This window comes from Eubalaena glacialis, chromosome 5, assembly GCF_028564815.1.
Source record: "Eubalaena glacialis isolate mEubGla1 chromosome 5, mEubGla1.1.hap2.+ XY, whole genome shotgun sequence".
In the NCBI taxonomy this organism is placed as follows: domain Eukaryota; kingdom Metazoa; phylum Chordata; class Mammalia; order Artiodactyla; family Balaenidae; genus Eubalaena; species Eubalaena glacialis.
The window spans coordinates 136,574,558-136,639,247 of NC_083720.1; the positions used below are offsets into that span (position 1 = coordinate 136,574,558).

The following is a 64,690-nucleotide window of genomic DNA, read 5'->3' on the forward strand; positions in this document are numbered from 1 at the left end:
CAGAAAGGAGCTGCGTTGAAAAGTAAAAATTGAGGTACCTTTCAATCCAGCAGGCGCACCACTCGGCCTCTCACCTGAGAAGACCAGAATCGAGAAGACACAGGCTGCGAAAGCTGCACTGCAGCCTTATTCACAATAGCCAAGACAGTGAAGCAACCAAAACGTCCATCAACAGGTGAATGGATAAAGAAGAAGTGCTCCATGTACACGATGGAATATTAGCCATGGAAAACAATGAAACACTGCTCTTTGAGGCACCACAGACGAGCCTGGAGATAATCACAAAACGTGAGGTAAGTCGGAAAGCAAAAGACCTCTATCCTATGATATCACTTATAGGCGTTATGTAATACCTGACACAAATGAACCTATTTCCACAGAGAAAGACACTCACGAGCTTACAAAACAAACTATGCTCATCTGAAAGGAAAGGTGGGGGGAATGGATAAATTAAGAGTAGTGTTACTATACGGATACAAATTCATATTATATACATATATCAAAGTGACCGACCACATAGCAAGGGAGGTCTACGGAACACTCTAATATTTTACATGGGAAGAGGATCTGTACGTGAATAGACATATATCATGTACAAATGAACCAGACTGTGTACGCCTAGGACGAACAATATTCTAATCTTTGCCCCGATTTAAAACATTTTAAAAAACCAAGAGGAAGTAATGAGACATAAACTTATGGGGGTTTCTCCTGGCACATTCCATTCTAATTTACAACCTAGGAACACGACTTCCAGAAAGGCTCTGCTGCCCTAGTACCCAGGTTTGGGAATGGAGAAATGCTGCCTCCTTATGGCCGTCTCCCATAACAGCAGCTTTAAACCCATTGCTGAAGGTCCCTAAATAGTCACCAAACTTGCAGTGCTGTAAATGACACCTGCCCTCCAAAAAAATCCTGGGGTGGAAACTCGACCAAAAAATTCAAAAGAGGGCAACCTTCCAAGAAGACCATTTCAAGAGGCATATTGTACTCACACTTTTTTTCCTGTTGTTTTTTCACAGAAAGGAAAAGGCGTGGGAAAATGATGAATTTTAGGAATTTTTAAAGACATGAAAACACAAACTGCACAAACCTATCAGCTCACAGCAGTCAGAATGGCCATTAGCAAAAATGCTGCCAACAATAAATGCTGAAGGGATCGTGGAGAAATGCGTACCCTCGGTTCTAAGGGGGACGTGGTAAGAGCCACTAATGAAAACACAATGGAGGTGCTTTGAAAAGGGAAACATTGAGCTAGCAGTCCATCAATCACACCCACTGCTGGGCCTATGCCCTGAGAAAATGAGAATCAAAAAGTCACAGGCCGGCAATCCTGCACTCCAGCAATATTTACCACAGCCAACACTTGGAAGCAACGAAAATGTCCATCAACAGAGGAGTGCACCAAGAAGAAGTGGTCCATGTACACAATGGAATATTACTCCAATAAAAAATATAAATTAAATTTAACTAACAAACAAACAAAAGTCAGGAGACATCAGCTTTTGTGGGTTTATCCGGGCACCTTCCACTCTAATTTATAAGCGAGGAACACCACTGGCCGGGAGGTCTGTTTCCCTAGTTACCAGAGTGGGGAACGTGGAAAGGCTGCCGCCCTCTGGCCGTTACCTGCAAAAGCAGCTTTAAAGCCTGTGCTAATGGTCACTTCATATGAACGAGAACTGCAGGGCTGTAAATGAAACCTGCCCTCAAAATGTCTTGAGGGAGGTAATGGCCAAAACATTTCAAAATGTGGCACATGCTTTAAGAAAACACTTTGAAGAACTAAGCTGTAATCACAGTTTGAAAAATAAAAAGGACATGCCTTAAAGCTCAATTTCAACGGATAATGAGACACATGCAAATTCAACCACAAAGAGGTATCAGCTCACACCAGTCAGAATAACCATCAGCAAGACAACTATAAACAATAAATGCTTAAGGAGTTGTGCAGAAATGCATACCCTCAACTTGAAGCGGGACGTAAGCTGGAAAGAGCCACTAATGAGAACAGAATGGAGGGGCCTTTAAAAGGTAAACATTGAGCTCCCATATGATCCAGCAGGCCCATTCCTGGACCTATCACCGAAGAAGACAGAATTGGAAAGACACAGGCAGGCAAATCTGCATTGCACAGTATTACAAGAGCCAAGATATGGAAGTAACCAAAAAGTCCACCAACAGATGGGTGGACCAGGAAGAACTGCTACATGTCGAGATGGAATATTAGCTAGCGAAAAAATGAAACAATGCCATTTGCAGCACCACAGATGAGTCTAGGAGTAATCACGCAACTTGTGGTAAGTGAGAAAGCGAAAGACACATGTCCTATCATATCACTTATAGGTGTTACCTAAAATGTGATACCAATGAAGATATTTCCACAGACAAAGGCAATCACAGATTCATTCAACAAACTTACGGTTCACCAAATGGAAAGGTGTGAGGATTGGATACATTACGACATTGGGGTTAACAGAGATGTACAAACACATGTGAAATATATAATCACCAAAGACCTACGGAATACCAAGAGAAGACCACTCAACATTGTGTCATAACCTACATGGGGAAAGGATCCGAAGAAGAATAGATATATGTATATGTATGAAAGGACCACATCTTGCACACCTAGAACACACAAAACATTGTAATCAAATTTGCTGTGATAAAAAATCAACATTAAGTTAAAAATATGAACAAGAAGTAATGAGACATCAACTTAAAGGGCTTCTTCCTGGCACATTCCATTCTAATTTACAACCTACAACACCACTTCCATTAAGGCTCTGTTGCCCTAGTAACCAGATTCGGTAAAGGAGAAATGCTGCCGCCTTGTGGCCGTTTCCCGCAAGAGCAGCTTTAAACCCACAGCTAATGGTCACTGAGCATTCACAAGGACTCGGGGCTGTAAAGGACACCTGCCCTCAAAAATTGTGCTGAGGTAGGGAATGGACAAAATCATTCAAAACAGGCAAATTTTTCAAGAAGAAAGTACAAAGAGGTAAGTTTTACTCACTCTCTTTAAAGCAAAGGAAAATGGATCAAAGCTCAACCTCAGCAAGTATTAGACTCATGCAGTCTAATCTACAAAAAGGTTTCAACTCTCACCAGCCGACTGACCATCAGCAAAAGGTCTACAAACAATAAATGCTGAAGGGGTTTTAGACAACTGTGCACCCTCTACCTGCTGGTGAGATGTAAACTGGTAACAGCCAATAATGAGAACAGAAAGGAGCTGCGTTGAAAAGTAAAAATTGAGGTACCTTTCAATCCAGCAGGCGCACCACTCGGCCTCTCACCTGAGAAGACCAGAATCGAGAAGACACAGGCTGCGAGAGCTGCACTGCAGCCTTATTCACAATAGCCAAGACAGTGAAGCAACCAAAACGTCCATCAACAGGTGAATGGATAAAGAAGAAGTGCTCCATGTACACGATGGAATATTAGCCATGGAAAACAATGAAACACTGCTCTTTGAGGCACCACAGACGAGCCTGGAGATAATCACAAAACGTGAGGTAAGTCGGAAAGCAAAAGACCTCTATCCTATGATATCACTTATAGGCCTTATGTAATACCTGACACAAATGAACCTATTTCCACAGAGAAAGACACTCACCAGCTTACAAAACAAACTATGCTCATCTGAAAGGAAAGCTGGGGGGAATGGATAAATTAAGAGTAGTGTTACTATACGGATACAAATTCATATTACATACATATATCAAAGTGACCGACCACGTAGCAAGGGAGGTCTACGGAACACTCTAATATTTTACATGGGAAGAGGATCTGTACGTGAATGGACATATATCATGTACAAATGAACCAGACTGTGTACGCCTAGGACGAACAATATTCTAATCTTTGCCCCGATTTAAAACATTTTAAAAAACCAAGAGGAAGTAATGAGACATAAACTTATGGGGGTTTCTCCTGGCACATTCCATTCTAATTTACAACCTAGGAACACGACTTCCAGAAAGGCTCTGCTGCCCTAGTACCCAGGTTTGGGAATGGAGAAATGCTGCCTCCTTATGGCCGTCTCCCATAACAGCAGCTTTAAACCCATTGCTACAGGTCCCTAAATAGTCACCAAACTTGCAGTTCTGTAAATGACACCTGCCCTCCAAAAAAATCCTGGGGTGGAAACTCGACCAAAAAATTCAAAAGAGGGCAACCTTCCAAGAAGACCATTTCAAGAGGCATATTGTACTCACACTTTTTTTCCTGTTGTTTTTTCACAGAAAGGAAAAGGCGTGGGAAAATGATGAATTTTAGGAATTTTTAAAGACATGAAAACACAAACTGCAAAAACCTATCAGCTCACAGCAGTCAGAATGGCCATTAGCAAAAATGCTGCCAACAATAAATGCTGAAGGGATCGTGGAGAAATGCGTACCCTCGGTTCTAAGGGGGACGTGGTAAGAGCCACTAATGAAAACACAATGGAGGTGCTTTGAAAAGGGAAACATTGAGCTAGCAGTCCATCAATCACACCCACTGCTGGGCCTATGCCCTGAGAAAATGAGAATCAAAAGGTCACAGGCCGGCAATCCTGCACTCCAGCAATATTTACCACAGCCAACACTTGGAAGCAACGAAAATGTCCATCAACAGAGGAGTGCACCAAGAAGAAGTGGTCCATGTACACAATGGAATATTACTCCAATAAAAAATATAAATTAAATTTAACTAACAAACAAACAAAAGTCAGGAGACATCAGCTTTTGTGGGTTTATCCGGGCACCTTCCACTCTAATTTATAAGCGAGGAACACCACTGGCCGGGAGGTCTGTTTCCCTAGTTACCAGAGTGGGGAACGTGGAAAGGCTGCTGCCCTCTGGCCGTTACCTGCAAAAGCAGCTTTAAAGCCTGTGCTAATGGTCACTTCATATGAACGAGAACTGCAGGGCTGTAAATGAAACCTGCCCTCAAAATGTCTTGAGGGAGGTAATGGCCAAAACATTTCAAAATGTGGCACATGCTTTAAGAAAACACTTTGAAGAACTAAGCTGTAATCACAGTTTGAAAAATAAAAAGGACATGCCTTAAAGCTCAATTTCAACGGATAATGAGACACATGCAAATTCAACCACAAAGAGGTATCAGCTCACACCAGTCAGAATAACCATCAGCAAGACAACTATAAACAATAAATGCTTAAGGAGTTGTGGAGAAATGCATACCCTCAACTTGAAGCGGGACGTAAGCTGGAAAGAGCCACTAATGAGAACAGAATGGAGGGGCCTTTAAAAGGTAAACATTGAGCTCCCATATGATCCAGCAGGCCCATTCCTGGACCTATCACCGAAGAAGACAGAATTGGAAAGACACAGGCAGGCAAATCTGCATTGCACAGTATTACAAGAGCCAAGATATGGAAGTAACCAAAAAGTCCACCAACAGATGGGTGGACCAGGAAGAACTGCTACATGTCGAGATGGAATATTAGCTAGCGAAAAAATGAAACAATGCCATTTGCAGCACCACAGATGAGTCTAGGAGTAATCACGCAACTTGTGGTAAGTGAGAAAGCGAAAGACACATGTCCTATCATATCACTTATAGGTGTTACCTAAAATGTGATACCAATGAAGATATTTCCACAGACAAAGGCAATCACAGATTCATTCAACAAACTTACGGTTCACCAAATGGAAAGGTGTGAGGATTGGATACATTACGACATTGGGGTTAACAGAGATGTACAAACACATGTGAAATATATAATCACCAAAGACCTACGGAATACCAAGAGAAGACCACTCAACATTGTGTCATAACCTACATGGGGAAAGGATCCGAAGAAGAATAGATATATGTATATGTATGAAAGGACCACATCTTGCACACCTAGAACACACAAAACATTGTAATCAAATTTGCTGTGATAAAAAATCAACATTAAGTTAAAAATATGAACAAGAAGTAATGAGACATCAACTTAAAGGGCTTCTTCCTGGCACATTCCATTCTAATTTACAACCTACAACACCACTTCCATTAAGGCTCTGTTGCCCTAGTAACCAGATTCGGTAAAGGAGAAATGCTGCCGCCTTGTGGCCGTTTCCCGCAAGAGCAGCTTTAAACCCACAGCTAATGGTCACTGAGCATTCACAAGGACTCGGGGCTGTAAAGGACACCTGCCCTCAAAAATTGTGCTGAGGTAGGGAATGGACAAAATCATTCAAAACAGGCAAATTTTTCAAGAAGAAAGTACAAAGAGGTAAGTTTTACTCACTCTCTTTAAAGCAAAGGAAAATGGATCAAAGCTCAACCTCAGCAAGTATTAGACTCATGCAGTCTAATCTACAAAAAGGTTTCAACTCTCACCAGCCGACTGACCATCAGCAAAAGGTCTACAAACAATAAATGCTGAAGGGGTTTTAGACAACTGTGCACCCTCTACCTGCTGGTGAGATGTAAACTGGTAACAGCCAATAATGAGAACAGAAAGGAGCTGCGTTGAAAAGTAAAAATTGAGGTACCTTTCAATCCAGCAGGCGCACCACTCGGCCTCTCACCTGAGAAGACCAGAATCGAGAAGACACAGGCTGCGAGAGCTGCACTGCAGCCTTATTCACAATAGCCAAGACAGTGAAGCAACCAAAACGTCCATCAACAGGTGAATGGATAAAGAAGAAGTGCTCCATGTACACGATGGAATATTAGCCATGGAAAACAATGAAACACTGCTCTTTGAGGCACCACAGACGAGCCTGGAGATAATCACAAAACGTGAGGTAAGTCGGAAAGCAAAAGACCTCTATCCTATGATATCACTTATAGGCCTTATGTAATACCTGACACAAATGAACCTATTTCCACAGAGAAAGACACTCACCAGCTTACAAAACAAACTATGCTCATCTGAAAGGAAAGCTGGGGGGAATGGATAAATTAAGAGTAGTGTTACTATACGGATACAAATTCATATTACATACATATATCAAAGTGACCGACCACGTAGCAAGGGAGGTCTACGGAACACTCTAATATTTTACATGGGAAGAGGATCTGTACGTGAATGGACATATATCATGTACAAATGAACCAGACTGTGTACGCCTAGGACGAACAATATTCTAATCTTTGCCCCGATTTAAAACATTTTAAAAAACCAAGAGGAAGTAATGAGACATAAACTTATGGGGGTTTCTCCTGGCACATTCCATTCTAATTTACAACCTAGGAACACGACTTCCAGAAAGGCTCTGCTGCCCTAGTACCCAGGTTTGGGAATGGAGAAATGCTGCCTCCTTATGGCCGTCTCCCATAACAGCAGCTTTAAACCCATTGCTACAGGTCCCTAAATAGTCACCAAACTTGCAGTTCTGTAAATGACACCTGCCCTCCAAAAAAATCCTGGGGTGGAAACTCGACCAAAAAATTCAAAAGAGGGCAACCTTCCAAGAAGACCATTTCAAGAGGCATATTGTACTCACACTTTTTTTCCTGTTGTTTTTTCACAGAAAGGAAAAGGCGTGGGAAAATGATGAATTTTAGGAATTTTTAAAGACATGAAAACACAAACTGCAAAAACCTATCAGCTCACAGCAGTCAGAATGGCCATTAGCAAAAATGCTGCCAACAATAAATGCTGAAGGGATCGTGGAGAAATGCGTACCCTCGGTTCTAAGGGGGACGTGGTAAGAGCCACTAATGAAAACACAATGGAGGTGCTTTGAAAAGGGAAACATTGAGCTAGCAGTCCATCAATCACACCCACTGCTGGGCCTATGCCCTGAGAAAATGAGAATCAAAAGGTCACAGGCCGGCAATCCTGCACTCCAGCAATATTTACCACAGCCAACACTTGGAAGCAACGAAAATGTCCATCAACAGAGGAGTGCACCAAGAAGAAGTGGTCCATGTACACAATGGAATATTACTCCAATAAAAAATATAAATTAAATTTAACTAACAAACAAACAAAAGTCAGGAGACATCAGCTTTTGTGGGTTTATCCGGGCACCTTCCACTCTAATTTATAAGCGAGGAACACCACTGGCCGGGAGGTCTGTTTCCCTAGTTACCAGAGTGGGGAACGTGGAAAGGCTGCTGCCCTCTGGCCGTTACCTGCAAAAGCAGCTTTAAAGCCTGTGCTAATGGTCACTTCATATGAACGAGAACTGCAGGGCTGTAAATGAAACCTGCCCTCAAAATGTCTTGAGGGAGGTAATGGCCAAAACATTTCAAAATGTGGCACATGCTTTAAGAAAACACTTTGAAGAACTAAGCTGTAATCACAGTTTGAAAAATAAAAAGGACATGCCTTAAAGCTCAATTTCAACGGATAATGAGACACATGCAAATTCAACCACAAAGAGGTATCAGCTCACACCAGTCAGAATAACCATCAGCAAGACAACTATAAACAATAAATGCTTAAGGAGTTGTGCAGAAATGCATACCCTCAACTTGAAGCGGGACGTAAGCTGGAAAGAGCCACTAATGAGAACAGAATGGAGGGGCCTTTAAAAGGTAAACATTGAGCTCCCATATGATCCAGCAGGCCCATTCCTGGACCTATCACCGAAGAAGACAGAATTGGAAAGACACAGGCAGGCAAATCTGCATTGCACAGTATTACAAGAGCCAAGATATGGAAGTAACCAAAAAGTCCACCAACAGATGGGTGGACCAGGAAGAACTGCTACATGTCGAGATGGAATATTAGCTAGCGAAAAAATGAAACAATGCCATTTGCAGCACCACAGATGAGTCTAGGAGTAATCACGCAACTTGTGGTAAGTGAGAAAGCGAAAGACACATGTCCTATCATATCACTTATAGGTGTTACCTAAAATGTGATACCAATGAAGATATTTCCACAGACAAAGGCAATCACAGATTCATTCAACAAACTTACGGTTCACCAAATGGAAAGGTGTGAGGATTGGATACATTACGACATTGGGGTTAACAGAGATGTACAAACACATGTGAAATATATAATCACCAAAGACCTACGGAATACCAAGAGAAGACCACTCAACATTGTGTCATAACCTACATGGGGAAAGGATCCGAAGAAGAATAGATATATGTATATGTATGAAAGGACCACATCTTGCACACCTAGAACACACAAAACATTGTAATCAAATTTGCTGTGATAAAAAATCAACATTAAGTTAAAAATATGAACAAGAAGTAATGAGACATCAACTTAAAGGGCTTCTTCCTGGCACATTCCATTCTAATTTACAACCTACAACACCACTTCCATTAAGGCTCTGTTGCCCTAGTAACCAGATTCGGTAAAGGAGAAATGCTGCCGCCTTGTGGCCGTTTCCCGCAAGAGCGGCTTTAAACCCACAGCTAATGGTCACTGAGCATTCACAAGGACTCGGGGCTGTAAAGGACACCTGCCCTCAAAAATTGTGCTGAGGTAGGGAATGGACAAAATCATTCAAAACAGGCAAATTTTTCAAGAAGAAAGTACAAAGAGGTAAGTTTTACTCACTCTCTTTAAAGCAAAGGAAAATGGATCAAAGCTCAACCTCAGCAAGTATTAGACTCATGCAGTCTAATCTACAAAAAGGTTTCAACTCTCACCAGCCGACTGACCATCAGCAAAAGGTCTACAAACAATAAATGCTGAAGGGGTTTTAGACAACTGTGCACCCTCTACCTGCTGGTGAGATGTAAACTGGTAACAGCCAATAATGAGAACAGAAAGGAGCTGCGTTGAAAAGTAAAAATTGAGGTACCTTTCAATCCAGCAGGCGCACCACTCGGCCTCTCACCTGAGAAGACCAGAATCGAGAAGACACAGGCTGCGAGAGCTGCACTGCAGCCTTATTCACAATAGCCAAGACAGTGAAGCAACCAAAACGTCCATCAACAGGTGAATGGATAAAGAAGAAGTGCTCCATGTACACGATGGAATATTAGCCATGGAAAACAATGAAACACTGCTCTTTGAGGCACCACAGACGAGCCTGGAGATAATCACAAAACGTGAGGTAAGTCGGAAAGCAAAAGACCTCTATCCTATGATATCACTTATAGGCATTATGTAATACCTGACACAAATGAACCTATTTCCACAGAGAAAGACACTCACCAGCTTACAAAACAAACTATGCTCATCTGAAAGGAAAGCTGGGGGGAATGGATAAATTAAGAGTAGTGTTACTATACGGATACAAATTCATATTATATACATATATCAAAGTGACCGACCACGTAGCAAGGGAGGTCTACGGAACACTCTAATATTTTACATGGGAAGAGGATCTGTACGTGAATAGACATATATCATGTACAAATGAACCAGACTGTGTACGCCTAGGACGAACAATATTCTAATCTTTGCCCCGATTTAAAACATTTTAAAAAACCAAGAGGAAGTAATGAGACATAAACTCATGGGGGTTTCTCCTGGCACATTCCATTCTAATTTACAACCTAGGAACACGACTTCCAGAAAGGCTCTGCTGCCCTAGTACCCAGGTTTGGGAATGGAGAAATGCTGCCTCCTTATGGCCGTCTCCCATAACAGCAGCTTTAAACCCATTGCTGAAGGTCCCTAAATAGTCACCAAACTTGCAGTTCTGTAAATGACACCTGCCCTCCAAAAAAATCCTGGGGTGGAAACTCGACCAAAAAATTCAAAAGAGGGCAACCTTCCAAGAAGACCATTTCAAGAGGCATATTGTACTCACACTTTTTTTCCTGTTGTTTTTTCACAGAAAGGAAAAGGCGTGGGAAAATGATGAATTTTAGGAATTTTTAAAGACATGAAAACACAAACTGCACAAACCTATCAGCTCACAGCAGTCAGAATGGCCATTAGCAAAAATGCTGCCAACAATAAATGCTGAAGGGATCGTGGAGAAATGCGTACCCTCGGTTCTAAGGGGGACGTGGTAAGAGCCACTAATTAAATCACAATGGAGGTGCTTTGAAAAGGGAAACATTGAGCTAGCAGTCCATCAATCACACCCACTGCTGGGCCTATGCCCTGAGAAAATGAGAATCAAAAGGTCACAGGCCGGCAATCCTGCACTCCAGCAATATTTACCACAGCCAACACTTGGAAGCAACGAAAATGTCCATCAACAGAGGAGTGCACCAAGAAGAAGTGGTCCATGTACACAATGGAATATTACTCCAATAAAAAATATAAATTAAATTTAACTAACAAACAAACAAAAGTCAGGAGACATCAGCTTTTGTGGGTTTATCCGGGCACCTTCCACTCTAATTTATAAGCGAGGAACACCACTGGCCGGGAGGTCTGTTTCCCTAGTTACCAGAGTGGGGAACGTGGAAAGGATGCCGCCCTCTGGCCGTTACCTGCAAAAGCAGCTTTAAAGCCTGTGCTAATGGTCACTTCATATGAACGAGAACTGCAGGGCTGTAAATGAAACCTGCCCTCAAAATGTCTTGAGGGAGGTAATGGCCAAAACATTTCAAAATGTGGCACATGCTTTAAGAAAACACTTTGAAGAACTAAGCTGTAATCACAGTTTGAAAAATAAAAAGGACATGCCTTAAAGCTCAATTTCGGAGGGAGGGGCAAGATGGCGGAAGAGTAAGACGCGGAGATCACCTTCCTCCCCACAGATACATGAGAAATACATCTACACGTGGAACTGCTCCTACAGAACACCCACTGAACGCTGACAGAAGACGTCAGACCTCCCAAAAGGCAAGAAAATCCCCACGTACTTGGGTAGGGCAAAAGAAAAAAGAAATAACAGAGACAAAAGAATAGGGACGGGACCTGCACCAGTGGGAGGGAGCTGTGAAGGAGGAAAGGTTTCCACACACTAGGAAGCCCCTTCGTGGGCAGAGACTGCGGGTAGCAGAGGGGGGAAGCTTCAGAGCCACGGAGGAGAGCGCAGCCACAGTGGTGCGGAGGGCAAAGCGGAGAGATTCCCGCACAGAGGAGCGGTGCCGACCAGCACTCACCAGCCCGAGAGGCTTGTCTGCTCAGCCGCCGGGGCGGGCGGGGCCTGGGAGCTGGGGCTCGGGCTTCGGTGCTAGCCGGGAGGGAGTCCGGGAAAAAGACTGCAGCTGCCAAGGAGGCAAGAGAATTTTTCTTGCCTCTTTGTTTCGCGGCGCGCAGGGAGAGGGGATTCAGAGCGCCGCCTAAACGAGCTCCAGAGACGGGCGCGAGCCGCGGCTGTCAGCGCGGATCCCACAGCAACAGGGACGCAGAGGGAAAAACGGAGAGATTCCCGCACAGAGGCTCGGCGCCGAGCAGCACTCACCAGCCCGAGAGGCTTGTCTGCTCACCCGCCGGGGCGGGCGGGGGCTGGGAGCTGAGGCTCGGGCTTCGGTCGGATCGCAGGGAGAGGACTGGGGTTGGCTGCGTGAACACAGCCTGAAGGGTCTAGCGCACCACAACTAGCCGGGAGGGTGCACGAGAAAAAGTCTGCAGCTGCCGAAGAGGCAGGAGACTTTTTCTTGCCTCTTTGTTTCGCGGCGTGCAAGGAGAGGGGATTCAGAGCGCCACTTAAACGAACTCCAGAGACGGGCGCGAGCCGCGGCTATCAGCGCGGACCCCAGAGACGGGCATGAGACGCTAAGGCTGCTGCTGCCGCCACCAAACAGCCTGTGGGCGAGCACAGGTCATTCTCCACACCGCCCCTCCCGGGAGCCTGTGCAGCCCGCCACGGCCAGGCTCCCGTAATCCGGGGACAACTTCCCCGGGAAAGCGCACGGCGCGCCTCAGGCTGCTGCAACGTCACGCCGGCTTCTGCCGCTGCAGGCTCGCCCCGCCTCCTCCGTACCGCTCCCTCCCCCCGGCCTGACTGAGCCAGAGCCCCCGAATCAGCTGCTCCTTTAACCCCGTTCTGTCTGGGCGGGGAACAGACGCCCTCAGGGGACCTACATGCAGAGGTGGGTCCAAATCCAAAGCTGAACCCCGGGAGCTGTACGAACAAAGAAGAGAAAGGGAAATCTCTCCCAGCAGCCTCAGAAGCAGCGGATTAAAGCTCCACAAACAACTTGATGTGCCTGCATCTGTTGAATACCTGAATAGACAACGAATCATCCCAAATTTAGGAGATGGACTTTGGGAGCAGGATATATTAACTTTTCCCCTTTTCCTTTTTTTTGTGAGTGTAGATGTGTATGCTTCTGGGTGAGATTTTGTCTGTATAGCTTTGCTCTCACCATTAGTCCTAGGGTTAGGTCCGTCCGTTTTTTTTTTTTTTTTTTTTGGCTTAAAAATTTTTTTTTCCCTAATAAATGTTTTCTTAATAATTTTTTCCTTATTTTCTATTTTTAAAAAAATTTTTAATAAGTTTTTTCATATTTTTTATTTTAAAAAATTAAAAAAATTTTTTTTCTTAATAAATTTTTTCTGAATAATTTTTTTCTTATTTTTAGTATAAAAAATTAATAAATCTATTTTTAAAAATTAAAAAAATTTTTTTTTCTTAATAAATTTACTCTTAATAATTTTTTTCTTATTTTTTATTATAATTGCTTTATTTTATTTTATTTTATCCTCTTTTTTTCTTTCTTTCCATTTTTTCTCCCTTTTATTCTGAGCCGTGTGGATGAAAGGCTCTTGGTGCTCCAGCCAGGCATCAGGGCTGTGCCTCTGAGGTGGGAGAGCCAACTTCAGGACACTGGTCCACAAGAGACCTCCCAGCTCCACGTAATACCAAACGGCGAAAATCTCTCACAGATCTCCATCTCAACATCAAGACCCAGCTTCACTCAACGACCAGCAAGCTACAGTGCTGGACACCCTATGCCAAACAACTAGCAAGAGAGGAACACAGCCCCATCCATTAACAGAGAGGCTGCCTAAAATCATAATAAGGCCACAGACACCCCAAAACACACCACCAGACGTGGACGAACCCACCAGAAAGACAACATCCAGCCTCATCCACCAGAACACAGGCACTAGTTCCCTCCACCAGGAAACCTACACAACCCACTGAACCAACCTTAGCCACTGGGGACAGATACCAAAAACAACGGGAACTACGAACCTGCAGCCTGTGAAAAGGAGACCCCAAACACAGTAAGATAAGCAAAATGAGAGGACAGAAAAACACACAGCAGATGAAGGAGCAGGGTCAAAACACACCAGACCTAACAAATGAAGAGGAAATAGGTAGTCTACCTGAAAAAGAATTCAGAATAATGATAGTAAGGATGATCCAAAGTCTTGGAAATAGAATAGACAAAATGCAAGAAACATTTAACAAGGACGTAGAAGAACTAAAGAGGAACCAAGAAACGATGACAAGCACAATAAATGAAATTAAAAATACTCTAGATGGGATCAATAGCAGAATAACTGAGGCAGAAGAACGGATAAGTGACCTGGAAGATAAAATGGTGGAAATAACTACTGCAGACCAGAATAAAGAAAAAAGAATGAAAAGAACTGAGGACAGTCTCAGAGACCTCTGGGACAACATTAAACGCACCAACATTCGAATTATAGGGGTCCCAGAAGAAGAAGAGAAAAAGAAAGGGACTGAGAAAATATTTGAAGAGATTATAGTTGAAAACTTCCCTAATATGGGAAAGGAAATAGTTAATCAAGTCCTGGAAGCACAGAGAGTCCCATACAGGATAAATCCAAGGAGAAACACACCAAGACACATATTAATCAAACTATCAAAAATTAAATATAAAGAAAACATATTAAAAGCAGCAAGGGAAAAACAACAGATAACACACAAGGGCATCCCCATAAGGTTAACAGCTGATCTTTCAGCAGAAACGCTGCAAGCCAGAAGGGAGTGGCAGGATATACTTAAAGTGATGAAGGAGAAAAACCTACAACCAAGATTACTCTACCCAGCAAGGATCTCATTCAGATTTGATGGAGAAATTAAAACGTTTACAGACAAGCAAAAGCTGAGAGAGTTCAGCACCACCAAACCAGCTTTACAACAAATGCTAAAGGAACTTCTCTAGGCAAGAAACACAAGAGAAGGAAAACACCTACAATAACAAACCCAAAACATTTAAGAAAATGGGAATAGGAACATACATATCGATAATTACCTTAAATGTAAATGGATTAAATGCTCCCACCAAAAGACACAGACTGGCTGAATGGATACAAAAACAAGACCCATATATATGCTGTCTACAAGAGACCCACTTCAGACCTAGAGACACATACAGACTGAAAGTGAGGGGATGGAAAAAGATATTCCATGCAAATGGAAATCAAAAGAAAGCTGGAGTAGCAATTCTCATATCAGACAAAATAGACTTTAAAATAAAGACAATTACAAGAGACAAAGACGGACACTATATAATGATCAAGGGATCGATCCAAGAGGAAGGTATAACAATTGTAAATATTTATGCACCCAACATAGGAGCACCTCAATACATAAGGCAAATACTAACAGCCATAAAAGGGGAAATCGACAGTAACACAATCATAGTAGGGGACTTTAACACCCCACTTTCACCAATGGACAGATCATCCAAAATGAAAATAAATAAGGAAACACAAGCTTTAAATGATACATTAAACAAGATGGACTTAATTGATATTTATAGGACATTCCACCCAAAAACAACAGAATACACATTTTTCTCAAGTGCTCATGGAACATTCTCCAGGATAGATCATATCTTGGGTCACAAATCAAGCCTTGGTAAATTTTAAAAAATTGAAATCATATCAAGTATCTTTTCCGACCACAACGCTATGAGACTAGATATCAATTACAGGAAAAGATCTGTAAAAAAATACAAACACATGGAGGCTACACAATACACTACTTAATAACGAAGTGATCACTGAAGAAATCAAAGGGGAAATCAAAAAATACCTAGAAACAAATGACAATGGAGACACGACGATCCAAAACCTATGGGATGCAGCAAAAGCAGTTCTAAGAGGGAAGTTTATAGCAATACAAGCCTACATCAAGAAACAGGAAACATCTCGAATAAACAACCTAACCTTGCACCTAAAGCAATTAGAGAAAGGAGAACAAAAAAACCCCAAAGCTAGCAGAAGGAAAGAAATCATAAAGATCAGATCAGAAATAAATGAAAAAGAAATGAAGGAAACAATAGCAAAAATCAATGAAACTAAAAGCTGGTTCTTTGAGAAGATAAACAAAATTGATAAACCATTAGCCAGACTCATCAAGAGAAAAAAGGAGAAGACTCAAATTAATAGAATTAGAAATGAAAAAGGAGAAGTAACCACTGACACTGCAGAAATACAAACGATCATAAGAGATTACTACAAGCAACTCTATGCTAATAAAATGGACAACCTGGAAGAAATGGACAGATTCTTAGAAATGCACAACCTGCCGAGACTGAACCAGGAAGAAATAGAAAATATGAACAGACCAATCACAAGCACTGAAATTGAAACTGTGATTAAAAATCTTCCAACACACAAAAGCCCAGGACCAGATGGCTTCACAGGCGAATTCTATCAAACATTTAGAGAAGAGCTAACACCTATCCTTCTCAAACTCTTCCAAAATATTGCAGAGGGAGGAACACTCCCCAACTCATTCTACGAGGCCACCATCACCCTGATACCAAAACCAGGCAAAGATGTCACAAAGAAAGAAAACTACAGGCCAATATCACTGATGAACATAGATGCAAAAATCCTCAACAAAATACTAGCAAACAGAATCCAACAGCACATTAAAAGGATCATACACCATGATCAAGTGGGGTTTATTCCAGGAATGCAAGGATTCTTCAATATACGCAAATCAATCAACGTGATACATCATATTAACAAATTGAAGGAGAAAAACCATATGATCATCTCAATAGATGCAGAGAAAGCTTTCGACAAAATTCAACACCCATTTATGATAAAAGTCCTGCAGAAAGTAGGCATAGAGGGAACTTTCCTCAACATAATAAAGGCCGTATATGACAAACCCACAGCCAACATTGTCCTCAATGGTGAAAAACTGAAACCATTTCCACTAAGATCAGGAACAAGACAAGGTTGCCCACTCTCACCACTATTATTCAACATAGTTTTGGAAGTGTTAGCCACAGCAATCAGAGACGAAAAAGAAATAAAAGGAATCCAAATCGGAAAAGAAGAAGTAAAGCTGTCACTGTTTGCAGATGACATGATACTATACATAGAGAATCCAAAAGATGCTACCAGAAAACTACTAGAGCTAATCAATGAATTTGGTAAAGTAGCAGGATACAAAATTAATGCACAGAAATCTCTTGCATTCCTGTATACTAATGATGAAAAATCTGAAAGTGAAATTAAGAAAACACTCCCGTTTACCATTGCAACAAAAAGAATAAAATACCTAGGAATAAACCTACCTAAGGAGACAAAAGACCTGTATGCAGAAAATTATAGGACACTGATGAAAGAAATTAAAGATGATACAAATAGATGGAGAGATATACCATGTTCTTGGATTGGAGGAATCAACATTGTGAAAATGACTCTGCTACCCAAAGCAATCTACAGATTCAATGCAATCCCTATCAAACTACCACTGGCATTTTTCACAGAACTAGAACAAAAAATTTCACAATTTGTATGGAAACACAAAAGACCCCGAATAGCCAAAGCAATCTTGAGAACGAAAAATGGAGCTGGAGGAATCAGGCTCCCTGACTTCAGACTATATTACAAAGCTATAGTAATCAAGACAGTTTGGTACTGGCACAAAAACAGAAATATAGATCAATGGAACAGGATAGAAAGCCCAGAGATAAGCCCACGCACATATGGTCACCTTATCTTTGATAAAGGAGGCAAGCATATACAGTGGAGAAAAGACAGCCTCTTCAATAAGTGGTGCTGGGAAAATTGGACAGGTACATGTAAAAGTATGAAATTAGAACACTCCCTAACACCATACACAAAAATAAACTCAAAATGGATTAAAGACCTAAGTGTAAGGCCAGACACTATCAAACTCTTAGAGGAAAACATAGGCAGAACACTCTATGACATAAATCACAGCAAGATCCTTTTTGACCCAGGTCCTAGAGAAATGGAAATAAAAACACAAATAAACAAATGGGACCTAATGAAACTTAAAAGCTTTTGCACAGCAAAGGAAACCATAAACAAGACCAAAAGACAACCCTCAGAATGGGAGAAAATATTTGCAAATGAAGCAACGGACAAAGGATTAATCTCCAAGATTTACAAGCAGCTCATGCAGCTCAATAACAAAAAAACAAACAACCCAATCCAAAAATGGGCAGAAGACCTAAATAGACATTTCTCCAAAGAAGAGATACAGATTGCCAACAGACACATGAAAGAATGCTCAACATCATTAATCATTAGAGAAATGCAAATCAAAACTACAATGAGGTATCATCTCACACCGGTCAGAATGGCCATCATCAAAAAATCTAGAAACAATAAATGCTGGAGAGGGTGTGGAGAAAAGGGAACACTCTTGCACTGTTGGTGGGAATGTAAATTGATACAGCCACTATGGAGAACAGTATGGAGGTTCCTTAAAAAACTAAAAATAGAACTACCATATGACCCAGCAATCCCACTACTGGGCATATACCCTGAGAAATCCATAATTCAGAAAGAGTCATGTACCAAAATATTCATTGCAGCTCTGTTTACAATAGCCAGGACATGGAAGCAACCTAGGTGTCCATCATCGGATGAATGGATAAAGAAGATGTGGCACATATATACAATGGAATATTACTCAGCCATAAAAAGAAATGAAATGGAGGTGTTTGTAATGAGGTGGATGGAGTTAGAGTCTGTCATACAGAGTGAAGTAAGTCAGAAAGAGAAAAACAAATACAGTATGCTAACACATATATATGGAATCCAAGGGAAAAAAAAAAAAAAAAAGAGGTCATGAAGAACCTAGTGGCAAGATGGGAATAAAGACACAGACCTACTAGAGAATGGACTTGAGGATATGGGGAGGGGGAGGGGTGAGATGTGACAGGGTGAGAGAGTGTCATGGACATATATACACTACCAAATGTAAAATAGATAACTAGTGGGAAGCAGCCGCATAGCACAGGGAGATCAGCTCGGTGCTTTGTGACCACCTAGAGGGGTGGGATAGGGAGGGTGGGAGGGAGGGAGATGCAAGAGGGAAGAGATATGGCAACATATGTATATGTGTAACTGATTCACTTTGTTGTAAAGCAGAAGCTAGCACACCATTGTAAAGCAATTATACTTCAATAAAGATGTTTAAAAAAAAAAAAAAAAAAAGAAAAGTAAAAATTGAGGTACCTTTCAATCCAGCAGGCGCACCACTCGGCCTATCACCTGAGAAGACCAGAATCGAGAAGACACAGGCTGTGAAAGCTGCACTGCAGCCTTATTCACAATAGCCAAGACAGTGCAGCAACCAAAACGTCCATCAACAGGTGAATGGATAAAGAAGAAGTGCTCCATGGACACGATGGAATATTAGCCATGGAAAACAATGAAACACTGCTCTTTGAGGCACCACAGACGAGCCTGGAGATAATCACAAAACGTGAGGTAAGTCGGAAAGCAAAAGACCTCTATCCTATGATATCACTTATAGACATTATGTAATACCTGACACAAATGAACCTATTTCCACAGAGAAAGACACTCACCAGCTTACAAAACAAACTATGCTCATCTGAAAGGAAAGGTGGGGGGAATGGATAAATTAAGAATAGTGTTACTATACGGATACAAATTCATATTATATACATATATCAAAAAGACCGACCACGTAGCAAGGGAGGTCTACGGAACACTCTAATATTTTACATGGGAAGAGGATCTGTACGTGAATAGACATATATAATGTACAAATGAACCAGACTGTGTACGCCTAGGACGAACAATATTCTAATCTTTGCCCCGATTTAAAACATTTTAAAAAACCAAGAGGAAGTAATGAGACATAAACTTATGGGGGTTTCTCCTGGCACATTCCATTCTAATTTACAACCTAGGAACACGACTTCCAGAAAGGCTCTGCTGCCCTAGTACCCAGGTTTGGGAATGGAGAAACGCTGCCTCCTTATGGCCATCTCCCATAACAGCAGCTTCAAACCCATTGCTAAAGGTCCCTAAATAGTCACCAAACTTGCAGTTCTGTAAATGACACCTGCCCTCCAAAAAAGTCCTGGGTTGGAAACTCGACCAAAAAATTCAAAAGAGGGCAACCTTCCAAGAAGACCATTTCAAGAGGTATATTGTACTCACACTTTTTTTCCTGTTGTTTTTTCACAGAAAGGAAAAGGCGTGGGAAAATGATGAATTTTAGGAATTTTTAAAGACATGAAAACACAAACTGCACAAACCTATCAGCTCACAGCAGTCAGAATGGCCATTAGCAAAAATGCTGCCAACAATAAATGCTGAAGGGATCGTGGAGAAATGCGTACCCTCGGTTCTAAGGGGGACGTGGTAAGAGCCACTAATGAAAACACAATGGAGGTGCTTTGAAAAGGGAAACATTGAGCTAGCAGTCCATCAATCACACCCACTGCTGGGCCTATGCCCTGAGAAAATGAGAATCAAAAAGTCACAGGCCGGCAATCCTGCACTCCAGCAATATTTACCATAGCCAACACTTGGAAGCAACGAAAATGTCCATCAACAGAGGAATGCACCAAGAAGAAGTGGTCCATGTACACAATGGAATATTACTCCAATAAAAAATATAAATTAAATTTAACTAACAAACAAACAAAAGTCAGGAGACATCAGCTTTTGTGGGTTTATCCGGGCACCTTCCACTCTAATTTATAAGCGAGGAACACCACTGGCCGGGAGGTCTGCTTCCCTAGTTACCAGAGTGGGGAACGTGGAAAGGATGCCGCCCTCTGGCCGTTACCTGCAAAAGCAGCTTTAAAGCCTGTGCTAATGGTCACTTCATATGAACAAGAACTGCAGGGCTGTAAATGAAACCTGCCCTCAAAATGTCTTGAGGGAGGTAATGGCCAAAACATTTCAAAATGTGGCACATGCTTTAAGAAAACACTTTGAAGAAGTAAGCTGTAATCACAGTTTGAAAAATAGAAAGGACATGCCTTAAAGCTCAATTTCAACGGATTATGAGACACATGCAAATTCAACCACAAAGAGGTATCAGCTCACACCAGTCAGAATAACCATCAGCAAGACAACTATAAACAATAAATGCTGAAGGAGTTGTGCAGAAATGCATACCCTCAACTTGAAGCGGGACGTAACCTGGAAAGAGCCACTAATGAGAACAGAATGGAGGGGCCTTTAAAAGGTAAACATTGAGCTCCCATATGATCCAGCAGGCCCATTCCTGGACCTATCACCGAAGAAGACAGAATTGGAAAGACACAGGCAGGCAAATCTGCATTGCACAGCATTACAAGAGCCAAGATATGGAAGTAACCAAAAAGTCCACCAACAGATGGGTGGACCAGGAAGAACTGCTACATGTCGAGATGGAATATTAGCTAGCGAAAAAATGAAACAATGCCATTTGCAGCACCACAGATGAGTCTCGGAGTAATCACGCAACTTGTGGTAAGTGAGAAAGCGAAAGACACATGTCCTATCATATCACTTATAGGTGTTACCTAAAATGTGATACCAATGAAGATATTTCCACAGAGAAAGGCAATCAAAGATTCATTCAACAAACTTACGGTTCACCAAATGGAAAGGTGTGAGGATTGGATACATTACGACATTGGGGTTAACAGAGATACACAAACACATGTGAAATACATAATCACCAAAGACCTATGGAATACCAAGAGAAGACCACTCAACATTGTGTCATAACCTACATGGGAAAAGGATCTGAAGAAGAATAGATATATGTATATGTATGAAAGGACCACATCTTGCACACCTAGAACACACAAAACATTGTAATCAAATTTGCTGTGATAAAAAATCAACATTAAGTTAAAAATATGAACAAGAAGTAATGAGACATCAACTTAAAGGGCTTCTTCCTGGCACATTCCATTCTAATTTACAACCTACAACACCACTTCCATTAAGGCTCTGTTGCCCTAGTAACCAGATTCGGTAAAGGAGAAATGCTGCCGCCTTGTGGCCGTATCCCGCAAAAGCGGTTTTAAACCCACAGCTAATGGTCACTGAGCATTCACAAGGACTCGGGGCTGTAAAGGACACCTGCCCTCAAAAATTGTGCTGAGGTAGGGAATGGACAAAATCATTCAAAACAGGCAAATTTTTCAAGAAGAAAGTATAAAGAGGTAAGTTTTACTCACTCTCTTTAAAGCAAAGGAAAATGGATCAAAGCTCAACCTCAGCAAGTATTAGACTCATGCAGTCTAATCTACAAAAAGGTTTCAACTCTCACCAGCCGACTGACCATCAGCAAAAGGTCTACAAACAATAAATGCTGAAGGGGTTTTAGACAACTGTGCACCCTCTACCTGCTGGTGAGATGTAAACTGGTAACAGCCAATAATGAGAACAGAAAGGAGCTGCGTTGAAAAGTAAAAATTGAGGTACCTTTCAATCCAGCAGGCGCACCACTCGGCCTCTCACCTGAGAAGACCAGAATCGAGAAGACACAGGCTGCGAAAGCTGCACTGCAGCCTTATTCACAATAGCCAAGACACTGCAGCAACCAAAACGTCCATCAACAGGTGAATGGATAAAGAAGAAGTGCTCCATGGACACGATGGAATATTAGCCATGGAAAACAATGAAACACTGCTCTTTGAGGCACCACAGATGAGCCTGGAGATAACCACAAAACGTGAGGTAAGTCGGAAAGCAAAAGACCTCTATCCTATGATATCACTTATAGGCGTTATGTAATACCTGACACAAATGAACCTATTTCCACAGAGAAAGACACTCACCAGCTTACAAAACAAACTATGCTCATCTGAAAGGAAAGGTGGGGGGAATGGATAAATTAAGAGTAGTGTTACTATACGGATACAAATTCATATTATATACATATATCAAAAAGACCGACCACATAGCAAGGGAGGTCTACGGAACACTCTAATATTTTACATGGGAAGAGGATCTGTACGTGAATAGACATATATAATGTACAAATGAACCAGACTGTGTACGCCTAGGATGAACAATATTCTAATCTTTGCCCCGATTTAAAACATTTTAAAAAACCAAGAGGAAGTAATGAGACATAAACTTATGGGGGTTTCTCCTGGCACATTCCATTCTAATTTACAACCTAGGAACACGACTTCCAGAAAGGCTCTGCTGCCCTAGTACCCAGGTTTGGGAATGGAGAAATGCTGCCTCCTTATGGCCGTCTCCCATAACAGCAGCTTCAAACCCATTGCTAAAGGTCCCTAAATAGTCACCAAACTTGCAGTGCTGTAAATGACACCTGCCCTCCAAAAAAGTCCTGGGGTGGAAACTCGACCAAAAAATTCAAAAGAGGGCAACCTTCCAAGAAGACCATTTCAAGAGGTATATTGTACTCACACTTTTTTTCCTGTTGTTTTTTCACAGAAAGGAAAAGGCGTGGGAAAATGATGAATTTTAGGAATTTTTAAAGACATGAAAACACAAACTGCACAAACCTATCAGCTCACAGCAGTCAGAATGGCCATTAGCAAAAATGCTGCAAAGAATAAATGCTGAAGGGATCGTGGAGAAATGCGTACCCTCGGTTCTAAGGGGGACGTGGTAAGAGCCACTAATGAAAACACAATGGAGGTGCTTTGAAAAGGGAAACATTGAGCTAGCAGTCCATCAATCACACCCACTGCTGGGCCTATGCCCTGAGAAAATGAGAATCAAAAAGTCACAGGCCGGCAATCCTGCACTCCAGCAATATTTACCATAGCCAACACTTGGAAGCAATGAAAATGTCCATCAACAGAGGAATGCACCAAGAAGAAGTGGTCCATGTACACAATGGAATATTACTCCAATAAAAAATATAAATTAAATTTAACTAACAAACAAACAAAAGTCAGGAGACATCAGCTTTTGTGGGTTTATCCGGGCACCTTCCACTCTAATTTATAAGCGAGGAACACCACTGGCCGGGAGGTCTGCTTCCCTAGTTACCAGAGTGGGGAACGTGGAAAGGATGCCGCCCTCTGGCCGTTACCTGCAAAAGCAGCTTTAAAGCCTGTGCTAATGGTCACTTCATATGAACAAGAACTGCAGGGCTGTAAATGAAACCTGCCCTCAAAATGTCTTGAGGGAGGTAATGGCCAAAACATTTCAAAATGTGGCACATGCTTTAAGAAAACACTTTGAAGAAGTAAGCTGTAATCACAGTTTGAAAAATAGAAAGGACATGCCTTAAAGCCCAATTTCAACGGATTATGAGACACATGCAAATTCAACCACAAAGAGGTATCAGCTCACACCAGTCAGAATAACCATCAGCAAGACAACTATAAACAATAAATGCTGAAGGAGTTGTGCAGAAATGCATACCCTCAACTTGAAGCGGGACGTAACCTGGAAAGAGCCACTAATGAGAACAGAATGGAGGGGCCTTTAAAAGGTAAACATTGAGCTCCCATATGATCCAGCAGGCCCATTCCTGGACCTATCACCGAAGAAGACAGAATTGGAAAGACACAGGCAGGCAAATCTGCATTGCACAGTATTACAATAGCCAAGATATGGAAGTAACCAAAAAGTCCACCAACAGATGGGTGGACCAGGAAGAACTGCTACATGTCGAGATGGAATATTAGCTAGCGAAAAAATGAAACAATGCCATTTGCAGCACCACAGATGAGTCTAGGAGTAATCACGCAACTTGTGGTAAGTGAGAAAGCGAAAGACACATGTCCTATCATATCACTTATAGGTGTTACCTAAAATGTGATACCAATGAAGATATTTCCACAGAGAAAGGCAATCACAGATTCATTCAACAAACTTACGGTTCACCAAATGGAAAGGTGTGAGGATTGGATACATTACGACATTGGGGTTAACAGAGATGTACAAACACATGTGAAATACATAATCACCAAAGACCTATGGAATACCAAGAGAAGACCACTCAACATTGTGTCATAACCTACATGGGAAAAGGATCCGAAGAAGAATAGATATATGTATATGTATGAAAGGACCACATCTTGCACACCTAGAACACACAAAACATTGTAATCAAATTTGCTGTGATAAAAAATCAACATTAAGTTAAAAATATGAACAAGAAGTAATGAGACATAAACTTAAAGGGCTTCTTCCTGGCACATTCCATTCTAATTTACAACCTACAACACCACTTCCATTAAGGCTCTGTTGCCCTAGTAACCAGATTCGGTAAAGGAGAAATGCTGCCGCCTTGTGGCCGTATCCCGCAAGAGCGGCTTTAAACCCACAGCTAATGGTCACTGAGCATTCACAAGGACTCGGGGCTGTAAAGGACACCTGCCCTCAAAAATTGTGCTGAGGTAGGGAATGGACAAAATCATTCAAAACAGGCAAATTTTTCAAGAAGAAAGTATAAAGAGGTAAGTTTTACTCACTCTCTTTAAAGCAAAGGAAAATGGATCAAAGCTCAACCTCAGCAAGTATTAGACTCATGCAGTCTAATCTACAAAAAGGTTTCAACTCTCACCAGCCGACTGACCATCAGCAAAAGGTCTACAAACAATAAATGCTGAAGGGGTTTTAGACAACTGTGCACCCTCTACCTGCTGGTGAGATGTAAACTGGTAACAGCCAATAATGAGAACAGAAAGGAGCTGCGTTGAAAAGTAAAAATTGAGGTACCTTTCAATCCAGCAGGCGCACCACTCGGCCTCTCACCTGAGAAGACCAGAATCGAGAAGACACAGGCTGCGAAAGCTGCACTGCAGCCTTATTCACAATAGCCAAGACAGTGCAGCAACCAAAACGTCCATCAACAGGTGAATGGATAAAGAAGAAGTGCTCCATGGACACGATGGAATATTAGCCATGGAAAACAATGAAACACTGCTCTTTGAGGCACCACAGATGAGCCTGGAGATAACCACAAAACGTGAGGTAAGTCGGAAAGCAAAAGACCTCTATCCTATGATATCACTTATAGGCGTTATGTAATACCTGACACAAATGAACCTATTTCCACAGAGAAAGACATTCACCAGCTTACAAAACAAACTATGCTCATCTGAAAGGAAAGGTGGGGGGAATGGATAAATTAAGAGTAGTGTTACTATACGGATACAAATTCATATTATATACATATATCAAAAAGACCGACCACATAGCAAGGGAGGTCTACGGAACACTCTAATATTTTACATGGGAAGAGGATCTGTACGTGAATAGACATATATAATGTACAAATGAACCAGACTGTGTATGCCTAGGACGAACAATATTCTAATCTTTGCCCCGATTTAAAACATTTTAAAAAACCAAGAGGAAGTAATGAGACATAAACTAATGGGTGTTTCTCCTGGCACATTCCATTCTAATTTACAACCTAGGAACACGACTTCCAGAAAGGCTCTGCTGCCCTATTACCCGCACTTTTGTACTACCCAAATGGTAGACCAGTTTTTAGACTGGTCTAGAGTTTTGTACAGGCTTCCTGGATGGAGGGGCTTGGTGTTAGTTCTTTGGTAGGCAGAGTCATGTCTAGGGTCTTGTCTAGAGGCAGCTCTGGTCTCAGACAGTCTTCATGCTGCCTGTCTGCTGTTGGGTGTTGCTGTTTTCCCACCCATTTTGTTGTTTGGCCTAAGGCATCCCTGCACTGGAGTCTACAGTTTATTGGGTGGGGCCAGGTCTTGATGCCCAAATGTGAGCCTCCGGAAGAGCTCACACAGATGAATACTCCCCAACATATCCACCACCAATGTCTATGTCTCCAGGGTGGGCCACAGCCACCTCCCACTTCCCCAGGAAAACCCCCAAGACGAGCAGGTAAGTTTGGCCCATGCTTCTATCAAATTACTGCTTTTGCCCTTGGTCCTGGTGTGTGTGAGATTTTGTGTGCACCCTTTAAGAGTGAAGTCTCTATTTTCCCCAGTCCTGTGAAGCTCCTACAATCAAGTCCCACTGGCCTTCAAAGCCAAAGACACTGCATACTCTTTCATCCACACGGCTGCACAAACATTTTTGATTTCACAACCCATTCAGAGTTACCAACCTGGATAGTAAGAAATTGGAAAATATTTTAGATTCTTTTTTATAGAAGGCATGGGAGGACAGAGAATGACCAAAATGAGTTCTATATTTAGGACTCACTTATACAATCCAAAAAGTCTTGATATGGCCTATTTTCTCACGTTACTCCCTCTCCTTTCATTTATTTAACAAACAGCCAACAACTACTTAATGAAATGCCATGTTGTGCATGCCATTTAATATTTTTCAAGCAAAGTGATGAGTGCTAGGGAATCAGTTGTCAACAAGACAGACAAGATCCCTTACTTCAAAGAGCTTACATTTTATTGGATTTTATATCAACTGATGGCCAATTAAGTCAATATCCTTAAGGTGGAAGATACTTTTCAGAGGAAACCTTTTTAATAGATGCCTACAAGGCCAGTTCTATAGAATCATGCTGGTCTATTGATACGCCCAAGGAAGCAAGACAGCCTTACGAAAATTGCACTCAGGTTGTTCTTTAGTTGAATCAAAAGCCTATGTGGTTAGCTGATTTTCTATAGTTCCACTTTGATCTTGGTAGCACTTTTCCATTTAACTTATTTATTCAACATTCAATAAATACTTATTTAATAATTGCTAGGCGTCTAGCACTTATCTACGCATGAAAGATAAAGCAGTAACCAAGACAGACAAGTATAAGATCATATAAGACTTAAATTTTAGTGCATATGGGGTGGGTAGGCAGAGACAATATTGAAGCAAATAAATTAATATGAACAATTTAGATATAGAAGAAAGGCAAAAAATAACAAAGGGCAATGAGATAAAAACTGCATTCAGTTGGGTGGTCAGGGAAAGTATTGGGATGGCCAAAAAGTTCGTTCAGGTTTTTCTATAACATCTTACGGAAAAACCCAAACAAACTTTTTGACCAACCCAATATTTCTAAGAAAGTGATATTAAAACTGAGACCTTAAAAAGAAAATGAGAGGATCAAGAAGACAAGAGCTCTTAGTATAGGAAAGCTCCTAAGGTGAAAATGAGTAAATTATAGGAAGATCAGTGGTGCCAGAGTGCAGTGGGGCAGGTGAATAGTGATTTTGAAGACGCTGCACAAACACAAATTAGGTCTGAAGATACTCCTTCTTCTTTTTCTCTTTTCCTTTTATTCTCCTTCACAATTTTAATCATCAGCATAAATTATACTCACTGCCAATGTTATGCTTTACTTTTAAAATAGTTCTTTATCAGGATTATTTAATAACAATTTGTAAAACATGCTCTGTTATTTGTCATTGCTATTACAGAAAATTGTTATTTAAAACTTCTATCAGAGTCATCATTACAATATTTTGACCTTTAATTCATTGTACTGGATCTTACAGTGAGGCAACGTTGATGTTCCCAAAAGGATCTAAGGAAGGAAAACAAAGAATGGCAGATGACAGATATCAGCTGATTGATTTATTTTTGATTATATGTCATTCTCAGAAATAACTGTGGCTGGAGAAAACTTTCCAGTTGTCTGATATGACATAGTACTATAAATATAACTAAGTTTATAACCCCAGGCAGAAAAAGTTGGAGGAAACGGTTTTCTACAGATAAAAGGGAGAGATGAGTGTTGATTGGAGGAATCTCTGCCTTAAAATATGTGAAGGAAATGTACAGGAAATGGCAAGAAGTTGGGGGTAATGCCCCTCAAGCATTAGGAAGACATGGGAAGAATAGGGCTGAGTTCGTTTGGCCAACGCCAAGATTTTCATTATGTGTAAACCAAAGATTGCGTTTCTATAAGAATGACAGTATTCCAGGGAGAATCTGCAAGTGAAAAATAGGAGCAGGCCTTGGATTTCAGGCTAAGTAGTTTTAAATCAATTCAGTTGTCAATGGGAACCATTAAAGAGTTTTAAGGATGCTAGTGATGTGATTTTTTTGTATATTCATGCTGTTCCCAAGTTGCAGATTTAATAAACCTGCCTCTTACTTTGATTTCCTGATCCAGATAGTTTGGTATGCAAACAGTGTTCTCTTTGATGGCAGTCTTGGTATTCATCACCTCTGAAGAACAAGAGCCAGCAGTAGAGCATGGCTTTGGAGGTGATGGTGGATTTTTTACCTTAATTTCATCCTAAATCAAAGGTATAATATAATCAATATGCATTTGCGTCCACTTATATTTTCTATGAAAATTTGAATGTAAAACGAATGAGAAATATTGTAGTTAATTGAGACACATACATGAAAGTAAAAAGAGGCTAGTTTTAATCCTCCCTTAAAAAGCTAATTATCAAATATTTACATATGGAGACAGAACAAATAGTGATATATTATTTACTTTTCACGAAACCATTTTAAACCTTTGGTGTAACAGATAATAATTTTGTAATGTTTAATGTGCAACCATTACTATCTTGCTGCTCCTGATAAGAACCAATTCATGCCACATGAGATTTCCTGTTGAGATAGGAAGTTTTCTTTTATGACTGGAAAAAGTCAGCCAAGAGGTTTTATGCTGTGAAGAAACTACATGGTATGAACTGCTGCTTCCTGGCTCTGCTAAATGGCAGCTGAGAGCTGGTGAATTAGAGGAGTAAACTCAACTACTTCCCTTGTTTAGTTGGAAAAGGAAATAGAAAGGCTATTTTCTTGTTCTGGGAGGTGAATATACTGTTAGCAATTTTTAAAAAAATCTGTGTGTCTATTCCAAGAAAGGATTTTTAATCTTCAGAAGTGAGTGATATATAAACATACACAGAACCTGGCAGCTGAATGTGTCAACAACCAGGGACTGTAATGATTAGAATTGATACAATATTTAACTATTGATGTTTAGTGAAAATAAAGCTATATTGTATATAGAGGCATTCTTCTGTTAAGGTTTATTATGTAGACTTCTTGTTAGGGGGGAGAGCAATATATATATATATAATATATATATATACACACACACATGTTTACATAATGTATATAAATATGCATATATGTATGTATACATATATACACACATATATGTCTATGTATATATATACACATATATGTCTATGTATATGTACACATATATATGTCTATGTATATATATACACATATATATGTCTGTGTGTGTGTGAACCATATTTATATGGGTTCAACCCTCCCACTGAACACAACTAAAAAAGCAGATTAAAAATTTTTTTAAATTTAAACTGTTGAGGCATGAATAACATAGGGATTAATAGGTCAAAAAGTGGAGCAGAGAGATTAGGACAAGATGGCGGAGTAGAAGGACGTGCTCTCACTCCCTCTGGTGAGAAAACCAGAATCACAACTAGCTGCTGGACAATCATCGACAGGAGGATGCTGGAACTCACCAAAAAAGATACCCCACATCCAAAGACAAGGGAGAAGCCACAATGAGACGGTAGGAGGGGTGCAATCAGAGTAAAATCAAATCCCATAACTGGTGGGTGGGTGACTCACAGACTGGCGAACACTTATACCACAGAAGTCCACCCACTGGAGTGAAGGTTCTGAGCCCCACGTCACGCTTCCCAACCTGGGGGTCCGGCAACGGGAGGAGGAATTCATAGAGAATCAGACTTTGAAGCCTAGTGAGAATTGATTGCTGGACTTCGACAGGACTGGGGGAAACAGAGACCCCACTCTTGGAGGGTGCACACAAAATAGTGTGTGCATTGGGACCCAGGGGAAGGAGCAGTGACCCCAGGGAAGACTGAACCAAACCTACCTGCTGGTGTTGGAGGGTCTCCTGCAGAGGCGGGGGGTGGCTCTGTTTCACCGTGGGGATAAGGACACTGGCAGCGGAAGTTCTGGGAAGTACTCTTTGGCGTGAGCCCTCCCACAGTCTGCCATTAGCCCCACCAAAGAACCCAGGTAGGCTCCAGTGTTGGGTTGCCTCAGGCAAAACAACCAACAGGGAGGAAACCCAGCCCCACCCATCAGAAGTCAAGTGGATTAAAGTTTTACTGAGCTCTGACCACCACAGCAACAGTCAGCTCTACCCACCACCAGAGCCTCCCATCAAGCCTCTTAGATAGCCTCAACCACCAGAGGGCAGACAGCAGAAGCAAGAAAAACTATAATCCTGCAACCTGTGGAACAAAAACCCATTCACAGAAAGACAGACAGGATGAAAAGGCAGAGGGCTATATACCAGATGAAGGAACAAGATAAAACCGCAGAAAAACAACTAAATGAACTGGAGATAGGCAACCGTCCAGAAAAAGAATTCAGAATAATGATAGTGAAGATGATCCAGGACCTCGGAATAAGAATGGAGGCAAAGATCGAGAAGATGCAAGAAATGTTTAACAAAGACCTAGAAGAATTAAAGAACAAACAAACAGAGATGACCAATACAATCACTGAAATGAAAACTACACTAGAAGGAATCAATAGCAGAATAACTGAGGCAGAAGAACGGATAAGTGACCTGGAAGACAGAATGGTGGAATTCACTGCTGCGGAACAGACTAAAGAAAAAAGAATGAAAAGAAATGAAGACAGCCTAAGAGATCTGTGGGACAACATTAAACGCAACAACATTCGCATTAGTGGGGTCCCAGAAGGAGAAGAGAGAGAGAAAGGACCAGAGACAATATTTGAAGAGATTATAGTCGAAAACTTCCCTAACATGGGAAAGGAAATAGCCACCCAAGTCCAGGAAGTGCAGCGAGTCCCATACAGGATAAACCCAAGGAGAAACACGCCGAGACACATAGTAATCAAATTGGCAAAAATTAAAGACAAAGAAAAATTATTGAAAGCAGCAAGGGAAAAACGACAAATAACATACAAGGGAACTCCCATAAGGTTAACAGCTGATTTCTCAGCAGAAACTCTACAAGCCAGAAGGGAGTGGCATGATATACTTAAAGTGATGAAAGGGAAGAACCTACAACCAAGATTACTCTACCCGGCAAGGATCTCATTCAGGTTTGATGGAGAAATCAAAAGCTTTACAGACAAGCCAAAGCTAAGAGAATTCAGCACCACCAAACCTGCTCTACGACAAATGCTAAAGGAACTTCTCTAGGCAAGAAACACAAGAGAAGGAAAAGTCCTACAAAAACAAACCCAAAACAATTAAGAAAATGGTCATAGGAACATACATATCGATAATTACCTTAAACGTGAATGGATTAAATGCTCCAACCAAAAGACACAGGCTTGCTGAATGGATACAAAAACAAGACCCATATATATGCTGTCTACAAGAGACCCACTTCAGACCTAGGGACACATACAGACTGAAAGTGAGGGGATGGAAAAAGATATTCCATGCAAATGGAAATCAAAAGAAAGCTGGTGTAGCTATACTCATATCAGATAAAATAGACTTTAAAATAAAGAATGTTACAAGAGACAAGGAAGGACACTACATAATGATCCAGGGATCACTGCAAGAAGAAGATATAACAATTATAAATATATATGCTCCCAACATAGGAGCACCTCAATACATAAGGCAACTGCTAACAGCTATAAAAGAGGAAATTGACAGTAACACAATAATAGTGGGGGACTTTAACACCTCACTTACACCAATGGACAGATCATCCAAAATGAAAATAAATAAGGAAACCGAAGCTTTAAGTGACACAATAGACCAGATAGATTTAATTGATATTTATAGGACATTCCATCCAAAAAGAGCAGATTACACGTTCTTCTCAAGTGCGCACGGAACATTCTCCAGGATAGATCACATCTTGGGTCACAAATCAAGACTCAGTAAATTTAAGAAAATTGAAATCATATCAAGCATCTTTTCTGACCACAATGCTATGAGATTAGAAATGAATTACAGGGGAAAAAACGTAAAAAACACAAACACATGGAGGCTAAAGAATACGTTACTAAATAACGAAGAGATCACTGAAGAAATCAAAGAGGAAATCAAAAAATACCTAGAGACAAATGACAATGAAAACACGACGACCCAAAACCTATGGGATGCAGCACAAGCAGTTTTAAGAGGGAAGTTTATACCTATACAAGCCTACCTAAAGAAACAAGAAAAATCTCAAGTGAACAATCTAACCTTACACCTAAAGGAACTAGAGAAAGAAGAACAAACAAAACCCAAAGTTAGCAGAAGGAAAGAAATCATAAAGATCAGAGCAGAAATAAATGAAATGGAAACAAAAAAAACAATAGCAAAGATCAATAAAACTAAAAGCTGGTTCTTTGAGAAGATAAACAAAATTGATAAGCCATTAGCCAGACTCATCAAGAAAAAGAGGGAGAGGACTCAAATCAATAAAATCAGAAATGAAAAAGGAGACGTTACAACAGACACCGCAGAAATACAAAGCATCCTAAGAGACTACTACAAGCAACTTTATGCCAATAAAATGGACAACCTGGAAGAAATGGACAAATTCTTAGAAAGGTATAACCTTCCAAGACTGAACCAGGAAGAAACAGAAAATATGAACAGACCGATCACAAGTAATGAAATTGAAACTGTGATTAAAAATCTTCCAACAAACAAAAGTCCAGGACCAGATGGCTTCACAGGTGAATTCTACCAAACATTTAGAGAAGAGCTAACTCCTATCCTTCTCAAACTCTTCCAAAAAATTGCAGAGGAAGGAACACTCCCAAACTCATTCTATGAGGCCACCATCACCCTGATACCAAAACCAGACAAACACACTACAAAAAAAGAAAATTACAGACCAATATCACTGATGAATATAGATGCAAAAATCCTCAACAAAATACTAGCAAACAGAATCCAACAACACATTAAAAGGATCATACACCACGATCAAGTGGGATTTATCCCAGGGATGCAAGGATTCTTCAATATACGCAAATCAATCAATGTGATACACCATATTAACAAACTGAAGAATAAAAACCATATGATCATCTCAAGAGATGCAGAAAAAGCTTTTGACAAAATTCAACACCCATTTATGATAAAAACTCTCCAGAAAGTAGGCATAGAGGGAACCTACCTCAACATAATAAACGCCATATATGAAAAACCCACAGCAAACATCATTCTCAACGGTGAAAAGCTGAAAGCATTTCCTCTAAGATCAGGAATGAGACAAGGATGTCCACTCTCACCACTATTATTCAACACAGTTCTGGAAGTCCTAGCCACGGCAATCAGAGAAGGAAAAGAAATAAAAGGAATACAAATTGGAAAAGAAGAAGTAAAACTGTCACGGTTTGCAGATGACATGATACTATACATAGAGAATCCTAAAACTGCCACTAGAAAACTGCTAGAGCTAATTAATGAATATGGTAAAGTTGCAGGATACAAAATTAATGCACAGAAATCTCTTGCATTCCTATACACTAATGATGAAAAATATGAAAGGGAAATTATGGAAACACTCCCATTTACCATTGCAACAAAAAGAATAAAATACCTAGGAATAAACCTACCTAGGGAGACAAAAGACCTGTATGCAGAAAACTATAAGACACTGATGAAAGAAATTAAAGATGATACCAACAGATGGAGAGATATACCATGTTCTTGGATTGGAAGAATCAACATTGTGAAAATGACTATACTACCCAAAGCAATCTACAGATTCAATGCAGTCCCTATCAAATTACCAATGGCATTTTTTACGGAGCTAGAACAAATCATCTTAAAATTTGTATGGAGACACAAAAGACCCCAGATAGCCAAAGCAGTCTTGAGGGAAAAAAACGGAGCTGGAGGAATCAGACTCCCTGACTTCAGACTATACTACAAAGCTACAGTAATCAAGACAATATGGTACTGGCACAAAAACAGAAACATAGATCAATGGAACAAGATACAAAGCCCAGAGATAAACCCATGCACCTATGGTCAACTAATCTATGACAAAGGAGGCAAATATACACAATGGAGTAAAGACAGTCTCTTCAATAAGTGGTGCTGGGAAAACTGGACAGCTACATGTAAAAGAATGAAATTAGAATACTCCCTAACACCATACACAAAAATAAACTCAAAGTGGATTAGAGACCTAAATGTAAGACTGGACACTATAAAACTCTTAGAGGAAAACATAGGAAGAACACTCTTTGACATAAATCACAGCAAGATCTTTTTTGATCCACCTCCTAGAGTAATGGAAATAAAAACAAAAATAAACAAATGGGACCTAATGAAACTTCAAAACTTTTGCACAGCAAAGGAAACCATAAACAAGACGAAAAGACAACCCTCAGAATGGGAGAAGATATTTGCAAATGAATCAACGGACAAAGGATTAATCTCCAAAATATATAAACAGCTCATTCAGCTCAATATGAAAGAAACAAACACCCCAATCCAAAAATGGGCCGAAGACCTAAATAGACATTTCTCCAAAGAAGACATACAGATGGCCAAGAAGCACATGAAAAGATGCTCAACATCACTAATTATTAGAGAAATGCAAATCAAAACTACAATGAGGTATCACCTCACACCAGTTAGAATGGGCATCATCAGAAAATCTACAAACAACAAATGCTGGAGAGGGTGTGGAGAAAAGGGAACCCTCTTGCACTGTTGGTGGGAATGTAAATTGATACAGGCACTATGGAGAACAATATGGAGGTTCCTTAAAAAACTAAAAATAGAATTACCATATGACCCAGCAATCCCACTACTGGGCATACACCCAGAGAAAACCGTAATTCAAAAAGACACATGCACCCGAATGTTCATTGCAGCACTATTTACAATAGCCAGGTCGTGGAAGCAACCTAAATGCCCATCAACAGACGAATGGATAAAGAAGTTGTGGTACATATATACAATGGAATATTACTCAGCCATAAAAAGGAACGAAATTGAGTCATTTGTTGAGACGTGGATGGATCTAGAGACTGTCATACAGAGTGAAGTAAGTCAGAAAGAGAAAAACAAATATCGTATATTAACGCATGTATGTGGAACCTAGAAAAATGGTACAGATGAGCCGGTTTGCAGGGCAGAAGTTGAGACACAGATGTGGAGAACAGACATATGGACACCAAGGGGGGAAAACTGCGGTGGGGTGGGGATGGTGGTGTGCTGAATTGGGCAATTGGGATTGACATGTATACACTGATGTATATAAAATTTATGACTAACAAGAACCTGCAGTATAAAAAAACAAACAAACAAAACAACTAATACTAAACTTTCATTGGGTTATTTGTATGGAAATATGTTAATATAAATGTTTCAGACATTACATTTAATTTCTAAAAATCTTATATGTTCTGGTATAATGTTATAAGTCATAATCCTAGTTATTACTTTAAAATGTATATCTCAGAAATAACTAATTTTCTTGTCAACTGCTTTATTATGAACTTTCATCAAATCTTTAACCATGGTCATTTTTAAGTCTTTTGTCATTTACAGACAGTTCTGGGTGTACTCTGATGCTTTTGCAAATATGTTCCTATAAAAGGGTTTCATCTTCAAGAAATTCATGGAAAAGACTCTGACAAGTACAGGTTTCTGGTAACTGACTGTACTGCTGAACTGAATGAATAAGCATTTTCAGAACTCTAATGAAAAATTGATGAACTCATAAAAGTGCTAACAAAAGATCAAGATGAAAAAAAAATTAATTACATGGGACTGAGTGAACTGATGAGGATGAGTATAAATTTGTGACTTTCTGTTTGAATTAAAAAAAAAATCCCACAAGGACTCAGAGGCAAAGAATATACAAATCAATTTTCACTGCAAAGTAAAGGAGCTGTTACAGTGGAGGATTACTGGACTGAATGTCAATATTATGACATAGTATGAGTGTGTTTCATGTTTGGTAATTGCAATCATTGTTGCTTTTGTTGTGGTCATCCATGTACAATGCTTGGTGTCAGTCTATTTATCTCTTGTAAAAATAATATACAGTGTGTGTGTGAAAAAACAAAACAAAACAATAAAAAAAAATGCCAACTTGTAGAGAATGGACTTGAGGACCTGGGGAGGGTGAAGGGTAAGCTGGGACGAAGTGAGAGAGTGGCATGGACATTTATACACTACCAAATGTAAAATAGATAGCTAGTGGGAAGCAGCCAGATAGCACAGGGAGATCAGCTCGGTGCTTTGAGACCAACTAGAGGGGTGCGATAGGGAGGGTGGGAGGGAGACGCAAGAGGGAGGAGATATGGGGATATATGTATACATATAGCTGATTCACTTTGTTATAAAGCAGAAACTAACACACCATTATAAAGCAATTATACTCCAATAACGATGTTAAAACAACAACAAAAACAACAAAAAGAATGCCAACTAGGAGACCTTCAAGATGGCAGAGGAATAAGACGTAGAGATCACCTTCCTCCCCACAAATACATCAAAAATACATCTATACGTGGAACAACTCCAACAGAACATCTACTGAACACTGACAGAAGACCTCAGACTTCCCAAAAGGCAAGAAAATCCCCACGTACCTGGGTAGGGCAAAAGAAAAAAGCAAAAACAGAGACAAAAGAATAGGGACGGGACCTGCACCTCTGGGAGGGAGCTGTGAAGGAGGAAAAGTTTCTACACACTAGGAAGCCCCTTCACTGGCGGAGATGGGGGTGGCAGGGAGGAAGCTTCAGAGCCATGGAGGAGAGCGCAGCAACAGGGGTGCAGAGGGAAAAGCAGAGAGATTCCTGCACAGAGGATTGGTGCCGACCAGCACTCACCAGCCTGAGACAGTTGTCTGTTCACCCACCAGGGTGGGTGGGGGCTGGGAGCTGAGACTCAGGCTTCGGAGGTCAGACCCCAGGGAGAGGACTGGGGTTGGCTGTGTGAAGACAGACTGAAGCTGGCTAGTGCACCACAACTAGCCAGGAGGGAGTCAGGGAAAAAGTCTGGACCTGCCAAAGAGGCAACAGACCATTGTTTCAGGGTGTGCAAGGAGAGGGGATTCCTTCCCCATGTGCTCACAGAAGGCAAAGCAGTGCCTAAACGAGCTCCAGTGATGGGCACAAGCTGCAGCTATCAGCTCAGATCCCAGAGACAGGCATGAAACGCTAATGCTGCTGCTGCAGCCACCAAGAATCCTGTGTGCAAGCACAGGTCACTACCCACACACCCCCAGGAGACTGTGTAGCATGCCACTGCCAGGGTCCCGAGATCCAAGGACAACTTCCCTGGGTGAACACACAGCATGCCTCAGCCTACTGCAATGGCATGCTGGCCTCTGCCGCCACAGCTCGCCCCGCATTCCAATTATGACAACCATACCCCTCCCTCTCCCCAGCCTGAGTAAGCAAGAGCTCCCTAATCAGCCGCTGCTTTAACCCACTCCTGTCTGGGCAGGGAACAGACACCTGAGGGCGACCTAAATGCAAAGGCAGGGTCAAAACAAAAGTTGAACTCCAGGAGCTGTGTGAAAAAAGAAGAGAAAGGGAAATTTCTCTGTGCATCCTCAGGTGCAACAGATTAAATTCCCACAATCAACTTGCTGAACCCTGCATCTGTGGAATACCTGAATAGACAGTGAATGTTTCCAAAACTGAGGTGGTGGACTTTGGAACAACTGTAGACTTGGGGTTTGCTTTCTGTGACTGCTTTGTTTCTGATTTTTATGTTTATCTTACTTTAGTTTTTAGTGCTTGTTATCATTGGTGGATTTGTTTATTGGTTTGGTTGCTCTCTTCTTTTATTTATTTTATTATATTATTTTATTTTACTTTTCCTTCTTTTTCTTCCTTTTCTTCTGAGCTGTGTGGCTGGCAGGATCTTGGTGCTCCAGCTTGGTGCTCCAGGCCTGAATCTCCGAGGTGGGAGACCCGAGTCCAGGACGTTGGACCACTAGAGACCTCCCGGTCACATGTAATATCAATTGGCAAGACCTCTCCCAGAGATCTCCATCTCAACACTAAGACCCAGCTCCACCTAATGTCCAGCAAGCCCCAGTGCTGGATGCCCCATGCCAAAAAACTAGCAAGACAGGAACACAACCCCACCCATTAGCAGAGAGGCTGCCTAAAGTCATACTAAGTTCACAGACACCCTAAAACACACCACTGGATGCAGCCCTGCCCACCAGAAAGACAAGATCCAGCCCCACCCACCAGAACACAGGCACCAGTCCCCTCCACCAGGAAGCCTACACAACCCACTGAACCAACCTCACCCACTGGGGACAGACACCAAAAACGATGGGAACTACGAACCTGCAGCCAGTGAAAAGGAGACCCCAAACACAGTAAGTTAAACAAAATGAGAAGACAGAGAAATATGCAGTAGATGAAGGAGCAACATAAAAACCCACCAGACCAAAGCAATGAAGAGGAAATAGGCAGTCTACCTGAAAAAGAATTCAGAATAATGATAGTAAAGATGATCCAAAATCTTGGAAATAGAATGGAGAATATATAAGAAATGTTTAACAAGGAGAACTAAAGAGCAAACAAACAATGATGAACAACACAAAAAATGAACTTAAAAACTCTCCAGAAAAAATCAATAGCAGAATAATTGAGGCAGAAGAACGGATAAGTGACCTGGAAGATCACTTCCAGGTGAAGTGGAAATAACTGCCGCAGAGCAGAATAAAGAAGAAAGAATGAAAAGAATGGAGGACAGTCTCAGAGACCTCTGGGACAACATTAAATGTACCAACATTTGAATAATAAGGGTCCCAGAAGAAGAACAGAAAAAGAAAGGGTCTGAGAAAATATTTGAAGAGATTATAGTTGAAAACCTCCCTAACATGGGAAAGGAAATAGTCAGTAAAGTCCAGGAAGCACAGAGAGTCCCCATACAGGATAAATCCAATGAGAAACACGCCAAGACATATATTTATCAAATTATCAAAAATTAAATACAAAGAAAAAATATTAAAAGCAGCAAGGGAAATCAGCAAATAACATACAAGGGAATCCCCATAAGTTAACAGCTGATCTTTCAGCAGAAACTCTGCAAGCCAGAAGGGAGTGGCAGGACATATTTAAAGTGATCAAAGGGAAAAAACTACAACCAAGATTACTCTACCCAGCAAGGATCTCATTCAGGTTCAATGAAGAAATTAAAAACTTTACAGACAAGCAAAAGTTAGGAGAATTCAGCACCACCAAACCAGCTTTACAACAAATGCTAAAGGAACTTCTCTAGGTGGAAAACAAAAGAGAAGGAAAAGACCTACAAAAACAAACCCAAAACAATTAAGAAAATGTTAATAGGAACATACATATCAATAATTACCTTAAATATAAATGGATTAAATGCTCCCACCAAAAGACATAGACTGGCTGAATGGATACAAAAACAAGACATGTATATATGCTGTCTACAAGAGACACACTTCAGACCTAGGGACACATACAGACTGAAAGTGAGGAGATGGAAAAACATATTTCATGCAAATGGAAATCAAAAGAAAGCTGGAGTAGCAATACTCATATTAAACAAAATAGACTTTAAAATAAAGACTATTACAAGAGGCAAAGAAGGACACTACAAAATGATCCAGGGATCACTGCAAGAAGAAGATATAACAATTGTAAATATTTATGCACCCAACACCTCAATACATAATGCAAATGCTAACAGCCATAAAAGGGGATATCGACAGTAACACAATAACAGAAGGGGGCTTTAACACCCCACTTTCACCAATGGAGAGAACTTCCAAAATGAAAATAAATAAGGAAATACAAGCTCTAAATGACACATTAGACCAAACGGACTTAATTGATATTTATAGGACATTCCATCCAAAAACAACAGAATACACTTTCTTCTCAAGCACACATGGAATATTCTCCAGGATGAATACATCGGGTCACAAATCAAGCCTCCATAAATATAAGAAAAATGAAATCATATCAAGTACCTTTTCTGGCCACAACACTATGAGACTAGATGTCAATTACAGGAAAAAATCTGTAAAACATACAAACACATGGAGGCTAAACAATACACTACTAAATAACCAAGATGTCACTGAAGACATCAAAGAGGAAATCAAAAAATATCTAGAAACAAATAACAATGAAAACACGACGACCTAAAACCTATGAGATGCAGCAAAAGCAGTTCTAAGAGGGAAGTTTATAGCAACACAATCCTACTTCAAGAAACAAGAAAAATCTCAAATAAACAACCTAACCTTACACCTAAAGCAATTAGAGACAGGAGAACAACAACAAAAAAAAACCCCCAAAGTTAGCAGAAGGAAAGGAATCTTAAAAATCAGATCAGAAATAAATGAAAAAGAAATGAAGGAAACGATAGCAAAGAACAATAAAACTAAAAGCAGTTTCTTTGAGGACATAAACAAAATTGATAAACCATTAGCCAGACTCATCAAGTAAAAAAGGGAGAAGACTCAACTCAACAGAATTAGAAATGAAAAAGGAGACATAACAATCGACACTTCAGAAATACAAGGGATCATCAGAGACTACTACAAGAACTACATGCCAATAAAATGGACAACCTGGAAGAAATGGACAAATTCTTAGAAAAGTACAACCTTCCAAGACTGAACCAGGAAGAAACAGAAAATATGAACAACCAATCATAAGCACTGAAATTGAAACTGTGACTTAAAATCTTCCAACAAACAAAAGCCCAGGACCAGATGGCTTCACAGGAGAATTCTATCAAACCTTTAGAGAAGAGCTAACACCTGTCCTTATCAAACTCTTCCAAAAAACTGCAGAGGAAGGAACACTCCCAAACTCATTCTATGAGGCCACCATCACCCTGATACAAAAACCAGGCCAAGATGTCACAAAATAGAAAACTACAGGCCAATATCACTGATGAAAATAGATACAAAAATCCTCAACAAAATACTAGCAAACAGAATCCAACAACACATTAAATGGATCATACACCATGATCAAGTGGGGTTTACCCCAGGAATGCAAGGATTCATCAGTAAATGCAAATCAATCAATGTGATACAGCATATTAACAAATTGAAGGATAAAAACCATATGATCATCTCAATAGATGCAGAATAAGATTCTGACAAAATTCAACACCCATTTATGATAAAAACCCTGCAGAAAGGAGGCATAGAGGGAACCTACCTCAACATAGTAAAGGCCATATAAGACAAGCCCACAGCAAACATCATTCTCAATGGTGAAAAACTGAAACCATTTCCTGTAAGATCAGGAACAAGACAAGAGTGCCCAATCTCACCTCTATTATTCAACATAGTTTTGGAAGTTTTAGTCATGGCAATAAGAGTAGAAAAGGAAATAAAAGGAATCCAAATCGGAAAAGAAGAAGTAAAACTGTCACTGTTTGCAGATGACATGATACTATACATAGAGAATCTTAAAGATGCTACCAGAAAACTACTAGAGCTAATCAATGAATTTGGTAAAGTAGCAGGATACAAAATTAATGCACAGAAATCTCTTGCATTCCTATACACTAATGATGGAAAATCTGAAAGAGAAATTAAGGAAACACTCCCATTTACCATTTAAACATAAAGAATAAAACACCTAGGAATAAACCTACCTAAGGAGGAAAAAGACCTGTATGCAGAAAACTATAAGACACTGATGAAAGAAATTAAAGATGATACAAACAGATGGAGAGATATACCATGTTCTTGGATTGGAAGAATCAACATTGTGAAAATGACTATATTACCCAAAGCAATCTACAGACTCAATGCAATCCATATCAAACTATCAATGGCATTTTTCACAGAACTAGAACAAAAAGTTTTACAATTTGTATGGAAACACAAAAGACCCCGAATAGCCAAAGCAATCTTGAGAAAGAAAAAGAGACCTTGAGAAATCAGGCTCTTTGACTTCAGACTATACTGCAAAGCTACAGTAATCAAGACTGTATGGTACTGGAACAAAAAACAGAAATATAGATCAATAGAACAGGATAGAAAACCCAGAGATAAAGCCACACACATATGGTCACCTTATCTTTGACAAAGGAGGCAAGAATATACAATGGAGAAAAGACAGCCTCTTCCATAAGTGGTGCTGGGAAAACTGGACAGCTACATGTAAAAGAATGAAATTAGAACACTTCCTAACACAATACACAAAAATAAACTCAAAATGGATTAAAGACCTAAATGTAAGGCCAGACACTATAAAACTCTTAGAGGAAAACACAGGCAGAACACTCTATGACATAAATCACAGCAACATCTTTTTTGACCCACCTCCTAGAGAAATGGAAATAAAAACAAAAATAAACAAATGGGACCTAATGAAACTTAAAAGCTTTTGTAGAGCAAAGGAAACCATAAATAAGACGAAAAGACCACCCTCAGAATGGGAGAAAATATTTGCAAAAGAAGCAACTGACAAAGGATTAATCTCGAAAATATACAAGCAGCTCATGCAGCTCAATATCAAAAAAAAAAAACCCAATCCAAAAATGGGTGTAAGACCTAAATAGACATTTCTCCAAAGTAGACATACTTTGTTTGATTGCCAGCAAACATATGAAAGGATGCTCAACATCACTAATTATTAGAGAAATGAAAATCAAAACTACAATGAGGTATTACCTCACACTGGTCAGAATAGCCATCATCAAAAAATCTACAAACAATAAATGTTGGAGAGGGTGTGGAGAAAAGGGAACACTCTTGCACTGTTGGTGGGAATGTAAACTGATACAGCCACTATGGAGAACAGTATGGAGGTTCCTTAAAAAACTAAAAATAGAACTACCATACAACCCAGCAATCCCACTACTGGGTGTATACCCTGAGAAAACCATAATTCAAAAGGAGTCATGTACCACAATGCTCATTGCAGCTCTATTTACAATCGCCAGGACATGGAAGCAACCTAAGTGTCCATCAAGAGATGAATGGATAAAGAAGATGTGGCACATATATGCAATGGAATATTACTCAGCCATAAAAAGGAGTGAAACTGAGTTATTTGTAGTGAGGTGCATGGACCTAGAGTCTGTCAGACAGAGTGAAGTAAGTCAGAAAGAGAAAAACAAATACCGTATGCTAACACATATATATGGAATCTAAAAAAAAAATGGTTCTGATTAACGTAGTGGCAGGGCAGGACTAAAGATGCAGACGTAGAGAATAGACTTGAGGACATGGGGAGGGTGAAGGGTAAGCTGGGATGAAGTGAGAGAGTGGCATGGACTTATATATACTACCAAATGTAAAATAGATAGCTAGTGGGAAGCAGCCGCATAGCACAGGGAGATCAGCTCAGTGTTTGTGACCACCTAGAGGCGTGGGATAGGGAGGTTGGGAGGCAGATGCAAGAGGGAGGGGATATGGGGATATATGTATACATATAGCTGATTCACTTTTTTTTACAGCAGAAACTAACACAACATTGTAAAGCAATTATACTCCAATAAAGATGTTAAAAAAAAGAATGCCAACTATTTAATATTAGCATACTTAGTGCTATAAAAGTGTTAGTATTACATTTCATATCCTCCTCCCCAGACCACACCCATCCAGCTTCTACAGATCAGCAGGGGAGAGGGGGCTGTGGTCTGTTTTTCCTTCACCTGTTCTTCCATCTTCCTTCCCCACTTACTGCTTCTGGCTCCTCCAGGTTTGGGGTGGAGGATGGAGGAGTGGTAAAGGGGATGCAAAGGCTTACTCTCTTAATGGTGCTTTAATGTAGTGTTGAGGTATCTATGAGGCAGAGAAGAAATGCTGGCTCTTCTTTTCATGAGTACTTTTGTGGGTCCTTTGGATTCTCCTGGCTGAGGAGATTTCTGATACTGTTCACTGTCACGGATAATATGCCTACCAGATAATTACTAATATCTCTTCCTCCTCTCATTGACCCCAAGAGAAATGTCACAAAGTCTCTTTCGGCTAGAGTTGTCCTATTTTAGCAATTAGTCCTCTTGACAATCTTAGGTCAGCTTCCTCCTGAGCGTCCAGTTTAACCCACAGAAAGCAAGCCCCTTGTCCAGTCTCCTGTGGGAAAGCAACTTAATCCCAGTCTTTGCGCCACTGACACGTGCAGCTTCAGTCAGCTCCAGCCAACTTTTGTCTTCAAGTTTTCAGAAAGAGTCAGACGCGATTCTCTGTGTCCTCCATAGCACAGAAGATACAGTACAAGTTCACCCCAAGAACAGGCTCCCCATATTCCACTGCAGAACCTGTAGGGCAGCCCAGGAACAGCACAGGCAAGGATGGAGCTGGCATGGCTAGCATGGCTGTACATATTGTTTAAAATGGAAATACTTTCATACCACTTAGTCAGTTGCTGCCCTGAGCTTCCTGAGTGGCCCCTTTGGCACCTCTCCAGGTCCCTTTCCTATCAGTCGAGTAATCCAAGGGTTAATGCCTGCACAGAAGGTGTCTGCAGACCTCTGCTCTAGCTCCAGGGCTGGCATCTGGTCCCAGTAGTCAATGCCTGTGCCTCACCAGTGGTGAAATGTTTTGAAGAATACCCCTGTGCTTACCCACCAGAATCATCAAGTAGTCCAAATATAGAGAAGAGAGAGACATTCTAGGAGCTTGAGTCGCCTTACCTTTGATATGGCAGACCCTTCTGGGATGAGGGGTGTGCCTGACTAGAAAACAGCTTCCATTTCTCTCTGAAATATGGCTGCCTTTGCTCTCAACTGAGGAGCAGACATTGGGGGTTTGAGGCTCATGTTTACGGAGTGTTGGTTTCCCCCTCTCCACTGTTGTCATAAAAGGTCTTGGAGTCTACCTTATAACCTCACTTCCAGAGGTGCTCAGACCCTGAAATCACAGAATGACAATCGTTCAGACAAGGGGTTCTAGACGTTTTCTTACACATCAAACATTTCACCATCTTGTTTGTACTGAGTTGTCTCTCATGTCAAAACAACGTGAGGTTAATTTTACTTTAAGACCAAATTTTTTGTAAACATTGAAATCAAAATAGGCATAAGTGGAAGAGATAAAAACTTTTCCCTGGAAAAACCAAAACATTTGTCAGAAACTTAAAAGATATTCTATATTTAATTATATTAAGGTCACTGTTGGCTTACCAACATAAAAATATATAACATGGTTATCAATTTTGATATAGTAAATTAAAGTGATAGCTTTAAAATACAATACCCACAAATGTGCTTTACATTCAGTTTACTGTAAATGAGGACCTTTCATATTGTACTTTAAGAAAACCAGCATCTTAAATTTGTATTTTCTGAGAGGATGGTATAACCTGAAGGAGAAAAAAAAATCCAATAGCAAAAGAATATTACATCTATAGATAATATACTGGAGAGCCTTTGGCATGTTGTTATTTGCAATATTCCGTAATATTTAATGATTTTCCCTCAATCACTCAGCAATCATGTATTAGACACCTACAGTGCCATAGGCCTAAGGGATAAAAGATAATGTTGTAGCTCTCAGGGAATTCACAATTGTGTGGAAAAGAATATCTATGGACTAGGAATGTAAGAAAGAGATAAACTTTCCTGATGATATACTAGTCTTGAAATTTAGAATGAAGAATGGTTTTTCTGGTATTTGTTGTATATTTCCTATCTTACATGGAAATCTTACTTATCATAGCAGTATTGGGAAATACACATTTTATTTCAAAACATGGCAGGGAGTTTTTCTGGTTAGAATAATTTGCAGTGTCAAAATACATCCATATTCTTGGGCTTCCCTGGTGGCGCAGTGGTTGAGAATCTGCCTGCCGATGCAGGGGACACGGGTTCGAGCCCTGGTCTGGGAAGATCCCACATGCCGTGGAGCAACTAGGCCCGTGAGCAACAACTACTGAGCCTGCGCGTCTGGAGCTTGTGCTCCACAACAAGAGAGGCCACGACAGTGAGAGGTCCGCGCACCGCAATGAAGAGTGGCCCCCTCTCACCGCAACTAGAGAAAGCCCTCGCACAGAAACGAAGACCCAACACAGCCAAAAATGAAAGAAAGAAAAGAAAGAAAGAAGGAAAGAAAGAAAGAAAGAAAGAAAGAAAGAAAGAAAGAAAGAAAGAAAGAAAGAAAGAAAGAAAGAAAGAAAGAAAGAAAGAAAGAAAAGAAGCTTAAAAAAATACCTCCATATTCTAGAAATTGATCTCAAGATTTTGTTGAGGCAGATAATTTTAGTTCATTGACTATTTTTTTAGACCAGAGAATCTGTGTTGAAGTTTTTCATGGTATACATTGAGTGTATGGTATATAAATTACCAGCCCTGTTGCCACAAAACATCTGATTTTCATAAATTCAAAACTTATTCTAGGCTGAATAAAATATATTCAAATACTTTTAATTCAGAAAATACTATTATCTAACAATAAAAAGTATGTTTTCTTATTGCTCCTTATGAATGAGAAGCTAGTTCTAACCTGTTTTTGTAACTCAAACCTTAGACTTACTCATTCTTCTTTCTGTGTAGGAACTTTTGTACAATCAAGTCAGTAAATTCATTTTTTATCTGTACTGGGCAGAAATGGTACAGTAGACAATTTGGAGTCTACTCCAAATTTCAGTGGAAAGGACACTGAACTGGAATTTTAAAATGGGCTATATGGTCCCAGCTTTGCCATTAATGAGAAAAGGGTCCATGTATGAATTGTTTTACTTCCTAGATTTTGATTTGCCCATCTGAAACCTGATGATATTGACTTAGATGTCAGCTGGAATATTCAGCTACTCTACTGTGTCTTCCCCACATCAATTCTCTCAGGTTAATTTAAAGGGTAGTGATATATTTTAAATTCTGGTATAAAAGGTCAAAAGGCAAACAATGTAGAGAATTATTCCTCCTGTGAAAATTGCAGTGCCTCCTGAAAGTATGAAACTCATCTTGCTCTTATATTTTAAAAAGTGATATAGTGCTTTCTCTTGGATTACAGAAAATTTAATAATCTGATGTTATGGCTTTTATTGTTTCTACTGGAAGTTTCAATGCTTAAGAAATAAAGTCAATATATAAATACTTTATCCACATATGTCATTAAAAATTCTACAAAATTTAAAATATACATTATATACTATTGAGAATCTGATTTAAACTTAAATTTTCAGAAATGAAATAAATGAATAACTCAGGATGAAGTGCTTTGAATTGTTCTAGCAAGTGATCTAATGATGGAAAAATAAAATTATCTCAAACCTGCAGAAAGCAAAACTATTTTTTGCTCAGTGAAAGACAGTGTTAAAAGAATGAAAAGACAATCCACATACTAGGAGAAAATATTTGCAAACGCATATAAAACACTTGTATCCAAAATATACAAAGAACACTTAAAACTCAACAGTAAGAAAATAAATAGCTCAATTAAAAGCTAGGCAAAAGGTCTGAACACGTCATCAAAGATGATTATCAGATGGCAAATAGGCATGCATATGAAAAGATACTCAACATCATTTGTCATTAGGGAATTGCAGATTGATGTGCTACTGCTACACCTATTTAAAATGGCTAAAATCCAAAACATTGACAGCACCAAATGCTGGTGAGAATGTGGAGCAACAGGAACTCTTATTCTTTGTTGGTGGGAATGCAAAATGGTGCAGCCACTTTGTAAGACAGTTTAGCAGTTTCTTACAAAGCTAAATATACTCTTACCATACGATCCAGCAATCATGCTCTGAGTGTTTACCCAAAGGAGTTGAAAACTTATATCTGCACAGAAACCTACAAATGAATGTTCATTCATAACTGCCCAAAATTGGAAGCATTCAAGGTGTCCTTCAATAGGAATGGATAAATAAACTGTGGTACCTCCATATAATGGAATACTCTTCAGTGCTAAAAAGAAATGAGCTTTCAAGTCATGAAAGACTTGGAGGAAACTTAACTGCATATTACTAAGTGAAAGAGGCCGATTTGAAAAGGTTACATACTGTATAATTCCAAATATGTGACATTCCAGAAAAAGCAAAACTAGGGAGATAGTAAAAAGATTGGCGGTTGCCAGAGATTCCAGAGGGGAAGTGGGGGAGTAATGAACAGGTGGAGCACAGGGGATTTTTAGGTCAGTGAAACTAATCTATACTATACTGTTCAATACGATAATAATGGATACATGACATTATGCATTTTGGCAAAACCCATAGAACTACACAACAGAGAGTGAACTCTAATGTACAATAAACTATGGACTTTATTTTTTTTTATTTTTTCTTAACATCTTTATTAGAGTATAATTGCTTTACAATGGTGTATCAGTTTCTGCTTTATAACAAAGTGAATCAGTTATATATATACATATGTCCCCATATCTCTTCCCACTTGCATCTCACTCCCTCCCATCCTCCCTATCCCACCCCTCTAGGTGGTCACAAAGCACCGAGCTGATCTCCCTGTGCTATGCAGCTGGTTCCCACTAGCTATCTATTTTATGTTTGGTAGTGTATATATGTCCATGCCACTCTTTCATTTTGTCCCAGTTTACCCTTCCCCATCCCCGTATCCTCAAGTCCTTTCTCTAGTAGGTCTGTCTTTTTATTCCCATCGTGCCCCTAGGTTCTTCATGACCACTTTTTTTTTTTTAGATTCCATAAATATGTGTTAGCATACGGTATTTGTTTTTCTCTTTCTGACTTACTTCACTCTGTATGACAGTCTCTAGGTCCATCCACCTCATTACAAATAACTCAGTTTCACTCCTTTTTATGGCTGAGTAATATTCCATTGTATATATGTGCCACATCTTCTTTATCCATTCATCTCTTGATGGACACTTAGGTTGCTTCCATGTCCTGGCCATTGTAAATAGAGCTGCAATGAACATTGTGGTACATGACTCTTTTTGAATTATGGTTTTCTCAGGGTATATGCCCAGTAGTGGGATTGCTGGGTCATATGGTAGTTCTATTTTTAGTTTTTTAAGGAAACTCCATACTGTTCTCCATAGTGGCTGTATCAATATACATTCCCACCAACAGTGCAAGAGTGTTCCCTTTTCTCCACACCCTCTCCAGCATTTATTGTTTCTAGATTTTTTGATGATGGCTATTCTGACTGGTGTGAGATGATATCTCATTGTAATTTTGATTTGCATTTCCCTGATGATTAATGACGTTGAGCATTCTTTCATGTGTTTGTTGGCAATCTGTATATCTTCTTTAGAGAAATGTCCATTTAGGTCTTCTGCCCATTTTTGGATTGGGTTGTTTTTTTGATATTGAGCTGCATGAGTTGCTTGTATGTTTTAGAGATTAATCCTTTGTCAGTTACTTCATTTGCAAATATTTTCTCCCATTCTGAGGGTTGTCTTTTCATCTGGTTTATGGTTTCCTTTGCTATGCAAAAGCTTTTAAGTTTCATTAGGTCTCATTTGTTTATTTTTGTTTTTCTTTCCATTTCTCTAGGAGGTGGGTCAAAAAGGATCTTGCTGTGATTTATGTCATAGAGTGTTCTGCCTATGTTTTCCTCTAAGAGTTTGATGGTGTCTGGCCTTACATTTAGGTCTTTAATCCATTTTGAGTTTATTTTTGTGTATGGTGTCAGGGAGTGTTCTAATTTCATTCTTTTACATGTAGCTGTCCAGTTTTCCCAGCACCACTTATTGAAGAGCCTGTCCTTTCTCCACTGTATATTCTTGCCTCCTTTATCAAAGATAAGGTGAACATATGTGCGTGGATTTATCTCTGGGCTTTCTATCCTGTTCCATTGATCTATATTTCTGTTTTTGTGCCAGTACCATACTGTCTTGGTTACTGTAGCTTTGTCGTATAGTCTGAACTCCGGGAGCCTGATTCCTCCAGCTCCCTTTTTCTTTCTCAAGATTGCTTTGGCTATTCGGGGTCTTTTGTGTTTCCATACAAATTGTGAAATTTTTTGTTATAGTTCAGTGAAAAATGCCAGTGGTAGTTTGATAGGGATTGCATTGAATCTGTAGATTGCTTTGGGTAGTAGAGTCATTTTCACAATGTTGATTCTTCCAATCCAAGAACATGGCATATCTCTCCATCTATTTGTATCATCTTTAATTTCTTTCATCAGTGTCTTATAATTTTCTGCATACAGGTCTTTTGTCTCCTTAGGTAGGTTTATTCCTCGGTATTTTATTCTTTTTGTTGCAATGGTAAATGGGAGTGTTTTCTTAATTTCACTTTCAGATATTTCATCATTAGTGTATAGGAATGCAAAAGATTTCTGTGCATTAATTTTGTGTCCTGCTACTTTACCAAATTCATTGATTAGCTCTAGTAGTTTTCTGGTGGCATCTTTAGGATTCTCTATGTATAGTATCATGTCATCTGCAAACAGTGACAGCTTTACTTTTTCTTTTCCGATTTGGATTCCTTTTATTTCTTTTTCTTCTCTGATTGCCGAGGTTAGGACTTCCAAAACTATGTTGAATAATAGTGGTGAGAGTGAACATCCTTGTCTCGTTCCTGATCTTACAGGAAATGGTTTTAGTTTTTCACCATTGAGGATGATGTTGGCTCTGGGTTTGTCATATATGGCCTTTATTATGTTGAGGTAAGTTCCCTCTATGCCTACTTTCTGGAGAGTTTTTTTATCATAAATGGGTGTTGAATTTTGTCAAAAGCTTTCTCTGCATCTATTGAGATGATCATATGGTTTTTCTCCTTCAATTTGTTAATATGGTGTATCACGTTGATTGATTTGCATATATTGAAGAATCCTTGCATTCTGGGGATAAACCCGACTTGATCATAATGTATGATCCTTTTAATGTGCTGTTGGATTCTGTTTGCTAGTATTTTGTTGAGGATTTGTGCATCTATATTCATCAGTGATATTGGCCTGTAGTTTTCTTTCTTTGTGACATCTTTGTCCTGCTTTGGTATCACAGTGATGGTGGCCTCGTACAATGAGTTTGGGAGTGTTCCTCCCTCTGCTATATTTTGGAAGAGTTTGAGAAGGATAAGTGTTAGCTCTTCTCTAAATGTTTGATAGAATTTGCCTGTGAAGCCATCTGTTCCTGGGCTTTTGTTTGTTGTAAGATTTTTAATCACAGTTTCAATTTCGGTGCTTGTGATTGGTCTGTTCATATTTTCTATTTCTTCCTGTTTCAGTCTCGGAAGGTTGTGCATTTCTAAGAATTTGTCCATTTCTTCCAGGTTGTCCATTTTATTGGCATATAGTTGCTTGTAGTAATCTCTCATGAACCTTTGTATTTCTGAAGTGTCAGTTCTTACTTCTCCTTTTTCATTTCTAATTCTATTGATTTGAGTCTTCTCCCTTTTTTTCTTGGTAAGTCTGGCTAATGGTTTATCAATTTTGTTTATCTTCTTAAAGAACGAGCTTTTAGTTTTATTGATCTTTGCTATTGTTTCCTTCATTTCTTTTTCATTTATTTCTGATCTGATCTTTATGATTTCTTTCCTTCTGCTAACTTTGGGGGTTTTTTGTTCTTCTTTCTCTGACTGCTTTAGGTGTAAGGTTAGGTTTTTTGAGATGTTTCTTTTTTCTTAAGGTAGGCTTGTATAGCTATAAAGTTCCCTCTTAGAAGTGCTTTTGCTGCATCCCATAGGTTTTGGGTCATTGTGTTTTCATTGTCATTTGTTTCTAGGTATTTTTTGATTTCCTCTTTGATTTCTTCAGTGATCTCTTGGTTATTAATAGTGTGTTGTTTATCCTCCATGTGTTTGTATTTCTTACAGATTTTTTCCTGTAGTTGATATCTAGTCTCATTGTGTTGTGGTAGGCAAAGATACTTGATATGATTTCAGTTTTGTTAAACTTACCAAGGGTTGATTTTTGACCCAAGATATGATCTATCCTGGAGAATGTTCCATGAGCACATGAGAAGAATGTCTATTCTGTTGGTTTTGGATGGAATGTCCTATAAATATCAATTAAGTCCATCTTGTTTAATGTATCATTTAAAGCTTGTGTTTCCTTATTTATTTTCATTTTGGATGATCTGTCCATTGGTGAAAGTGGGGTGTTAAAGTCCCCTACTATGATTGTGTTACTGTCGATTTCCCCTTTTATGGCTGTTAGTATTTGCCTTATGTATTGAGGTGTTCCTATGTTGGGTGTATAAATATTTACAATTGTTAGATCTTCTTGGATTGATCCCTTGATAATTATGTAGTGTCCTTCTTTGTCTTTGTTTTGAACTCTATTATGTCTGATATGAGAATTGGTATTCCACCTTTCTTTTGATTTCCATTTGCATGAAATATCTTTTTCCATCCCCTCACTTTCAGTCTGTATGTGTCCCTAGGTCTGAATGGATCTCTTGTAGACAGCATATATACAGGTCTTGTTTTTGTATCCATTCAGCCAGTCTATGTCTTTTGGTTGGAGCATCTAATCCATTTACACTTAAGGTAATTATCGATATGTATGTTCCTATTACCATTTTCTTAATTGTTTTGGGTTTGTTATTGTAGGTCTTTTCCTTCTCTTGTGTTTCCTGCCTAGAGAAGTTCCCTTAGCATTTGTTGTAAAGCTGCTTTGGTGGTGCTGAATTCTCTTAGCTTTTGCTTGTCTGTAAAGCTTTTAATTTCTCCGTCAAATGTGAATGAGATCCTTGCTGGGTAGAGTAATCTTGGTTGTAGGTTTTTCTCTTTCATCACTTTAAATATGTCCTGCCACTCCCTTCTGGCTTGCAGAGTTTCTGCTGAAAGATAAGCTATTAACCTTATGGGGATTCCCTTATGTGTTACTTGTTGTTTTTCCCTTGCTGCTTTTAATATTTCTTCTTTGTATTTAATTTTTGATAGTTTAATTAATATGTGTCTTGGTGTGTTTATCCTTGGATTTATCCCGTATGGGACTCTCTGTGCTTCCTGGATTTGATTGACTATTTCCTTTCCCATATTAGGGAAGTTTTCAACTATAATCTCTTCAAATATTTTCTCAGTCCCTTTCTTATTCTCTTCTTCTTCTGAGACCCCTATAATTCGAATGTTGGTGTGTTTAATGTTGTCTCAGAGGTCTCTGAGACTGTCCTCAATTCTTTTCATTCTTTTTTCTTTATTCTGCTCTGCAGTAGTTATTTCCACTCTATTATCTTCCAGGTCACTTTTCCGTCCTTCTGCCTCAGTTATTCTGCTATTGATCCCTTCTAGAGAATTTTTAATTTCATTTATTGTGTTGTTCATCATTGTTTCTTTGGTCTTTAGTTCTTCTAGGTCCTTGTTAAACGTTTCTTGTATTTTTCTCCATTCTATTTCCAAGATTTTGGATCATCTTTACTATCATTATTCTGAATTCTTTTTCAGGTAGACTTCCTATTTCCTTCTCATTTGTTAGGTCTGGTGGGTTTTTGCCTTGCTCCTTCACCTGCTGTGTGTTTCTCTGTCTTCTCATTTTGCTTAACTTACTGTGTTTGGGGTCTCCTTTTTGCAGGCTGCAGGTTCGTAGTTTCCGTTGTTTTTGGTGTCTGCCCCCAGTGGCTAAGGTTGGTTCAGTGGGTTGTGTAGGCTTCCTGGTGGAGGGGACTAGTGCCTGTGTTCTGGTGGATGAGGCTGGATCTTGTCTTTCTGGTGGGCAGGTCAACATATGGTGGTGTGTTTTGGTGTGTCTGTGGCCTTATTATGATTTTAGGCAGCCTCTGTGCTAATGGATGGGGTTGTGTTCCTGTCTTGCTAGTTGTTTGGCACAGGGTGTCCAGTACTGTAGCTTGCTGGTCGTTGAGTGGATCTGGGTCTTGACATTGAGATGGAGATCTCTGGGAGATTTTCGCCATTTGATATTACGTGGAGCTGGGCGGTCTCTTGTGGACCAGTGTCCTGAACTTGGGTCTCCCACATCAGAGGCACAGCCCTGACACCTGGCTGGAGCACCAAGAGACTGTCCTCCACACGGCTCAGAATAAAAGGGAGAAAAGAAAGAAAGAAAGAAGAAGATAAAATAAAATAGAATAAAATAAAGTTATTAAAATTAAAATAAAAAATAATTATTAAGAAAAAAATTTTTAATTAAAAAAAAACAAAAAACGGACAGACAGAACCCTAGGACAAATGGTAAAAGCAAAGCTATACAGACAAAATCACAGACAGAAGCATACACATACACACTCACAAAAAGAGAAAAAGGGGAAAAAATAAATATATCGTTGCTCCCAAAGTCCACCTCCTCAATTTGGGATGATTCATTGTCTCTTCAGGTATTCCACAGATGCAGGGTACATCACGTTGACTGTGGAGATGTAATCCGCTGCTCCTGAGGCTGCTGGGAGAGATTTCCCTTTCTCTTCTTCGTTCACACAGCTCCTGGGTTTCAGCTTTGGATTTGGACCCGCCTCTGCATGTAGGTCGCCTTAGGGCATCTGTTCTTTGCTCAGACAGGTCGGAGTTAAAGAAGCAGATGCTTCGGGGGCTCTGGCTCACTCAGGCCAGGGGAGGGAGGGGTACGGATGAGGGGCGAGCCTGCGGCGGCAGAGGCCTGCATGACGTTGCAGCAGCCTGAGGTGTGCCGTGCGTTCTCCCGGGGAAGTTGTCCCTGGATCACGGGACCCTGGCGGTGGCGGGCTGCACAGGCTCCCAGGAGGGGCGGTGTGGAGAGTGACCTGTGCTCGCACACAGGCTTCTTGGTGGCGGCAGCAGCAGCCTTAGCATCTCACGCCTGTCTCTGGGTTCCGCGCTGATTGCCGCTGCTCGCGCCCGTCTCTGGAGCTCCTTTAAGCAGCGCTCTTAATCCCCTCTCCTCGCGCACCAGGAAACAAAGAGGGAAGAAAAAGTATCTTGCCTCTTCGGCAGCTCCAGACTTTTTCCTGGACTCCCTCCCAGCTAGCTGTGGCGCACTAACCCCTTCAGGCTGTGTTCACGTCGCCAACCCCAGTCCTCTCCCTGCGATCCGACCGAAGCCCGAGCCTCAGCTCCCAGCCCCCGCCCGCCCCGGCGGGTGAGCAGACAAGCCTCTCAGGCTGGTGAGTGCTGGTCGGCATGACCCTCTGTGTGGGAATCTCTCCACTTTGCCCTCCACACCCTTGTGGCTGCGCTCTCCTCCGTAGCTCCAAAGCTTCCCCCCTCCGCCCCCCACAGTCTCCGCCCGCCAAGGGGCTTCCTAGTGTGTGGAAACCTTTCCTCCTTCACAGCTCCCTCCCACTGGTGCAGGTCCCATCCCTATTCTTTGTCTATGTTTTTTCTTTTTTCTTTTGCCCTACCCAGGTACGTGGGGAGTTTCTTGCCTTTTGGGAGGTCTGAGGTCTTCTGCCAGCGTTCAGTGGGTGTTCTATAGGAGTTGTTCCACATGTAGATGTATTTCTGATGTATTTGTGGAGAGGAAGGTGATCTCCACGTCTTACTCTTCCGCCATCTTGAAGCTCCTTCCTTAATTGACTTTTTATGTTATCCTATGGGCTTTAGTTAATAATAATGTACAATATTGGTTCATCAACTGTAACAAATGTATCACATCAATGCAAGATGTTAATAATACGTGATACTGGGCAGAGGGGATATGGAAGTCCCTGTACTTTCTGCTTAATTTTTCTGTAAGCTTAAAAACCACTCTAAAAAATTATCTACTAATTAAAGAAATACTACCTCAAACAAGTAACATTTTGGTTACTGTTAATAATGGGCCACATCTTGCCCTTCCTCCTCTTGCCTATATTGATTTCAACACTCTTTAATTGACTAATAATTCATTGCCCAGTGATTTTAATGGATAGCTTTCAAGTCCATTAATTGGTTTGGAATAATACTTCTCTATTTTCTCTTTATAGCAAGCATTGATTTGGGACTGTAACTTTCTTTTTTTTTTTTCTATGGCTGTGCTGGGTCTTCATTTCTGTGCAAGGGCTTTCTGTAGTTGCGGCAAGTGGGGGCCACTCTTCATCGCAGTGTGCGGGCCTCTCATTATTGCGGCCTCTCTTGTTGCAGAGCACAGGCTCCAGACGCACAGGTTCAGTAATTGTGGCTCATGGGCCTAGTTGCTCCACGGCATGTGGGATCTTCCCAGACCAGGGCTCGAACCCGTGTCCCCTGCATTGGCAGGCAGATTCTCAACCACTGCGCCACCAGGGAAGCCCCTGGGACTGTAACTTTTTAAGACATAAACTCAGAAGAAATGAAAGAATCATTCATTCTCATACAAAAGGTTGGATTTTTTCCTCCAAAAACAACAGAAATATGAGAACATATTATTAAAATAAGGAATTAATAAAAGTAGAGACCAGGAAGTACATAACTTACTTATTGATAAATAAATATTATCTTTATTAGAGAACCAGAAATCTCATTGATTTTGTAATGAAGTGACTAAAAGTTTCCCTAAACCAGTGTTAGAAAAATCCATCAATGGAAAACTAGTCAAATATACATGATGGATGGATTCTGTACAAAAAATCAGTTATAGTTACTTCTACAAATTTGCCATGGATTATTTACTAGGAACCAAATACAGTTTTGTGATAAATAGTAGGCATAGTTTAAAAACCAAAAAATAAAAAAATAAAAAACTGCACAAGGAAAACAAAAAACACACATTTCCCAGTATTTTAGCTTCATAGGTATTCACTATATAATAGAGAGTAGCAGTTCTCAGCCTATTTTCCCCACCATGATACACATAACAGTGATGTTCACATGGAAGACACATTTCCATCACATTTTCAGATTTTAAAGAGAGCATCCCCAAATTGTGGGGAAGCAAAGTAGTAAAAAAAAGTTTCAATCACCTGACTATGGCGTGTCAGTAACTGCTGCTCAGCAGAGCTATATAAACAGGTTCTAACTCCAGTCTTTCCATTCAGGTAAGCACATGGCATTGCAACTAAATGCCAGCGATAGTGTTAGAGAACTTACGCTTCTTTGTATTAATTCCTTTAAAAAACTAAAAGATTTGCAAATGTGAACACTTTAGCTATTATTAGTAAATATCTTGGGTCTTGCCTCACTGCCTGTTTGTTGCAAAACGTAGGCTGAGACCTCCTGACTCAGAGGATACACCCAAAATATTCGCTGAGTGAAAGTAGCCAAGTTCTGTTTATAATTCTATTTTAATTGTGATGCTAACACTGTGCTTTCAACCTGAAGAACAAAAGAAAAACTTGTATAGAGGTAACTCTGTGGGAAAATCTAATAAAAATTACCATTCACCACTCAGGGAATTGTGTAAGTACTTCTAGGAACAATATTTCCTTTTCTAAAGCCTCTTGAATCTACCTATATATTAGTAAATTATTGAATTATATTTAGACTATGTGACACAAAATCCTCAGAATAGGTGGTTTTTAAAACATTATTAATCAATCTCATCCTGGCCATTGTTATTTAGAAAATACCATGCAGATCTGTGTTAAATATTAATATTCTTAGTCCAAAATAGCACCTATGCAAAATATACGCTTACAAAAGGAGGCTACAATAGCTGATCAATGAACAGCTGAAAATTACTATGAATTCCTAGAGATGTAGAGACTGTTATTTAGGTGATGGATTCTGAACCATTTTGCATTTGCAGAACCCCTCGCCTAGTATACATGCCACTCAGATCTTCCCATTGCTTCCCCCTCACTTCGTTAATGGCTTTGTCTAAATAAGACCTTCTCCAAAAGGCTTCCTTACCCCTCTCTAGAGTAGTTTCCACCATCAACCCAGCCTCAATCACTCTCTATCCTTCAACCTTCTTTAAGCTGTCTTCATAACGCATAATGTATGTCACTCTTTGACATTATTATTTTTTACATTTCTGTTTATTTTCTGCTTCTCTCAGTAGGATGTAATAATCAAGCAGGCAGTGACCTAGTTCAATTTTTCATCTGTGTATTCCCAGTACCTGTCACATAGTTTACGCTCAATAAGTATTTATTAAAGTTAATTGTTTCCAAAAAATAAATGTCCTTATCCCACAAATTCAGCATATTTTATTTGTACGACCTCCTCAAAAATAACTGGTTTACTTTGAAAGATAATGCCCCATTTCCACAAAACAGACTTAATTGGCTTTTATGTAATCTTGAAAAGAAGATGAACTTGATTGCATTCCATCAACAAAATCAAATCTAAAACACTAGAAAATTATTTTAATGATAAATTTAAAATTATACCTGAGGACAGTTTTAAAGGAAGGTTATCTGGTTGAAAGGAACTTAAGGCTGTTGATACCCTTCAAGCCTTATAATGGGTCTATCTTGAATTTTCATTAATTTCCTTAAATCTTTGTACTTGAGCTGGGAATTTTTAATTGGCAGAGACAGCTGAATGTCTAATGCTTCCAAAAGAATGTAACTGTCTCCCTCTAATTTCTCCCACTCTTGCTCCAAGGAACCTATGTGGCTCTGCGGTTGTTCAGATACACTACATAGCTTAGCAACATGGTAACATTCCTTAGGGAAATCTGAGTTCCAGAACCTCTCCACCTGCCATTCTTATCAGAGCTCCACCTACCCACAGCTAGACAAAGCCACGTGGCAGCAGGGACTTTTATCAGTTTGGGATGTAAAATAGAACTGAATCAAATGCAAGAGAAAGAGAAATAAGAAGACAGTGGGAAAAAAAGAAGAATTTCAATCATATTGATAATTCTCTGCAAAATTTTGCTTAAAAAACACATACTGTGCAGATGTAATCAAACTTACCTCATCAAAAAGCTATAGGGAGAAAGTGTGAATGATTTTAAAGATATCCCAGTCATCCTGCTTTAGTAGTCAGGATGTCCATGCTGATGACTTGTTCAACAGCCTGGAAAAAATTTTGAAATTTTAAGTCATAAAGAAACATTAAGTAATACAGTTAAAGTCATAAAATTCCCTGTGAAAATTAAAGATGGAATCATAATAATTCCATATATGCACACACATATATGCATGAACATGTATGTTGCTGTCAACTATCAGGATTATATATACTGGTGCTTCCCAGTATTTTTCTTTTTTTATTTTATTTTATTTTTAAATATCTTTACTGGAGGATAATTACTTTACAATGCTGTGTTACTTTCTGCTATACAACAAAGTGAATCAGCTAAATGTATACGTATATCCCCACGTCCCCTCCCTCTTAGCCTCCCTCCCACTCTCCCTACCCGACCCCTCTAGGTCCTCACAAACCATGGAGCTGATCTCCCTGTGCTGTGCAGCAGCTTCCCACTAGCCATCCATTTTACATTTGGTAGTGTACATATGTCAGTGCTACTCTCTCACCTCATCCCAGCTTACCCTTCCCCACTCCATGTCCTCAAGTCCATTCTCTATGTCTGCATGTTTATTTCTGCCCTGCCACTAGGTTCATTAGTACCGTTTTTTAGATTCCATATATGTGTGTTAGCATACAGTAATTGTTTCTCTCTTTCTCACTTAATTTACTCTGTATGACAGACTCTGGGTCCACACACCTCATTACAAATAAACCAATTTCATTCCTTTTAAGGGCTGAGTAATATTCCATTGTATATATGTGCCACATCTTCTTTATCCATTCATCTGTCAATGGACATTTAGGTTGCTTCCATGTCCTGGCTATTGTAAATAGTGCTGCATTGAATATTGTGGTACATGTATCTTTTTGAATTATGGTTTTCTTGGGGTATATGCCCATTAGTGGGATTGCTGGTTCATATGGTAGTTGTATTTTTAGTTTTATAAGGAACCTCCATACTGTTCTCCATAGTGGCTGTATCAAGTTACATTCCCACCAAAAGTGCAAGAGGGTTCCCTTTTCTCCACACCCTCTCCAGAATTTATTGTTTGTAGATTTTTTTGATGATGGCCATTCTGACCGGTGTGAGGTGATACCTCGTTGTAGTTTTGATTTGCATTTCTCTAATGATTAGTGATGTTGAGCAGCTTTTCATGTGTTTGCTGGCAATCTGTATGTCTACTTTGGAGAAATGTCTATTTAGGTCTTCCACCCATTTTTGGATTGGGTTGTTTTTTTGATATTGAGCTGCATGAGCTGCTTGTATATTTTCGAGGTTAATCCTTTGCCAGTTGCTTTGTTTGCAAATATTTTCTCCCATTCTGAGGGTTGTCTTTTCCTCTTGTTTATGGTTTCCTTTGCTGTGCAAAAGCTTTTAAGTTTCGTTAGGTCTCATATGTTTACTTTTCATTTCCATTTCTCTAGGAGGTGGGTCAAAAAAGATGTTGCTGTGATTTATGTCATAGAGTGTCCTGCCTATGTTTTCCTCTAAGAGTTTTATAGTGCCTTACATTTAGGTCTTTAATCCATTTTGAGTTTATTTTTGTGTATGGTGTTAGGAAGCGTTCTAATTTCATTCTTTTACATGTAGCTGTCCAGTTTTCCCAGCACCACTTATGGAAGAGGCTGTCTTTTCTCCATTGTATATTCTTGCCTCTTTTGTCAAAGATAAGGTGACCATATGTGTGTGGGTTTATCTCTGGGCTTTCTATCCTGTTCCATTGATCTATATTTCTGTTTTTGTGCCAGTACTATACTGTCTTGATTACTGTAGCTTTGTAGTATAGTCTGAAGTCTGGGAGCCTGATTCCTCCAGCTCTGTTTTACTTTCTTAAGATTGCTTTGGCTATTCAGGTCTTTTGTTTTTCTATACAAATTGTGAAATTTTTTGTTCTAGTTCTGTGAAAAATACCATTGGTAGTTTGATAGGAATTGCATTGAATCTGTAGATGGCTTTGGGTAGTATAGTCATTTTTGCAATGTTGATTCTTCCAATCCAAGAACATTGTATATCTCTCCATCTGTTTGTATCATCTTTACTATCTTTCATAAGTGTCTTATAGTTTTCTGCATCCAGGTCTTTTGCCTCCTTAGGTAAGTTTATACCTAGGTATTTTATTCTTTTTGTTGCAATGGTGAATGGGAGTGTTTCCTGAATTTGTCTTTCAGATTTTCAATCATTAGTGTATAGGAATACAAGAGATTTGTGTGCATGAATTTTGTATCCTGCTACTTTACCAAATTCATTGATTAGCTCTAGTAGTTTTCTGGTAGCATCTTTAGGATTCTCTATGTATAGTATCATGTCATCTGCAAACAGTGACAGCTTTACTTCTTTTCCGATTTGGATTCCTTTTATTTCTCTTTCTTCTCTGATTGCTGTGGTTCAAGCTTCCAAAACTATGTTGAATAATAGTGGTGAGAGTGGACAACCTTTTCTTGTTCCTGATCTTAGAGGAAATGGTTTCAGTTTTTCACCATTGAGAATGATGTTGGCTGTGGGTTTGCCATATATGGCCTTTATTATGTTGAGGTAAGTTCCCTCTATGCCTACTTTCTGGAGGGTTTTTATCATAAACTGGTGTTGAATTTTGTAGATAGCTTTTTCTGCATCTATTGAGATGATCATATGGCTTCTCTCCTTCAATTTGTTAGTATGGTTTCTAACATTGATTGATTTGCGTATATTGAAGAATGCTTGCATTCCTGGGATAAACCCCACTTGATCATGGTGTATGATCCTTTTAATGTGCTGTTGGATTCTGTTTGCTATTATTTTGTTGAGGATTTTTGCATCTATGTTCATCAGTGATATTGGCCTGTAGTTTTCTTTCTTTGTGACATCTTTGTCTGGTTTTGGTATCAGGGTGATGGTGGCCTCGTAGAATGAGTTTGAGAGTGTTCCTCCCTCTGCTATATTTTGGAACAGTTTGAGAAGGATAGGTGTTAGCTCTTCTCTAAATATTTGATAGAATTCTCCTGTGAAGCCATCTGGTCCTGGGCTTTTGTTTGTTGGAAGATTTTTAATCACGGTCTCAATTTCAGTGCTTGTGATTGGTCTGTTTATATTTTCTGTTTCTTCCTGCTTCAGTCTCGGAAGGTTGTGCTTTTCTAAGAATTTGTCCATTTCTTCCAGGTTGTCCATTTTATTGACATATACTTGTGTGTGGTAATCTCTCATGATCCTTTGTATTTCTGCAGTGTCAGTTGTTACTTTTCCTTTTTCATTTCTAATTCTATTGATTTCAGTCTTCTCCCTTTTTTTCTTGATGAGTCTGGCTAATGGTTTATCAATTTTGTTTATCTTCTCAAAGGACCAGGTTTTACTTTTATTGATTTATGCTATCATTTCCTCCTTCATTTCTTTTTCATTTATTTCTGTTCTGATCTTTATGATTTCTTTCCTTCTGCTAATTTTGTGGGGTTTTTGTTCTTCTTTCTTTAATTGCTCTAGGTGTAAGGTTAGGTTGTTTATTTGAGATGTTTCTTGTTTCTTGAGGTAGGATTTTATTGCTATAAACTTCCCTCTTATAACTGCTTTTGCTGTATCCCATAGGTTTTTGGTCGCTGTGTTTTCATTGTCATTTGTTTCTAGGTATTTTTTAATTTCCTCTTTGATTTCTTCAGTGTTCTCTGGGTAATTAAGTAGTGTATTGTTTAGCCTCCATGTGTTTGTATTTTTTACAAATTTTTTCCTGTAATTGATATCTAGTCTCATAGCATTGTGGTCAGAAAAGATACTTGATACAATTTCAATTTTCTTAAATTTACCAAGGCTTGATTTGTGACCCACGATATGATCTATCCTGTAGAATGTTCCATGAGCACTTGAGAAAAAAGTGTATTCTGTTTTTGAATGGAATGTCCTATAAATATCAACTTAGTCCATCTTGTTTAATGTATCATTTAAAGCTTGTGTTTCCTTATTTATTTTCATTTTGGATGATCTGTCCATTGGTGAAAGTGGGGTGTGAAAGTCCCCTACTATGATTGTGTTGCCGTTGATTTCCTCTTTTATGACTGTTAGCATTTGCCTTATGTATTGAAGTGCTCCTATGTTGCGTGCATAAATATTTACAATTGTTAGATCTTCTTCTTGGATTGATCCCTTGATCATTATGTAGTGTCCCTGTCTCTTGTAATAGTCTTTATTTTAAAGTCTATTATGTCTGATATGAGAATTGCTACCCCAGCTTTCTTTTGATTTCCATTTGCATGGAATATCTTTTTCCATCCCCTCACTTTCAGTCTGTATGTGTCCCTAGGTCTGAAGTGCGTCTCTTGTAGACAGAATATATGCGGGTCTTGTTTTTGTATCCGTTCAGCCAGTCTATGTCTTTTGGTGGGAGCATTTAATCCATTTACATTTAAGGTAATTATGGATATGTATGTTCCTATTACCATTTTCTTAATTGTTTTGGGTTTGTTTTTGTAGGTCTTTTCCTTCTCTTGTGTTTCCTGCCTAGAGAAGTTCCTTTAGCATTTGTGGTAAAGCTGGTTTGGTGGTGCTGAATTCTCTTAACTTTTGATTGTCTGTAAACGTTTTAATTTCTCCATCAAATCTGATTGAGCTCCTTGCTGGGTAGAGTAATCTTGGTTTTAGCTTTTTCCCTTTGATCACTTTAAATATGTCCTGCCACTCCCTTCTGGCTTGCAGAGTTTCTGCTGAAAGATCAGTTGTTAATCTTGTGGGGATTCCCTTGTATGTTATTTGTTGTTTTTCCCTTGCTGCTTTTAATATTTTTTCTTTGTATTTAATTTTTGATAGTTTGACTAATATGTGTCTTGGCATGTTTATCCTTGGATTTATCCTGTATGGGACTCTCTGTGCTTACCGGAGTGGACTATTTCCTTTTCCATATTAGGGAAGTTTTCAACTATAATCTCTTCAAATATTTTCTCAGTCCCTTTCTTTTTCTCTTCTTCTGGGACCCCTATAATTCGAATGTTGGTGTGTTTAATGTTTTCCCAGAGGTCTCTAAGACTGTCCTCAATTCTTTTCATTCTTTTTTCTTTATTCTGCTCTGCAGTAGTTATTTCCACTATTTTATCTTCCAGGTCATGTATCCGTTCTTCTGCCTCAGTTATTCTGCTATTGATTCCTTCTAGAGAATTTTTAATTTCATTTATTGTGTTGTTCATCATTGTTTCTTTGCTCTTTAGTTCTTCTAGGTTCTTGTTAAACATTTCTTATATTTTCTCCATTCTGTTTCCAAGATTTTGGATCATCTTTACTATCATTATTCTGAATTCTTTTTCAGGTAGACTGCCTATTTCCTCTTCATT

At 39.7% G+C, this 64,690-nt stretch overlaps 1 protein-coding gene across 1 annotated transcript; it reads right to left on the reverse strand.

Moving 5' to 3' along the window:
* Positions 1 to 28,551: 28,551 nt before the first annotated feature.
* On the reverse strand, positions 28,552 to 45,548 carry C5H4orf17 (chromosome 5 C4orf17 homolog). The gene is given in 5 exon segments (XM_061191040.1): positions 28,552 to 28,590; positions 28,980 to 29,123; positions 45,189 to 45,304; positions 45,423 to 45,521; positions 45,524 to 45,548. Coding segments are annotated over 5 exon segments (423 nt in total).
* Positions 45,549 to 64,690: the final 19,142 nt, after the last annotated feature.